This window comes from Lactuca saligna, chromosome 3 (assembly GCF_052625555.1).
Source record: "Lactuca saligna cultivar CGN05327 chromosome 3, ASM5262555v1, whole genome shotgun sequence".
Lineage (NCBI taxonomy): Eukaryota > Viridiplantae > Streptophyta > Magnoliopsida > Asterales > Asteraceae > Lactuca > Lactuca saligna.
The window spans coordinates 23,563,562-23,635,650 of record NC_136419.1 but is presented as its reverse complement, the minus strand read 5'-3'; the positions used below and the strand labels follow the sequence as shown (position 1 = coordinate 23,635,650).

At 37.6% G+C, this 72,089-nt stretch overlaps 5 protein-coding genes across 6 annotated transcripts; 3 read left to right on the top strand and 2 right to left on the bottom strand.

Moving 5' to 3' along the window:
- The first annotated feature begins 21,682 nt into the window (after positions 1 to 21,682).
- On the top strand, positions 21,683 to 22,141 carry LOC145035263 (uncharacterized). The gene is made up of 2 exons (XM_078983836.1): positions 21,683 to 21,905; positions 22,032 to 22,141. Exons 1-2 carry the CDS (start codon positions 21,683 to 21,685, stop codon positions 22,139 to 22,141), a joined length of 333 nt encoding a protein of 110 aa, XP_078839962.1.
- A 1,605-nt stretch (positions 22,142 to 23,746) lies between these two features.
- On the top strand, positions 23,747 to 27,213 carry LOC145034792 (endoglucanase 12-like). Its single transcript, XM_078983303.1, has 5 exons — positions 23,747 to 23,822; positions 23,995 to 24,484; positions 25,391 to 26,296; positions 26,399 to 26,571; positions 26,663 to 27,213. Exons 2-5 carry the CDS (start codon positions 24,076 to 24,078, stop codon positions 27,062 to 27,064), a joined length of 1,890 nt encoding a protein of 629 aa, XP_078839429.1. The 5' UTR covers positions 23,747 to 23,822; positions 23,995 to 24,075; the 3' UTR covers positions 27,065 to 27,213.
- A 1,524-nt stretch (positions 27,214 to 28,737) lies between these two features.
- Positions 28,738 to 29,322, top strand: LOC145035262 (uncharacterized). Its single transcript, XM_078983835.1, has 2 exons — positions 28,738 to 28,989; positions 29,140 to 29,322. Exons 1-2 carry the CDS (start codon positions 28,738 to 28,740, stop codon positions 29,320 to 29,322), a joined length of 435 nt encoding a protein of 144 aa, XP_078839961.1.
- Positions 29,323 to 43,877: 14,555 nt separating this feature from the next.
- Positions 43,878 to 46,002, bottom strand: LOC145034790 (serine/arginine-rich splicing factor RSZ22A-like). 2 transcript variants are annotated; one of them, XM_078983301.1, is made up of 6 exons: positions 45,877 to 46,002; positions 45,032 to 45,135; positions 44,831 to 44,919; positions 44,447 to 44,699; positions 44,243 to 44,359; positions 43,878 to 44,161 (listed from the first exon to the last, which is right to left on the bottom strand). In XM_078983301.1, the coding sequence occupies exons 2-6, from the start codon at positions 45,118 to 45,120 to the stop codon at positions 44,125 to 44,127; spliced, it is 585 nt and encodes a 194-aa protein (XP_078839427.1). In that variant the 5' UTR covers positions 45,121 to 45,135; positions 45,877 to 46,002; the 3' UTR covers positions 43,878 to 44,124. The 2 variants fall into 2 exon arrangements, with proteins under 2 accessions (XP_078839427.1, XP_078839428.1); XM_078983302.1 differs by having other exon boundaries at positions 45,787 to 45,932.
- Positions 46,003 to 66,648: 20,646 nt separating this feature from the next.
- LOC145034789 (uncharacterized) lies at positions 66,649 to 68,812 on the bottom strand. Its single transcript, XM_078983300.1, has 2 exons — positions 68,723 to 68,812; positions 66,649 to 68,150 (listed from the first exon to the last, which is right to left on the bottom strand). Exon 2 carries the CDS (start codon positions 68,115 to 68,117, stop codon positions 66,684 to 66,686), a length of 1,434 nt encoding a protein of 477 aa, XP_078839426.1. The 5' UTR covers positions 68,118 to 68,150; positions 68,723 to 68,812; the 3' UTR covers positions 66,649 to 66,683.
- Between the last annotated feature and the right edge of the window lie 3,277 nt (positions 68,813 to 72,089).

Below are 72,089 nucleotides of genomic sequence, written 5' to 3'. Positions count from 1 at the left end.
CATATAAAGAATGCCGAAATCCGAGCTATAACGAAGAAGTTATGGCCCGCCGAAGTTTTACAGCAAAACCGGCACGGCACCGGGAGACGTAAATAGTGAACTTACGATAGAAGACTATTTAGCCTTAGCAATCTAAACAAAAGTCGTAGAATATGTTAAACAAAGAACATCGATAAAAAGAACGCCCAAATCTGACTTCGTATGAAGAAGTTACGATTTTTCGAAGTTTCGGAATAGCAGTGTACAACCCGAAATTCGAATATTAGATCGAGTGATTTTTAGCCAACACGACCTAAACGAGAATCGAAGATCTCATTAAGAGTAGCGTAACGAGAAAAAGATGGGCGAAAACGGATGTCGGATGAAGAAGTTATGAGGATTTAACAGACCAATCCTATCTCGGCCCGTTGATAATATAAAATTTAAAATCGAGCCAAAATTAGCCGACGAAGTCTAAATGAAAGTTGTAGAGTACGTTCCCACCTTCACGTGGATATAAAGAATGTCGAAAACGGAGCTCGTATGCGAAAGTTACGAATTTTTAAAGTTGAAGCATGAAAATGCGAAACCTGTTGCGAAGCTGATGACGTGGCACAATCCCAGCCATCGCTTGCGGCCCACGGTCTTCACTTCGGATTGAGACACGCACCCTTCGCATTATGCCCCGCGTACGAGGTCCGGTACGCCCCGCGTACCTCCAGCCTTATCCGTCCGAGTCCGAGTGCGAGCCAGCTGTTGCAAGCTGGCAACCACCTCCGAGCTACGCCCCGCGTAGCACCACCGAACGCCCAGCGTAGCGAGGCCCTTGCGCCTATAAAAGGGGGTCGAGGCTGCCCTCATTTTTCACACCAAAATCCTTTCTCTCTCTAAATTCTTTCTCTCTCTACAACCCCAAACCACCCTTAAGCCCTAGTTAAACCCCTAGCACCCTAGGGAAGCCCCGAGGCTCCCGGAGTCCCGAGAAAAAGGAGTTTTTCGGTTTCGAAACGCTGCTCCAATTAAGTTCCGGTTTTGGATCAAATTCGCTGTAAGTATGCTACGCTTACGCAATTTTTAATATAGCTTTCAAATAATTATAGGAATGTTATTAGGTCCTTAAAATAATTATTTGAGCTATTATTATGAGTTATATTGAGTGTTATTAACGCTTATATAATAATAATAATAATAGTCAGATAATTAATTTGTCGCGGTTATCATTAGACTAAACCCTAGTGGTATCGATACTAGGTTTTATCGAAGGAATATCATTTTGAGAGTAATGAAGCGCTGTCCGAGTGCTGAGTCACCACCTAATCAGGTGAGTGCATAGTTACTTTCAACTTACACATAGATATGAAGTATTTTATATAAATTACATGTTATGTGTGCGTATTATCTGAATACTTGCTATCTATGCTAGATGAACGTTGTTATACATGTTTTCAATGATTTAAACTATATATGTATTTTATATCTACAAAAATGTTGGGGTAAAACATGGGTAGATGTAATAGGTGATGTGTGATAAAATGATGAGAGGCCTCGATGTTGTTGTTGTTGATCCAGTCATCTAGCGGAGTATAAATGACGACCATGGACTCTTCTAGACAGTCCAGTGGAACACTAGCAGGCTCGCAACCTGTAGGTGTTGTGAACGATGTGTTCACCGGTGTACTCCATCCCCCACATGGTTGCCTATTAGGACATTTATTGCTGAGGAATCCCCTTAGCAGTAGAGTCCGTCCCGATGATGATCCTTAGGCTAGGTCCCTTATGATAGGTGTTTAGGGACGTAAAGTGAGGATAACGGGAACGGGTAATCGGGTTATTGTTGATTGATGAAATTAATAAACTTATTTATTGTGGGTTGAAAACCCTATGTGCTCACCAGGCTCCCAAGCCTGACCCACTCAGTTTTATGTATTACAGGTAGTGGCGCATGAGCATAGGTGTGATGTTTTGGACGAGGGATTAAGGATATAGGCCTGTAGATATGAAATAATGTAGTAAGGATTATATTGTACTGTTTATACTTTTGATCTGTACGAACATGACATCCCGAGTCTTTTAATGAAATACATTCCTATGGAAATGCTTTTGATAAATCTTTATCATATTATTGTTTTGGGACAAATCCCGCAACCCTTTTATTAAAAGATAACTCTGATTTTGAAATAAAGTATAAACAAAACCGGTCTTTTCTGGCCGTGATTTTGGAGATGTCACAGCAATGTTGCTACGAATGATTGCAGCAACAGTTACGCTGCATCACACCGACCGGATCACACTCCTCTCAATGAAGTAGTATAAAGTCTGATAAGGTGGCACAAGCAATGCTTGGCTCATTGCATCACCACAGCTCTCATGGATGAGGTTTGGTTGTTCTCTTTATTATTTCATGCATGGGTTCCTTGTCTGGTCTGATGCGCTTGTCAGCAATCTAATCACATCGGACTAAGGGACTTGATGACACACAATTTATATTATTAAGTCCGGTCCAATGTCATTGGATGCATACTATGTTGGGTTATTAAATAGATTGTGTCAAATTTTGTTATGTATGTAGTTAGCCTTTTTACGGATTGAGCTTCTCCATCCGTTATTACGTTTCTAGGGTTCCATTTTAAATACTACATGTATGTATTGCATTAGGGTTAATCTTTTGGTGATTTCATTCCATGCCTTTATAGTAGAAGTTATTCATCGAGCTCTTCTAATCCATTTATTAATCATTCGAAACCATTTTGATTATTGCTATCGTTGTTCGATTTAATTTTCTGCTAAGTAATCTTTCGATCAACTCTTGATTTATTCTAACAGTTGGTATTAGATCAGGAGAGTGTGTAAAAGATACACAATTCTTCTGTCGAGTGTTCTAGGGTAGCATTCACTAGGTTAGTAGATAGCATAGGAATGTGTTAGATCACGAAAAAACAATATTACCCACCAGTTCGGGTGCAGTAGTGAGGTCGAGCATCCCCGATGCCTGCATGACAGCCGAGTACGCGCATCGTAGTCCCTGCCATTAACTTTTAGGGTTTGGTCAAACTATGGACTATTATGCCTATGGAGGGGTAAAATGGTCTTTTCACCCTTCTGTGAGTGTAGAAGGGTTAGTCTAGTTCTTGGGGCGCCGATATTAATTAGAGATAATTATTATGTGTTAGGTAAAGGCTAGACTGGTGGGTAGAGTTTGAGATTTCCGAGTTCGAGGTTTCCTTTGCTAGCTTACGAGGTGAGTTTTCTCACGATACTTACCTTGTGTGGCAACTTTATGTGTGACCAGAGGGTCTCATGTGAATGAGCTGTGTTTTGAGATATCCTTCTACTTGTTTTGTGATATGTTTACTATGTATTATATTGAGGTTTTGAGTTGAGGGACCGGAGGGTCCATCTGAGTTGTGGGACCGGAGGGTCCTACTGAGACACATTCACCAGAGGGTCTTATTGAGTTATATCCTCGAGTGGCTAATGTGTTGTGTGTGGTATTTTGGGGAACTCACTAAGATTATGCTTATCGTGTTATGTGTTAGGTGTTTTAGGTAGTTCCGAGGACCGCGGCAAGGCACCAACATGATCGTACACACTGGCGGGAGATTGTTTTTATGATTCTAGGATTGTGTTTTATTTGTTGACATTTGAGACTTATGTGATTTTGGGAATTATGAAATGAGTTTTATTGTGTTTAAAAATGAAAATTTTGTTTGAAAATTTACGTTGTTACATCACTAAGCTTCATGCTTATAGTTTTGTTTATGGTTTCAAATATTGTTGGTTTGGAAAGGAAGGGTCCGGCTTGATTGTAGCGCACACACCCGTGTTTCCGAAATATATGATTTTGGGATGAACTTTGATGAATGTTTTTAATTAATCATGCTTTTGGAATGTTTGGATTTAGAGATATATGTGTTTTGACTATATTGAAAATAAAAATTTTACCCTTGGTTTTTGGGTCGTTACAATCTTTCTAATCATTTCCACGTCGTGGGCATCCTTGTACCACGTCGTGGCATAAAGTTTCTTCAAAAACTTCATCTTTGTTACTAGATAAAGTTAAGCTTGACCAATCCGAAACATAGGTGTTACATTTACCATTGGACTGAAATCTGATGGTAATCTGTTAGAAAATCTCTCTACGTTGGAGATTTAAGTAGGAACCAGGTAAGGAACTAATTCCATCTTCCCAGTAAAAACTGTAGCGTGCTGGCAGACACTCATTTCTCCTTTCTTTAGATTCTGCAATTCATATCGTATCTCTAGAAGGTCTCTCTAAGAGCAATATTCTCCTTTTAGCTATACAAGGAAGTCCTCCCATGACATCTTCCTTGCTTCTCCTTCTGGTATGGTATTCGCTAACCATTTCCACCAACTCAATACTCTATTCTTTAGTTGTTTGGTTGCGAAGATCATTTTCCATTTGTTGCTACAGTCACAACATTCAAACACCAGTTACATTTCATAGATCCAATCCATAACCATTGTTATCATTGGTTCTCCTGAAAGACTTGGTGGTTAGTATGCCATGAAGTCCTCATATTTGCATCCATTTCAATCAACCTCATATTCGGTGTTGTTTCTCTAAAACCTTTGTGGTTCGGTTTGATTTACAACTTTACTATAACTTCCTTCATAAGACTGAATTGGTTCAACAATCGGTGCCATGACTTTTGTCCATATGCCCAACTAGCATTGCTTGCATCATTTTATACACTCATGCAATTGTGATAGGTTCAGGTACAAGTGTGATGATAGATGCATGACCAATTACATACTCAGGCTGTCAATTTTACTTATCATTTCCCTACCTGCTACGAGTTCTCACCATGACGTGGTGTACACCGAATCAGGCATTTAGTGTATCGAGATGAGAATATAGATAGAGAAGGTTTAGACGGATAATTCTCCTTATCTCTTTGAAAAGTTATATGTAAGTTCTAATACCGTAGTTAAACATTTAGAAACCTAAACACATAAAATTTCCTAATTCTAGGTCGGCAACAGACCTTAAACCTAATAGCAACAATTTAGATAGGAAACCTAAGGCATGTTATAATACAAAATATTTAACAAATAAAAGCAAATTAGGCATCTGTGCTAAAGTGAACTAGTGTTTGTGTCAATTCAGGTATATTACCTATAATATAATACACACACATCTGTCTAGATCAAGCCCAACAATAAAACCCTACCTTATCTTAACCACTAAAGCTCTTAATGGATTGCATGAAGGAATCCTAGGGTCCAAGATTATATTTTGATGATTCAAGACATGGAAACGCATCCAAAAGGACAACTTAAACATTCTATAACATGCCATGAATAAGAAGGACATATTTGGGAACAAAAAGCTCATATTATCATCATGCAAGCTAGATTTATAAACTTAATCATCCAGGTGGGAAATTTTTTCCTTCTAGAGATGTAGACTGATGCAAAACTTCTAGATCCAAGCTTGCTTCTATCTTCTATGGTTCACCACCACCTTCTTCCTCCTCATCGTTGGGATGTTACAGATTTAGGTTTCTGGGTTTGTGGGTCAGGTTCCATAAATAAAATAGATCATAAAACATGAATAAATTCTATATGTAAATGAATATTAGAAACATTCATGGAAACATGTTCAAACTAAAACATTAATACAAACATAGATAAATTCAAGTGCTAATGTAATAGCCACAATTATCTTTTTCTCCTAAAAACAAAGTCAATTCATAAGAGGTATTATTCGGTTTTGTGTTTGTGTGATTATTTAGGGTAAATGTGGTGCAAATCAGCAAATGGTTAAGGTCACGGGTCAAATGATCAATACCTTATGGAAGACAATGGTATCCTATCCTTGTATCCTACATTCCGAAGAATAATAATTTTTTTAGTTAAAAATTTAAACGGGTTGGCAGGTCAACCCGTATGTTTTTTTTTACAAATCCATATATGAACTTTTTAATAAACGGGTTGGTGGGTTAGCGGCTTAGCTGGTTGGCGGGTTGAAAAACTCAACCCATACCTGTTTATATCGTGTCGTGTTGTGAGTCGTGTCGAGATTTTTCATGCCTATTTTCAATTACCTTTTAGATTTACTGTAATACCCATATATTCAGGCTAGTCAATTAAAATATAATAGGTGTTAAAAATGTATTTTTCATAGAAGATTAATTAGGATAAATAATCTTCACCAAAGTTATAGTATATGTCACAAAGATTTTGTACATATAAAGAACGTTGAAATCCGACTTCGTATGAAGAAATTATGCTTCTTCGAAGTTTCGCGATTAAACCGACACTACTCTATGTATCGTAAAAAGGTGAAATATTGATAAATAGTTTTTAGTCTGAGTAATATAACTGAAAATTGTAGTAGTCGTAAAACCGATAGAGTTCATATAGAGATCGTCCAAATTTGACTCCATGAGAGGAATTTATGATTTTTTGAAGTTTTAGCGCAGCAGCACGGGCACATAAATCAAAATTCTAATTGGTTGATTGTTAGATGAAACAATCTAAACGATAATATGATCTTGTAAATATGAACCCGTCGATAAAAAAGCATTCAAGAACGAAGTTCGTATGAAGAAGTTATGAATTCCGCACGGACTTTAACGGTCTAAACTGGTCTTAATATGAATGTTTGTTAGAGGAACAATTAGATCTTAAAATCTTAATGAAAGTTGTAGAGCTCGTCGAGAGGATTCTGAGGATATAAAGAATGCCTAAAACGGAGCTCTTATGCAAAAGATATGGTCATCCGAAGATCTGTGAGAAAACGTTTGTGCCGATGACGTGGCAGACAAGAGTGCACCATGTGGCAAGCCCGTCCTTTCACTCTTCCAAGAGACAAGTGATGTGGCAAGATACTGATGTAACATGTGGCTTCATAAATATGTGACATGTGTCATATTCTAGATGGGTGAGATATAGAAAAATCAGGCGGTGACATGTGGCGGGCTAAGATGGAGACACATTATCAAAAGTCTACAGTGCGCCTGACCCCAGAACCCTGTAAAAACCACTTGAAACTTTCATTTCTTCACATAAAACCATCCATTTCTATCTGGAAACCTCCCAAGTCCTTGAGACCAATTTTTTTAGGTTTCTTGAGTATTTTAGCTAGGCTCTAGAGTAGCTAGGAGCCCAACAAATAGAGCTTTTAGTTTCCAAGCCATGTCCGCATGTTTTCCCCGTTTTCGTTAAAACCTATCTAATTTAAACTACACTCTTTTTCTTTCAGTCAGACTTGTATTTATAGTCATATTCATTACTACCAACCTATAAATAATATTTATGAGTCATTCCAAGTCATTATACTGATTGATCTACTTGTGGGGATAATGCCTAGGCTTGGTTTAATGAGCTTTTAAAGTGAGATTTTCAAACAATATACTTTTTTTATCAAACGAACCCTACCTCCGATATGATCCTACGTAGTTGTTCCTTACCTGATAGATCTTGATGTAGACATTGGGAGTATTGAAGAATCTAAACTATCATTAGTGACCAAGATTATTAGACTAAGACTCGGTATTAATCATACAAAGGCCACGTCACAGGAAAAGGCAAGGTGTTAGCCGAAGTGCTGCCAAATTCTCCAGTCACCCACCTAAGTCAGATGAGTGCATAGTCGGTTTCATGAACATGATTTTAATAAAAGTATTAACTATCTATTAGGAAGTTTATATGTGAGCTATATGCTTAAAGCATGGTTTATATGATAGAAATGTATTTGAGGATATACAATATACGAACCAAATATGGTTCTATATATATATACTCACCATAATAGAAATAATGCCTAAAATAATTTGTGCTAAATATATGCACCAAGATAGGATAGTGTTGTCTAAACAGAGTTGGTATTGGACGTTTAGTAGTTATTCCCGTTAATAAAGATAAAACTTACTATAGATATGTAGTTAAATTAAGTTTTATACCGGGTAGTCTCATTCAGAATATGTGTGTGTAAGATAGGAATGGAGAGTAGAATTATGCTCCTTGAAACTTTCAGTTGTTGATGGTACGAAATACGTACCAGAGTACAAATCGTATTCCTTTTTGGATGACCAAAAATGGTAAATCCAAATCAGGCAACTGTTATGGCATGTCTTCATAATCTTGTTAATGACTAGAAATGGTAGGTCTAGATCGAGAAACTATAATTGTATGCTTGTATAATATTTTGAATGATCAGAAATGGTTCCAGATCAGGCAATTGTACATGTATATTTGGTCATCTTTCAGATGCCAAACACATGATTATTCTAAAATGATTCATCATGTGAGATAATCCTTCCTGATAATCATAGACTACGATATGTAAGCATCGATTTGGGTGGGTATGTATGACATCCCCAAAATCACGGCCAGAAAAGACCGGTTTTATTTATACTTTATTTCAAAATCAGAGTTATCTTTTAATAAAAGGGTTGCAGAATTTGTCCCAAAACAATAATATGATAAAGATTTATCAAAAGCATTTCCATAGAAATGTATTTCATTAAAAGACTCGGGATGTCATGTTCGTACAGATCAAAAGTATAAACAGTACAATATAAGCCTTACTACATTATTTAATATCTACAGGCCTATATCCGTAATCCCTCGTCCAAAACATCACACCTATGCTCATACGCCACTACCTGTAATACATAAAACTGAGTGGGTCAGGCTTGGGAGCCTGGTGAGCACATAGGGTTTTCAACCCACAATAAATAAGTTTATTAATTTCATCAATCAACAATAGCCCGATTACCCGTTCCCCTTATCCTCACTTTACGTCCCTAAACACCTATCATAAGGGACCTAGCCTAAGGATTATCATCGGGATGGACACTACTGCTAAAGGGATTCCTTAGCAATAAATGTCCTAATAGGCAACCATGTGGGGGATGGAGTACACCGGTGAACACCTCGTTCACAACACCTACAGGTTGCGAGCCTGCTAGTGTTCCACTGGACTGTCTAGAAGAGTCCGTGGTCGTCATCTATACTCCGCTAGATGACTGGATCAACAACAACAACATTGAGGCCTCTCATCATTTTATCACACATCACCTATTACATCTACCCATGTTTTACCCCAACATTTTCGTAGATATAAAATACATATACAGTTTAAATCACTGAAAACATGTATAACAACGTTCATCTAGCATAGATAGCAAGTATTCAGATAATATGCACACATAGCACGTAATTTATATAAAATACTTCATATCTATGTGTAAGCTGAAAGTAACTATGCACTCACTTGATTAGGTGGTGAATCAGCACTCGGACAGCGCTTCGATACTCTCAAAATGATATTCCTTCGATAAAACCTAGTATCGATACCACTAGGGTTTAGTCTAATGATAACCGCGACAAATTAATTATCTAACTATTATTATTATTATATAAGCGTTAATAACACTCAATATAACTCATAATAATAGCCCAAATAATTATTTTAAGGACCTAATAACATTCCTATATTAAAACATAAGCTAAACTAAAGATAGGATAGGTACAGCTCACTTACAGCGGGTTTTTCTCGAAAACCGGGCTTCGCTGGAGCAGCGTTCCTGAGCCGAAAGGCTCTTTTCTCGGGACTCTAGTATCCTCGGGGCTTCCTTCGGGTGCTAGGGGGTTTACCTAGGCTTTTAAGGGGGTTAGGGAGCTTAGAGAGAGAGTTTAGAGAGAGAAAGAAGAGGGGTGAGGGGTGAGGAAATGAGGGAACCCGGCACCTCTATTTATAGGGGAGGAATCTGATGGACTCGCCGAGTCTGAGTCATGACTCTCCGAGTTGGTCCATGTGGTGGCCTTCTGGTGGTGCCACGTTACCCCCTAACGCGTATCAGCCTTCAAACTTAGAAAAATCATAACTTTCGCATACGAGCTCTGTTTTCGACGTTCTTTATATCCACGCGTAGGTAAAATCAAGATCTACAACTTTCGTTTAGACTCCGTCAGCTAATTCTCGACCGATATCAAATTTAACAGTAGGAGGCGTTTAGACTGTTAAATGACCGCGAAGAGTTCATAACTCCTTCATACGGACTCCGTTTTCGTATGTATTTTTACCGTTGAGTTCCTATTAATGAGATCTTCAACTCTCATTTAGGTCGTGTAAGCCAAAAACCGCTCGAACTAAAATTCGAGTTTCGGGCCGTGCACTGCTAAGCCGAATCTTAGAAAAATCATAACTTCTTCATACGAAGTCAAATTTTGGCGTTCTTTTTTATCGATGTTCTTAGTTTAACATATTCTAGGACTTTTGTTTAGATTGCTAAGGCTAAAAAGTCTTCTATCATAAATTTACTATTTACGTCTCCCGGTGTCGTGCCGGTTTTGCCGTAAAACTTCGGCGGGCCATAACTTCTTCGTTATAACTCGGATTTTGGTATTCTTTATATGTACGGAAACCTTGAGACATTCTACAACTTTATGTAGAGATATCGGGATTATCTCACACTTTAATTTTGACGCTCATTTTTATTCTTTATTAATTATACATTTATAATTAAATAATAACCACATAAACACACATAATTCACATAATACTCAAATATTTCACCTTTATTACTTCAAAAAGAGTTACAAGAGTTGACCTAGAGTATTACATTGACAAAAATGCTTAGCCCTGAAACCCGGGCGTTACAATTCTCTCCCCCTTAGGATGATTCCGTCCCGGAATCATGCATCAGCAAACAGATGTGGATAGCGACTCATCATGTCATCCTCTGTTTCCCAAGTGAGATTCGGCCCATTCGAATATTTCCATCGGACTAGCACTAAGTCGACCATCTTGCGTCGTAACTTCTTAGTCTTACGGTCAACAATTGCCTCAGGCTCTTCGATCAGCCTTTTATTCTCATCCATCCTTAATTCCGAGATTGGAATTATGTCGGGAACATCTCCCATGAATTTCCTCAAGTAACACACATGGAAGGTGTTATGAATACCATTGAGTTCTTCGGGCAATTCCAGCTTGTAAGCTTGGTTCCCAATCTTCTGAAGAACTTTGAACGGTCCAATAAACCTTGGACTCAACTTTCCTCGTTTCCTAAATCGTATAAGTCCCTTCCACGGTGAGACTTTAAGTAAAACAGAATCCCCAACTTCGAAGGTTATCGGTCGTCTTTTCTTGTCAGCATAGCTCTTCTGACGATCCTGAGCTGCTAACATTCTTTCCCTAATCACCTTCAATTTCTCAGCAGTCTCATGGACTATCTCGGGGCCCATAAACTGCTTCTCTCCGGCTTCAAGCCAACAAGACGGCGTACGAAACTTCTGTCCATACAAGGCTTGATAAGGTGTCATCTTGATGCTCGAGTGAAAACTATTGTTGTAGGAAAATTCTACTAGAGGTAAGTGCTCGTCCCAATTCCCTTGGAATTCGAGGGTACATGATCTCAGCATATCTTCCAACGTCTGAATCGTTCTTTCGCTCTGACCATCAGTTTACGGATGGTAAGCAGTACTCAAACATTATTTCGTACCCAATTCCTCTTGCAGACTCCTCCAAAACCTCGACTTAAAACGACTATCACGATCTGACACAATCGTAAGAGGGACACCGTGAAGTCTTACAATTTCCTTCACGTAAGCATTTGCGAGCTTATCCATAGACCACTTCTCGTTGGCTGCTATGAAGTGTGCACTCTTGGTGAAACGATCCACGACTACCCAAATCATGTCGTGACCATTCTTCGTTTTGGGCAGTTTAGTCACAAAATCCATGGTGATGTCTTCCCATTTACCCATGGGTACAGGTAAGGCTTCTAAACTCCCATACGGTTTTTGATGTTGTGCCTTAACCCTCGCACATGTTACGCACTCAGCCACATACTTCTCAACATCGAGCTTCATCATCGGCCACCAGTAGTAGGGTTTTAGGTCCCTATACATTTTAGTGCTACCGGGATGAATCGAGTACATGGTCTTGTGTGCTTCTTCCATTAGAAGATCTCTTATTCCTCCAGTCTTAGGTACCCAGATTCGATCTTGGAATACCTTTAGTCCTCGACTGTTTGTACCGAACACTAACGTTTTTCCCAAACGTTCTTCCTTTCGGTCATTCCTCTCTAAGGCTTCTTCTTGAGCTTTCCTGATACTTTCCACAATCATCGAGATGACTTCAATCCTTAACGCTCTTGGCCTTTTCCTTTCAAGATTGACTTTCCAACTGAGAGCATCAGCAACAATATTTGCTTTACCTGGGTGGTAAAGTATCTCACAGTCGTAGTCCTTGAGAAGTTCTAGCCAGCGTCGTTGCCTCATGTTCAACTCCTTCTGATTAAAGAGATACTGGAGACTCTTATGATCAGTGAAGAGCTTGCACTTCGTGTCGTAGAGGTAATGCCTCCATATCTTTAAGGCAAATACTACCACTGCCAACTCCAGATCATGAGTGGGGTAGTTCTTTTCGTGCTCTTTCAATTGTCGACATGCGTATGCTATCACCTTTTCTCTTTGGGTCAAAACACAACCCAACCCGACTCCAGATGCATCACTATAAACCGCGAAATCTTCGACTCCATCGGGTAAAGAAAGTATCGGTGCTTCACATAACTTCTTCTTTAGCTTCTCGAACGCCTCATCGTGCTTCTCACTCCACGTATACGTAGCTCCTTTATGAGTCAAAGTTGTTATTGGAGCAGCTATCGAAGAAAAACCTTGGATAAACCGTCGATAATATCCGGCTAATCCTAGAAAGCTTCGAATCTCCGTGGGACTCTTCGGACGTTCCCACTTCATTACAGCCTCGATCTTGGCGGGGTCAACCATTATTCCTTCTTGGTTAACAACATGACCCAAGAATTGGACTTCCCGTATCCAAAAGTCGCATTTTGAGAACTTTGCAAAAAGCTTCTCCTTCTTTAACACTTCTAATACTTCTCGTAGGTGCTTGCCATGCTCCTCCTGGATTTTCGAGTAGATGAGAATGTCGTCGATGAATACTATCACAGATTTATCGAGTAATGGTTTACAAACCCTATTCATCAAATCCATGAATGCTGCAGGAGCATTTGTTAGTCCAAATGACATAACCAAGAACTCATAGTGTCCATATCTTGTTCTGAATGCAGTCTTCTCAATATCCTGCTCTCTCACCTTCAGCTGATGATATCCTGACCTAAGATCGATCTTTGAGAAGTAGCTCGAACCTTGCAGCTGATCGAATAGGTCATCAATCCTCGGCAATGGATACTTGTTCTTCACCGTTGCCTTATTCAGCTCTCGGTAGTCTATGCACATCCTCATGCTTCCATCCTTCTTCTTCACGAATAACACCGGAGCTCCCCAGGGTGATGAACTAGGTCGAATGAAACCGTTGTCCAACAGCTCCTGAAGTTGCGTCATGAGCTCCTTCATCTCCGGCGGTGCTAATCGGTAAGGTGCCTTTGCTATCGGTGTTGTTCCTGGTAATAAGTGTATACGAAACTCCACTTGCCTATCAGGTGGTAATCCGGGAAGATCTTCGGGAAAGACTTCCGGATAATCGCACACAACCGGTATATTCTGCACCTCTTTCTTTTCTTTCTTAGCATCGATTACGAATGCCAAGTACGATGCACATCCCTTGGACAAACATTTTCTGGCTTTCATCAGGGAGATGATTCCAGAATTCACTCTGCGTTTGTCCCCGTACACCATAAATGATTCCTTTCCGGGTGGGTTTATCCTAACTATCTTCTTTCGGTATAATATCTCGGCATCGTTTGCGCTAAGCCAATCCATACCCAAAATGATGTCGAAACTGTTTAACTCTATGGGTAATAGTTCCTCATGGAATTCGTTTCTGTTTAGGTCAATGACGATGTTCCTAATACGAACAGGTACGAATTTGCCACTGGCAACTTCTACAATCAGGGCATTATCTAGTTTTTCTACAGGTAATGCTAATTTCGCACTAAATTTATGCGACACAAAGGAGTAGTTGGCTCCGGAATCAAACAGTATATTTGCAGGCAAACCATTTACAAGAAAGGTACCTGAAGCGACGTCTGCTGCCTCCTTTGCAGCCTCGAGCGTCATCTGGAAGGCTCTTGCCTTCGGCTTCGGTTGTATGTTGGGTTTTCCTGCCTCCTTCTTCTTCGGGCAGTCCTTCATAATGTACCCTTCTTCATTACACCCATAACAGGCCTTCTGGTTGAGGGTGCATTCATTGGCATAGTGCCCAGGCTTTCCGCATTTGTAACAAGTGACCCCTCCATCACACTTCCCAGAGTGCTTCTTCTTGCACTTGTCACACCACTTTTCTTCTGATCCTCCTCCTCTCGAACCAGACTTCGAGAATCTACCTTTCTTACCGGACCTCGAGGATCCGTCAAATTTCCTTTTCTCTCCCACTTCCGCTCTCTCCAGACCCTTCTCTCGTATCTGGGTCTCCACATTCTTAGCAGCCCAGATGGCGGCTTTCAGAGTGGTAGTTTGCTTGACCATTAGACCGAAGTCCGCTGGTAATCCGAGGGCAAATTTGTTAACCTTGGAGAGTTCAGTTGGGACGAGGTGAGGAACAAGCTTCATTTTCTCAGTAAAGCTTGCAGCGTATTCAGTAACGCTCATTCTTCCCTTCTTCAGATTCTGGAATTCTTTGCTGATCTCCAGAAGATCCTGCTCAGAGCAGTATTGCATCTTCAACTGTACTAGAAAATCCTCCCATGACATTTTGCTTGCTTCACCTTTTGGCATCGAATCAGCTAATAGCTTCCACCAGCTTAGTACTCCAGATTTCAATAGAGGAACTGCGAGAGCAGTCTTCTGCCTATTGCTACACTCACAACTCTCAAACATTGTCTCCATCTCCGAGATCCAGTTCATGACTTCCACCGGCGTCGGGCTTCCAGATAGATTCGGTGGCTTGGATGCCATGAAATCCTTGTATTTGCATCCACGTCCATCATTTCCTCCATCCTGGTGATTTTGCCTAACTATCGGTGGGTTGGCTTGACCAATAGTCCCACTGTAGTTTCCTTCTTCAGTCTGCCCTTCGTTCAACTCGGGTTGTTCGATCTGAATAGTCGCTTCCTCTCGATTTTGCTGGAGCAAACGCCTGGTTTCCTCCATTTGACGATCCAACATTGCCTGGATCATCGCTTGCACTCCGGCCATTGTTATTGGTTCGGCAGCGGCTTCCACAACTGGTATTTGCTCGATCACTGGGGGTTGGTTCCTACCTCCATTCGCATTCACATTTCCGCTACGGGTCCTTGCCATCTTGATCTATACACCGAATAAGGTGAATTTAGATCTTTATTTAGGATAGAAGTTTAAATCGTCCTTATTACTCCGAAACGTTTACATGCTAGTTCTAATATCATAGTCGTACGTTTAGAATCCTAAACACATAAGGTTTCCAGATCCGGTCGGCAACAGACCATAGATCCGAAAAAATAACAGCATATCATGCATAAAGCATTTAGCACATAAAAGCATTTTAGGCACAATTCCTAAAATAAGCTAGTGCTCACACCTCACAATAGTCGCTTAGCATTCTAACTATAAGTCTAGAAATCCTACAAATTCCTAGTTCGCTTAAACTAATGCTCTGATACCAACTGTGACATCCCCAAAATCACGGCCAGAAAAGACCGGTTTTGTTTATACTTTATTTTAAAATCAGAGTTATCTTTTAATAAAAAGGTTGCGGAATTTGTCCCAAAACAATAATATGATAAAGATTTACCAAAAGCATTTCCATAGAAATGTATTTCATTAAAAGACTCGGGATGTCATGTTCGTACAGATCAAAAGTATAAACAGTACAATATAAGCCTTACTATATTATTTAATATCTACAGGCCTATATCCGTAATCCCTCGTCCAAAACATCACACCTATGCTCATGCGCCACTACCTGTAATACATAAAACTGAGTGGGTCAGGCTTGGGAGCCTGGTGAGCACATAGGATTTTCAACCCACAATAAATAAGTTTATTAATTTCATCAATCAACAATAGCCCGATTACCCGTTTCCGTTATCCTCACTTTACGTCCCTAAACACCTATCATAAGGGACCTAGCCTAAGGATTATCATCGGGATGCACACTACTGCTAAAGGGATTCCTTAGCAATAAATGTCCTAATAGGCAACCATGTGGGGGATGGAGTACACCGGTGAACACCTCGTTCACAACACCTACAGGTTGCGAGCCTGCTAGTGTTCCACTGGACTGTCTAGAAGAGTCCGTGGTCGTCATCTATACTCCGCTAGATGACTGGATCAACAACAACAACATTGAGGCCTCTCATCATTTTATCACACATCACCTATTACATCTACCCATGTTTTACCCCAACATTTTCGTAGATATAAAATACATATACAGTTTAAATCATTGAAAACATGTATAACAACGTTCATCTACCATAGATAGCAAGTATTCAGATAATATGCACACATAGCACGTAATTTATATAAAATACTTCATATCTATGTGTAAGCTGAAAGTAACTATGCACTCACTTGATTAGGTGGTGAGTCAGCACTCGAACAGCGCTTCGATACTCTCAAAATGATATTCCTTCGATAAAACCTAGTATCGATACCACTAGGGTTTAGTCTAATGATAACCGCGACAAATTAATTATCTGACTATTATTATTATATAAGAGTTAATAACACTCAATATAACTCATAATAATAGCCCAAATAATTATTTTAAGGACCTAATAACATTCCTATATTAAAACATAAGCTAAACTAAAGATAGGATAGGTACAGCTCACTTACAGCGGGTTTTTCTCGAAAACCGAGCTTCACTGGAGCAGCGTTCCTGAGCCGAAAGGCTCTTTTCTTGGGACTCTGGTAGCCTCGGGGCTTCCTTCGGGTGCTAGGGGGTTTACCTAGGCTTTTAGGGGGGGGTTAGGAAGCTTAGAGAGAGAGTTTAGAGAGAGAAAGAAGAGGGGTGAGGGGTGAGGAAATGAGGGAACCTGGCACCTCTATTTATAGGGGAGGAATCTGATGGACTCGCCGAGTCTGAGTCATGACTCGCCAAGTTGGTCCATGTGGTGGCCTTCTGGTGGTGCCACGTCACCCCCTATCGCGTATCAGCCTTCAAACTTAGAAAAATCATAACTTTCGCATACGAGCTCCGTTTTCGACGTTATTTATATCCACGCGTAGGTAAAATCAAGATCTACAACTTTCGTTTAGACTATGTCAGCTAATTCTTGACCGATCTCAAATTTAACAGTAGGAGGCGTTTAGACTGTTAAATGACCGCGAAGAGTTCATAACTCCTTCATACGGACTCCGTTTTCGTCTGTCTTTTTACCGTTGAGTTCCTATTAATGAGATCTTCAACTCTCATTTAGGTCGTGTAAGCCAAAAACCGCTCGAACTAAAATTCGAGTTTCGGGTCGTGCACTGCTAAGCCGAATCTTAGAAAAATCATAACTTCTTCATACGAAGTCAAATTTTGGCGTTCTTTTTTATCGATGTTCTTAGTTTAACATATTCTACGACTTTTGTTTAGATTGCTAAGGCTAAAAAGTCTTCTATCTTAAATTTACTATTTACGTCTCCCGGTGCCGTGCCGGTTTTGCCGTAAAACTTCGGCGGGCCATAACTTCTTCGTTATAGCTCGGATTTCGGTATTTTTTATATGTACGGAAACCTTGAGACATATTCTACAACTTTATGTAGAGATATCGGGATTATCTCACACTTTAATTTTGACGCTCATTTTTATTCTTTATTAATTATACATTTATAATTAAATAATAAACACATAAACACACATAATTCACATAATACTCAAATATTTCACCTTTATTACTTCAAAAAGAGTTACAAGAGTTGACCTAGAGTATTACATTGACAAAAATGCTTAGCCCTGAAACCCGGGCGTTATAGTATGTTTAGATATTATGGATTATAGATATCTTACTTGGAGACATATCTATATATTGTTTGCTAACAATTGGTTTTTATAGTATATATATATATATATATATATATATATATATATATATATATATATAATAACATTGTGGGATTAAAATCCCTATGTGCTCACCAGGTTTTCCAACTTGACCCACTCAGTTTCTTTGTATCACAGATAGCTATATGAAGGTACTGATAGATAATGTAATTATCTGCTGTGAGATTTAAGGAGTTCGTAGGCTGCTAGAATATTAATGTAAGGTCTATTTATGCCTATGTTTCTATATCACTTATGACATCCCAAGTTTTAATAATCAATGAAAAATATTTTCTTTGTAAATACTTTTACACGACCTATTACGCATTTATAAACAAACTATGTTTTTTTTTCTTTATTTAAGTAAGTATAAATAAAGCAGTCTTTTCTGTCCGAGAAAATTAGGGATGTCATAGTTGGTATCAGAGCATTAGTTTAAGAGAATTAGAAATTTATGGAATTTCTAGTTTTAAACTTAGAATGCTAAGCGATGATCGTGAGATGTGTGTGTATTATACATGAATTGACACAGACACTAGTTCACTTCAGCACAGATGCTTAATTTGCTTTTATTTGTTAAATATTTTGTATTATAACATGCCTTAGGTTTCCTATCTAAATTGTTGCTATTAGGTTTAAGGTCTGTTGCCGACCTAGAATTAGGAAATTTTATGTGTTTAGGTTTCTAAATGTTTAACTACGGTATTAGAACTTACATATAACTTTTCAGAGAGATAAGGAGAATTATCCGTCTAAACCTTCTCTATCTATATTCTCATCTCGATACACTAAATGCCTGATTCGGTGTACACCACGTCATGGTGAGAACTCGTAGCAAGTAGGGAAATGATAAGTAAAATTGACAGGCTGAGTATGTAATTGGTCATGCATCTATCATCACACTTGTACCTGAACCTATCACAATTGCATGAGTGTATAAAATGATGCAAGCAATGCTAGTTGGGCATATGGACAAAAGTCATGGCACCGATTGTTGAACCAATTCAGTCTTATGAAGGAAGTTGTAGTAAAGTTGTAAATCAAACCGAACCAGAAAGGTTTTAGAGAAACAACACCGAATATGAGGTTGATTGAAATGGATGCAAATATGAGGACTTCATGGCATACTAACCACCAAGTCTTTTAGGAGAACCAATGACAGCAATGGTTATGCATTGGATCTATGAAATGGAACTAGTATTTGAATGTTGCGACTGTAGCAACAAATGGAAAATGATCTTCGCAACCAAACAACTAAAGAATAGAGTATTGAGTTGGTGGAAATGGTTAGCGAATACCATACCAGAAGGAGAAGCAAGGAAGATGTCATGGGAGGACTTCCTTGTATAGCTAAAAGGAAAATATTGCTCTTAGAGTGACCTTCTAGAGATACGATATGAATTGCAGAATCTAAAGAAAGGAGAAATGAGTGTCTGCCAACACGCTACAGTTTTTACTGGGAAGATGAAATTAGTTCCTTACCTGGTTCCTACTTAAATCTCCAACGTAGAGAGATTTTCTAACGGATTACCATCATATTTCAGTCCAATGGTAAATGTAACACCTATGTTTCGGATTGGTCAAGCTTACCTTTATCAAGTAACAAAGATGAAGTTTTTGAAGAAACTTTATGCCACGACGTGGTATAAGGATGCCCACAACGTGGAAATGATTAGAAAGATTGTAACGACCCAAAAACCAAGGGTAAAATTTTATTTTCAATATAGTCAAAACACATATATCTATAAATCCAAACATTCTAAAAGCATGATTAATTAAAAACATTCATCAAAGTTCATCCCAAAATCATATTTTTTGGAAACACGGGTGTGTGCGCTGCAATCAAGCCGGACCCTTCCTTTCCAAACCAACAATATTTGAAACCACAAACAAAACTATAAGCATGAAGCTTAGTGATGTAACAACGTAAATTTTCAAACAAAATTTTCATTTTTAAACACAATAAAACTCATTTCATAATTCCCAAAATCACATGAGTCTCAAATGTCAACAAATAAAACACAATCCTAGAATCATAAAAACAATCTTCCGCTAGTGTGTACAATCATGTTGGTGCCTTGCCGCGGTCCTCAGAACTACCTAAAACACCTGACACATAACATGATAAGCATAATCTTAGTGAGTTCCCCAAAATACCACACACAACACATTAGCTACTCGAGGATATAACTCAGTAAGACCCTCTGGTGAATGTGTCTCAGTAGGACCCTCCGGTCCCACAACTCAGATGGACCCTCCGGTCCCTCAACTCAAAAGCTCAATATAATACATAGTAAACATATCACAAAACAAGTAGAAGGATATCTCAAAACACAGCTCATTCACATAAGACCCTCTGGTCACACATAAAGTTGCCACACAAGGTAAGTATCGTGAGAAAACTCACCTCGTAAGCTAGCAAAGGAAACCTCAAACTCGAAAATCTCAAACTTTACCCACCAGTCTAGCCTTTACCTAACACATAATAATTATCTCTAATTAATATCGGCGCCCCAAGAACTAGACTAACCCTTCTACACTCACAGAAAGGTGAAAAGACCATTTTACCCCTCCATAGGCGTAATAGTCCACAGTTTGACCAAACCCTAAAAGTCAATGGCAGGGACTACGATGCGCGTACTCGGCTGTCATGCAGACATCGGGGATGCTCGACCTCACTACTGCACCCGAACTGGTGGGTAATATTGTTTTTTTCGTGATCTAACACATTCCCATGCTATCTACTAACCTAGTGAATGCTACGGTTATACTAATATGCAAACATCGGGGATTACCCCTACTTCCCTTATGAGTGAACTTTTTATTGGATCTATGGATTTTATTTAGATAAACTTTTCCAATATTATCTTTACTTAAAAAAATGCCAAGAATCACCATTCTTCATATATAAATGCAATATAACCTTTGCATACTTTTATATCCACATCTAACTCTTCATTTCTAAACTCTTTGAAAAATTTCTCGCGCTAATAACTCTTCAGATAGTTCTGATTCATCTAATTTGAACGGATATGATGGATGGGAAGCACAAGTTGTTCAATGCAATCGACAACTTGATGTTATCATGAGTGACTTACTCATAAGCATGCCAAATATGACTGTTAGATATCATCATAGATCAAGAATGATGTATTGTGATTTGGAACGTACGCAGGGTGAGGCGCTTTTGATGAAAGGCAACTTTGTTCACAACCCAACGTATGGTGAAGTAAAATTCCGAGGTAGGTTTCGAATGTGAAAACCATTATTTCTCTGTATATTGGAAGCTATTACAGCCAATAACCAATATTTTCAACAAAGACGTGATGCCATAGGTAGACAAGGTCTTTCACCATTACAGAAATGTACTGGAGCTATGTTGGTGTTAGCATGAGTGTGACTGTACCATGGGATGCTCTTGTAAAGTTTGTGAAATGTTTCATTTCATGTTTTTGTGAAGAGTACCTTTGAAGTCCCAATCAAGATGATTTGGCAGGACTACTACATGTTGGGTAAGAGTGTGAATTTCCAGGTATGGTAGGTAGTATTGACTGCATGTACTGGGAATGGAAAAATTGTCCCATTTCTTGGGCTAGACAATATGCAGGTAAAACCGGTAAGACAACAATAATATTGGAAGTCGTTGCATCATATGAATTATAGATATGGCGTGCATTCTTCGGAACACTAGGTTCGTGCAACGACATTAACTTCCTCCAAAGATCTCCTCTTTTTGATGATGTCTTAGTAGGTTGAGCACCAAAGGTAAGTTACACTATGAATAATCGACAAAATAACATGGAGTATTATCTTACTGATGATGTATATCCTTCATGGGCTGCCTTTGTCAAGTCAATAAGTTCTCTACAACTTCAAAAACATAAGTTGTTCGTTGAACATCAAGAGGTTGCTAGAAAAGATGTTGAACTGGTATTTGGAGTTTTTCAAGCTCGTTTTGCATTTCTTCACCGCCTTTGTCTTGTGTGGGACAAGGATATGATGGGGAAATTTATGACTGCATGTATCATCATTCATAATATGATCGTTAAGGATGAACAACACACATACATTCACTATTATGATCCATCATAATTTATAACTACAGAAGATGAAGAACCTTTTGAATATTTTATTCAACGAATTGCAGATCTATCCATTAATATGATCAATAGGGCACAAATTCACAATAGAAAAGGTCATAAAGCTTTAAAAGAGGATTTGATTGAGCATTTATGGAAAAAATTCGATACTGAATAATAATTAAGTAGTTTACATATTCCGTATTTGTAACTTATTTTTATCTATTTTGTTAAGTATGTTTGATGAATATAAAATAATTTTTATTTAATTGTATGCTTAAAATAAATGTATTTCTTTTCTTTTTTTCAAAATAAAATTTTATTTTTTTATATTTCTAGTAGTTTTAAGTAAAATGAAAATAAAAAATCTATATTTTTTAAATAAAAATAGGTTTGGGTTGGATTGTTAATGGATGTGAATAATTAGATTAGATTTGGTTGTATAGGTGGAGAGAGAGAGAGAAAGAGAGAGAGAGAGAGAGAGAATTTAATTTTTTATTGAAAAATTAGGCTGGGTTGGATAATAGTTTTGTATATTAAGATTCTTTAATTATGTTTTATTTGGTGGACAACTAGCATTGACCAATACTATCTTTAAATTGTAAAGAATTTTGAAAATAACATAGACATTTATGAAATTTGTTCTAGAAAAATAAAATATGCATTTTTTTTTCGATTGATAAAGATAGATTATAAATAAACGGTGACTGAGTCAGATGGGGCGTTGGGGTACTACAGCACCCCCAAAAAAATTGTTTTATGTATATAAAAAAAATTATTTGTAAACATGTTAGATGTTATTGTACCCTAGTAAAAAGATTATATTATGTTTTTTAATACTCCGAATATGTTTTTTAATACTCCGAATATAATAACTTGTTTATTGATATCCCCACATAAAAAATTTTAACTCCTCTTAAAAAAGTCAGTAGGAACCCGGCCCAAATACAAAATTCGAGATACAAGAAAAAAGAAGGCAACTCAAGCCCGACATAAACTAGCAAAAGGAGATGCAGAAAACAATTAAATCAGACTAGACAATATGGACAGAAGAAGAAGAAGAAAAAAAACACACACACGAGACAGCTAGCAGCACCAACATTGACATTGTAATATGTAAACAGCACATAGCCAAACACCATGTGAAAGTGGAAGGAACTATGAAGGCTACATCAACGGCATTCTTTCTCATTGAAGTTAGTAAAAATTATTTAAACACCCACTTATAATCAATAAGCTTACAGGAAAAATACCAATCAGTTTTTCATTCTGTAATTCTTTATTAAATCAGAATCCGAAATCAAAATACAATATTGTGAGAACGGTAATGCAAATCTTAACCTTATTTAGTTGTAATACGTTACTGTGCAACTATAATGAACAGGTTAATATTATTTGACTTTTTGATATTGAACTTTTATTTGGTAATATAAATCTTGCTTTTGTATATTAATTTTTCACGTTATTTAGATAAATAAACCGCTAAATACACATATTATTATTATAACTTATATCATCTCTCGAACCTTATAAATTAAAAATGAAAATATGTGAAGCTTTACCTAACCCTAGTTGCTAAACTTTCATTTTCATGTAAGTAATTCATATTTAAATACATGTCTCTAACATGCTTCTTCCAGCTTTAGTCTCGTCATCAAAAAATAGTATAAAATAAATAAAATAATGAAAGTTGAATGCATGTCAACCTTCTAAAAGTCAACAAGCTAAGGCCTCTCAAACACTATATTGATATAACCCCATCGACCCCCACTACAATATCAAATACAAAGAAGTATGTATTTATGCAAGAGCTCCATGGAAATCAAGCTTTGAAGCTTTCCGTCTTCATTTAGTCAAAGGTAACACACATAGCACCTTTCGATATGCTTTCTTCATTTGTATATGTTTTTAAAATAAAGACATTTGATCAATTTTGTGCATCATGCATTTCGTTGCATGTTATGATGTCTTCTTGTATAGCATTACACATAGATCATTGATAGATTTTTCTTGTGGTTCAAACGCAAACAGGTGAAATCCCCCCCCCCCCCCCCCCCCCCTCTCTCTCTCTCTCTCTCTCTCTAAGAACACAAGATTTTACAGAGAGAGAGAATGTACGCAGCAAATCACTGGGGAGGATCACTGGAAATAGCAAATGAAAATGATCATGAAGATCAAAACAGAAGAAACAAGAACATGGAGGACATGGACAAAGCATCGTTGTATAATACTCAAAGTCAATACAGTGGAACTCTAGATGAGACTCAACAGAGTTGGCTTCTGGATCCAAATGATGCTTCAAGGAAGAAGAACAAGACCAGGTATGTGGATCTAGGGTGCATCGTCGTCAAACGGAAGGCCTTGAAGTGGACGCTGATCGCCGTCTTAGTTGCTTTTCTGGTGATCGGACTTCCGATAATAATAACAAAGTCGCTACCGAAGCATAAATCACGGCCACCACCCCCGGATCAGTACGCGGAGGCTTTGAATAAAGCTCTCCTCTTCTTCAACGCGCAGAAATGTACGATTTTTTAACCCTAACCATTTTTCAACGCTTTGACTATTCAATCTGTTTGAATCGTATGCAACAGCAATACCTTAATAAAATTAAAATGTAAATTAAAAATATAAGATATTATTTTACAATAATATATTTTTATTCAAAAAAAATGTATTTTGAATCCGTCATGGATAAATTATGGCGATATTTTGATGTTTCTTCTTAATTAAATATAAAAAATATTATTCAAAAATAACTTTAATCAAGTATATGTATATCTATAATTAATAGAAATCTAATATGATACTTTCTATCTTTTATGTTTATAATTATTCTTATACAGTAAAATCATAACAAATTATCATTCAATTTTATTTTATTTGATATATTGTTAATATAATTTTAATTAGTAAGTTAAAAAAATATAGAATTATGATATTTATTATGATATTTATCATAATTTTATTGGGTAGAAACATTTGTAGACATAAAAAATAGAAATTAATTTAATTTTTCTTTAATTAATATTGTTCGTTTAAAATATATTAAATATTTATTAAATAGCAAATAAACTTTTACTCATCAAACTTAAAATGATATGTTTACTAAAATAAATTAAATAAATTGAAATTATAAAATACTTCTAAAAAATAATGCCATCATAATAAATAAATAATTCTTTAAAGCCTTTTATATTATTGATTTTTATATAAATAAAAGTAAATATATAATTGTACATCCTGTTTGATGAAATTCAGCTATTTTCTGAAGAATGTTTCGATAAGAATACAGAAAATTTTCATTGTTATGAGATCTACTTTTTTCATTGAAGATGGATCACAAATATAAATTTAAGATCCAGAAAAACTTAAATATTCGAAGTCAACCCGACAACTAATAAGAAAATACTATTAAAATATGTTGTAGCCGGGAAGTTGCCAAAGAATAACGGGATCAAGTGGAGAGGAAATTCCGGCCTTAAGGACGGAAGCGATGCAACGGATGTGAAGGGAGGTTTGGTAGGAGGCTACTACGACGCCGGAGACAACACCAAGTTCAATTTCCCGATGTCATTCGCCATGACAATGTTAAGCTGGAGTGTAATCGAATACGAACACAAGTACAAATTCGTCAAGGAATACGATCATGCTCGAGACCTCATCAAATGGGGAACCGATTACTTGCTGCGTACATTCAACTCATCGTCTTCCAAAATCGATCACATGTATGGTCAGGTCGGAGGATCTCAAAACGGTTCAGCAACACCAGATGATCACACTTGTTGGCAAAGACCCGAAGACATGGACTACAAACGGCCAATCCAACTGATCACCGCCGGAGCAGATCTCGCCGGAGAAATGGCAGCTGCATTAGCATCCGCTTCCATCGTCTTTAGAAACGACGTCGCCTACTCGAAGAAGCTTGTGCAAGGTGCTGCTACAGTGTGGACCTTTGCGAGAGATTCCGGCAAGCGTAGCAGATACAGTAGAGGCAACCTTTTTATAGAACCCTACTACAACTCAACAGGGTACTACGATGAATACATGTGGGGTGGTGCATGGATGTATTACGCCACTGGTAATATCAGTTACTTATCGTTAGCTACAAATCAAGGAATCCCGAGACATGCAAAATCGTTACTGGATATACCAAGTCAACGGGTTCTTAGTTGGGATAACAAGTCGCCGGCGGCGATGCTATTGCTAACAAGGATTCGATTGTTCTTGAATCCTGGGTACCCTTATGAGTCAATGTTAAGTAGCTATCATAATGCCACATCGCTTACTATGTGTTCGTACCTTCATCAGTATCAATACTTCAACTGGACTAAAGGTATGATCAATAGATTATTGTTCTATAAGGTTAATTCTGTGTTTGATCTTAAATGTCAAAGAAGATCGAAGAAAGATGAAATTAATATCCGTGACTGTGCAGGGGGATTGATTCAACTCAGCCGTGGACAAGCACAGAATCTACAATATGTCGTGAATGCAGTCTTTTTGGCTTCAGTTTATGCAGATTATTTGGATGCTTCGGATCTCCCGGGTTGGAAATGTGGGTCAACGTTTATCCCCTTGGATAAGCTTCGTGAATTTGCCACTTCTCAGGTTCAAAACTCAAACTTCATCGTTTCAATGTTTTCTTTTCGTCTTATATGCCAACTTATTAGTTATTAACTTCTGTTAACAATGGTTTCAGATGGACTACATTTTGGGGAAAAACCCGATGAATATGAGCTACGTGGTGGGTTATGGGAAGAAATATCCAACACACGTTCATCATCGAGGTGCATCGATACCAGATAACAACGTCAGATATTCATGTAAAGGTGGGTTTCAATGGCTGTCTTCTGGTAAATCTAATCCAAACATTATCACCGGTGCCATGGTTGGAGGTCCGGATCGGTTTGACAAGTACAGAGATGTGCGTCGGAATTACAGCTACACGGAACCCACTTTAGCCGGAAATGCAGGCCTGGTTGCTGCATTGGTTTCACTCACGGCAACCGGAGGCAATGGAATTGATAAGAACTCCATATTTACCGCAATTCCACCGCTTTACCCTACTGCCCCACCGCCGCCGCCGCCATGGAAACCATGAGAGACTTTTGTAATTATACTTAATAATTGAATTAAATTTAGTTAATTTGATATGTTAGTTCATAATTTACAGTAAAATACTTGTTCTTTTTTCCACAACTACATTTTAAATATTAAAATCTAATAACCATCTCAATTGCGTAACTTTAACGTGATTGCCCGTGTATTACAATACTTTTATTAATCTTATATTTTTCGTAATGTTATATTATACAGATTATTTATATAATTTCCCTATTAGTGGGGTCTATGGGTGTAACTTCCTATCGTATAGAATGATAATAATTGATTTAAATAAATTAGGTGAGCTATACCATTTTATAACATTTATTAATTTTATGTTTATTTTTTAATTTAATGTTATTATAATTTAATATAATTATAATGAAAAAAAATAATGGAGAATCAATTATTAATTTAATATAATTAGAAATAGATTTTAAATTTTAAATTGATAATTAATAGGTTGACTAATAATATAATATGTAACATATAATATTAATAATTGATGGATGATACAAATAATTTATGCATTTGTAAAAGTTAATACATATAACTAGTTACAGATGTAAAGAATAAAATTTTCACTATAAATATTCATCTAAGGTAAAGAATATAACACACGAATTTAAATACACTTTACAAGTGATCAAATTTTCTTTAAATCTTTCTTTCTTATTTCTTAAAATTTTAGTTTAGTATTGTTAATTTTTTTAAAATTATGTTAAATTTATAACCCGTTATCAGAACAAAAAACTTTAATCCAGGTTATTAAACAAGTGGTAATCACATCTATCTTAATCAATATATGTCTTATTTAGTAAAAATATTATTCTTATAAAAACCTCCATCATATTCAAAAAAATATTAATAAATTAATAAAGCTTATTCATTAATGATATCATGGACTACTAACGATTTTTATTTTCTTATACTAACATTTTTTATATATTTCAATTTTTATGCATACAAACATTACATTATGCAACTAACTTTTATTTATGCATACTAACATTTAAATTATGCAACTAATTTTTATTTATATATATTAATGTTTATTTATAAATGTTAACGTTTATTTATATTTTAGATACTCTTTATAATTATATTTAAACATTTATTAATATTTATTTATGTTTCTAATTAGGTATACCAAGTAAAGTTATGTATTATTTATAAAATACATATACATATACATAATATATATATATATATATATATATATATATATATATATATATATATATATATCCAACGGTTATAAACTATAAAAATAATGGCTATATTTTTTACTATAAATAAACATCTTTATTCAGCTTACTTTACCCACAACAAATATTTATGTCTTATATCAAAAAAATCAACTTCAATAAATAAAGCTTCAAGATGATTCATCCTTTTGTGATAATCATGACTATAATAGTCATGTTATTTTTCATCCAAATCATTAACATCGAAGATTATATGGAATTTCATCTACTTTTAGGCTTGTATGCAATGTTAGTTTTATCACTTCTTTTTTGTGTAATATTTATTAGAATATATGGGTTTTGATTTTCATTTTTTATTTTCTTTACAATTTATAGTTACAATATGTCTAACATTACAAAGCTCGGTTTTACAATACTTAAAGTTAGTAGGAAAAACTATGTGTCATGAATGATAGATGTAAAAATGCATCTTGAGTCCATGGGAATCTCAAATGTTATATATGAATTTAATAATTGTTTTGCACAAGACAAGGTGAAAGCACAAGTTTTCCTTCATAAACATATTGATGAAATGTTGAGATTTGAATATCTTGATGTTACTGATCCAGGTATTCTCTGGAATCTTTTGAAAGAAAGATTTGATCATGAAAAGGAAGTTATACTTCCAAATGCTAAAGATGAATTGAGAACACTAAGGTTTCAAGACTTTAAGAAGGTAAATGAATACAACTTAGCTTTGTTTAGAATATGTTCACAACTCAAGTATTGTAGATAAGAAGTTACTAATGAAGATATACTAGATAAAACTTGCTCTATGTTTCATGCAACAAACATTACCTTGATGCATCAATATCAATTGCAAAAGTTTACAAGATATTCTGAACTGAATGCATGTTTGCTTATTGTAGAGCAAAACAATGAGCTCTTGATGAAAAACCATGAATCCCGTGCAACGGGATCAGTTCCACTTCGTGAAACAAATGCTACAAATATTGATACTCATCGAAACAATACATGTGGACGAGAGCATGGTCGTGATCGAGCATGAGGTTGTGGCTATTTTAATCAAAACCAAAGCCAAGATCAAAACCATAATTTTGGTCGTGGACAAGGTAATAATTGTGATCGTGGCTATAAAGGGAATAATTACCAATCTTGTAACATCCCGATTCTCAGGTATAAATTTTAAAGCTTTTATATTCATAATTATAAACTTACTCGATGAGTTAGCTGCCCCAACTCGACGTGTAGAGACTGATTAGGCCGCGAGATTTATGGAACCTACTCGATGAGTTGGAGGACCCCAACTCGACGAGTTGGAGGACCTAACTCGACGAGCAGAGGTTGTTTATGAAAACCCTAATTTTTAGGGTTTGCACCCTGTTTAAAGGACCTTAAGTCCTCTTTCTAGCCTCATTACCGCCTTTTCACGTCTAGAAGCAAACCCTAATTGAGCTAACCCTTTTTTGAGTGTGTTTGGTGCATTTATTGAAAAGACTTGAAGAGTTAGAAGCTTGGAACAAGAAGGGGCTTGTAGATCCAGCATCTACATCGTTTTGGCATTCTTTTAGTGGTAAAAAGTCATTAATTTGATTATTTTCTTGTTAGATCTCTTCATTCAAGAGTTTAGGGTCATTTCTAACTTATTATTGAAGCATTTTTGGTATTGAGCTCGTTTGAAGTGGGGAGTTCAGATCTGGACTCCTCTAGGCCCTTATGGATATAAAGTTCCCGACTTTAGCAAGCTTTGGCCCTTCTTCATGCCCTAAACCTATTCCTAATGCTAGTTTTTAGTGGTTTAGCTTCTTCAAGTCTTGCATACATGTAAAGTTGGCAACTTTATTTGTTAAATACACCTTAGGATGATAGATCTACAGTTTGGAGCCTTGGTTTCGCTTAAAAGCTTCTGAATGAGGAAAGGACTAAAGGAACTCGACGAGTTGCATAGTCAACTCAACAAGTTGGTTAGGGTTTACCCACCTTCTGTATTCTGAGTAAACTTGGCGAGTGGGTGAGATGACTCGGCTAGTTGATGAGGGTTTTCCCAATCTTCTGGACACTGAAGAACTTGACGAGTTACGTAGGTAACTCGGCGAGTTGACTTGAGTTTTCGGTTTTGAAGTTCTAAATGAACTCGACGAGTTACTCAGGTAACATGGCAAGTTGGCCCTGGTTTTTTATTTCCGAGTTCTGGAGGAACTCAACGAATCAGTGGATGAACTCAACGAGTTGGGTCAACATGGATTGTTGACCTTGACCGTTGACTTTGACTTTGACCAAGGGTTGACCAAGTTTGACTTCTGAGGGTATTTTGATAAACTGGGAATTTATGGAATTGGATTAATGGTGGTTGTAGGTGTTGTTGTTTGGAGCCGTGTTTCGGGAGTTTGATCTTTTCAGTTCCGTTCGACGTTGTGAGGTGAGTTGTGCTCATTATACTAACAGGGTCGAAGGCACCAATGTCGACCCTTTTTTATTGTTATCCCGGTTATTGCATGATGATATGCTATGTTAGTGACCTGTTAGTTTGGTATCCTGGTATTTAGGATGATGCTATGTTAGTGACCGGTTAGGTCAGTATCCTGGTATATAAGCCCATGATTTACTAAACAGCCCTCAACCTTAAAAATTCTTTACAGACTAATCCAGAAATTACATTTTAACCCCCAACTTCTAAATTATGCCAGTTAACTCCTCGAAACCAACACATTGCTATATAATTATTTATTTGAGGGCTACTATTCATTCATTAATTTGTTTATTTATATATTTAATAAATGGGGTGTTACAACTCTCCCCCACTTAAATTAGATTTCGCCCTCGGAATCATTCCTTACACGCCAAACCACTCAAGTAACATAGCCACAATCTTGGGAACACCCTAGCCTTCCAAGGCAACCAAAACCATCCCTTGCAGGGTTCTAAAACCCGAATATAAACGAAATCCTTGCATTATGATCACATTACTCAATTTGAATTCTAAAGTCTCGATATGGTCTAACTTTTTGACAAATCACCCATATAAAATCATTATAGCCGAATCTCGCTGTGAGTAACTTAGCACTACTCAAGCAGTCGGTTACCCATCGATACCTGGAATCCTGTAACGCTAATACTGCCAAGCATATCAGGGTGCTGGCCTCCCCTTTGGTCCATTTCAATCGGGTATTATCTGGAATACTGTAACTACCTGAAACACCAAACTGCCAGAAACACTGAACTGCCTGAAACAGCATGCTGCCCCATGGCTACTTCCCAAAATCCACCGGGACATCCCTGATTCCAACTTATCTGGAATGCTGAAGTTCTGTCAGGTTGCTGAGCCAAGGGAAATCTCACAATCGCCCCACGCGACTTCTGAGCGAAATCCTTTTCTATCAACAATTGCCACTAGTTCTCTTGCCACTGTGGCTCTAACGACCTTCTAATCTAATTGATCGAATCCATACGTCGAGTCCTGTCATTACCAAATCCAAGGCTAAAAATTGATTGCTACATGACCAATGGTAGCCTTATATCACAAACGACCTTAAACGGCCCATTACTTCCTTGATCCCATGACTACAGTGATGTTCCTATGGTCTCATCACTGGCTCAAACAGGTCTAAATCATCTGGGGAAATCCGTAAACCAATATGTGGATTTCCCACGCCCTCACTACTGCACCCGAACTGGTGGGTAATATTGTTTTTTCCGTGATATAACACATTCCCATGCTATCTACTAACCTAGTGAATGCTACGGTTATACACGCAGACTTACAACACTCTAGCACTATCTGCCAACCTTGTGAATACTATGGCTACACCCGTAGACTACAACACTTCTAGCACTATCTGCTAACCTTGTGAATGCTACAGCTACACCCGCAGAGTTACAACACTTATAGCAATATCTGCTAACCTTATGAATGCTACGGCTACACCCGCAGACTTGCAACACTTCTAGCACTTTCTGATGACCTTGCAAATGCTACGGCTACACCCGCAGACTTACAACACTTCTCATGTTATCTGGATGCTAGTTAATGTTAGGGCTATCCCGCAATCTTACAACATTTTCCATACTGGGTCGAATACGCGCTTGACCTAACACTCAACTGAACTCATGTCCTAACTAGAATCCCCAACCTGATTCTTTAAGGCATGCTATCATGTGGCCCAGTTGCATCAGTATCGCACCCATAGGGAGAGAATCGGTGCCTCGCACAACCACTGTCTAAGAGTCTCGAAGGCTGCCTGTTGCTCAGGCCCCCAGCAAAATGCCACCGACTCCTTGGTCAGTCGGGTCAAAAAGAATTGCAATCTTGTAGAAGTCCCAAATAAATCTCCAGTAATAACCCGCTAGACCCAAGAAACTCTGAATCTCAGTTGGAGACCTCGGAATCTCCTACTACATCACGGCCTCTATCTTGGCCGGATCGACTAGTATACCCTTCCAGTTGACAAGTTGCCCACGAAATTGCACCTCGTGCAACTAAAACTCACATTTGGAGAGCTTTGCAAAAAGTCTCTCCCTCCTCAGAGTCTCTAGCACCTCCATCAGGTACTCCTCGTGCTGCTCCTCGGTCTTGGAATAAACCAAGATGATGTACTCTCCGAATCTCGTAATTAGGGAAATGATCTTTCGTTATCCGCTAATAATTCTCTGTATGCAATTGGCATATGATATCTCTTGAAAATATAATTCAAACACAAGCAGAGGATAAACCAAAGTTACACTTACTCAAACCCTTGGAGCGAAAGGCTCCACTATCTAGTTTCCCGCAAGTGTTGCACCGAATCTGGCCCTAGTGGCCTCTCAAAAGTTAATCTGAAATCTTGGGTCTCCTCCCGAGACCCTTAAAAATAAGCATTGATCTGGTTCCCTCTTCCCAATGTTCTCCAAGTCAATATCTCGTTCTCGTGATCTAGAAGTCATATTGAGGGTCTCACACCCCGAGATACTCTCGATCTCCCTGCTATCATTATGAGTATGTCCTGGTACCTTACCTTTTTTGTTTCCTCATCTGATGCATATTGCGGTACCAAGTAAGATCTCTCCCGAGATTTGGTAGTGATCCCTGCCACAATCTCAGTCGTTTGTTGGAGATCCAACAACTGTTGCGCCTCACTTGCCAAGGCAACTCCGCTAGGAATCTGGTCGAAAAGTCATCCCATGGCATAGCATCAACTGCTTCATCACTCAACTCACTACCAACCTCTTCCTATCAATCGCGTGCTTTGTACTTCAAGAGACAGGAAGTAAGTCGGATCTTATCCCATTTCGAGGCAACGGCTGGTACGAAAGCGTTGGCGACGTCTACCAACCATTTGATGCTAGCAATGGGGTCCCTAACCCCCATGATAATATGGAGCTTCCTAAGCTCTAAATTCCCAAAACATCAACGTACGTGCCCCTATCATGACTGTTATCTCATTGCAGAATGCACTCAGCCTCTCATCACAAATCTCTAAAATGCCCTCCTTGATCATACCGGAGATCACAGGAATGATAAGTAATATTGTGCGTACTCTCATGTTGAATGAAATCCCTCATCTGACTACCACGTTGCCTGGCTCCAGAGTCCGAGCCTGATCCATTGTCGACACTAGAACTGCCATCTGGTCTACCACGTAGTGCCACCATACTCGGAAATATACCATAATACTCATCATAACTTGAGGGATCTCACACATTACAAGTTTCCTGGATTCATTTCAGCCTTCCTTGATTCGAGTACAGATCCTCTGCTTTTAGTAGTATGGCCCATACTACCTTCCACATCTATACGCACTTTCCTCAAGAACTGTCTTGACTCCACCAAGTCCCTTCTATTGCTACTGTTGCCTCATGCACTACTCTCTTCCTAGGCTTTCCCTAGTGAAATCACCATCCTACTCTCCTCCTCCATCATCTGCATAAGAAGTCCCTGCTATCTCCCCTCGCGAATACCATTACATATCACTAAGACTAGATAATTTTTTGAATGAGAGATCCTACCCTATAATGGTTGGATTCAAACAAGAGTTGCGAAATAGAGCTAGAACTAACCTTGTGAAATTATTTAATCCTCGCAATATGTAACTTAACATATTCGATTACTAGTTAGTAAAAGATAGCTAGGACTCCTAAAAGCACAAAGCAAGCAGCATTCGAGCATTGAATAACATAATCAAGCATATACTAATCAGGCCATCATATTGACTAATATGTACAAGCATGCAGTTCATAAAGTTGATACACATATAGCCGGCACATAAGGAATCCTTCCTAGATCCTTAGCTCTAATTTAGCATGCAGTTCTCATAAACATCTCTATACTAATAAAAGAGTAATTCTTTTGCCATGTGTCATCATATTAGACATCTTAATTAATGTGTTGCCACTTGTCAATCTATTGGTTCTCTATTTTAAATTTATTAGATTAATGTGATGTAATTTGTCAATGTATTTATTCTTTATTTTAAATTTAAAATTAAATTTTATATTATTGTTTTTATTAATTCACAAATAAAAAATGTCTAATATATATTAAAAATTAATTTTACATATTTATTTGAATCAACGATTATAACTTCATATAACTAATAAAAACATCTCTTAATTAATAATTTATTTAAAATAATTGATTAATAATTTTGAGTATTTACTATAAAAGTTTAATTAATTTTATAACCGTGGTTCCTACGGGTTATAAACTAGTATCATAATATAAACTTGTATGGGTAATTTGGGAGTACTTACTTGAGCTCGGCTGATTGCATGTACCACACCCTTTTTTTTCTTTTCAAAGTTCTATTCTCTTTCAAAATCCTTTTTGTAAAAATGATTTTATTTTGAAATTTTTCTTACCATGTCCTTAGATTGAGTTCAGACACACCCGAGAGTATGCCCGAATCCCTCAAACCAAGGCTCTAATACCAACTTGAAGCATCCTAAAAATACAGTCTAAAAATTTTGTTTTAAATCATTAATAAAACCATGATTATCATTCAACATGTAAAAATAACAAGTCGTGTATCTCAATAATATCATAACATTTATCAAATATATTAGAGTATAAACATCCTAGGTTGAACAAATAGTGTGTGTACTGCAATCATCTCGAGCTCCTCTTTTGAAAACCGAAGTATCTGAAACCAAAACTAAAAACCATAAGCACAAAGCTTAGTGAGTCTCCCCAACTACCATATACCATATATATAATCATGCAACTAGGAGATACGGAACCCGCCCACTCTCGTAGAGATTCGAGCCCCACCCACACGCTGATGTCTAGGAGATTCGGACCCCGCCCACACTCTGATGTCTAGGAGATTCGGGCCTCGACCACACTCCGTTGTCTAGGAGATTGGGACCCCACCCACACTCTACTATCTAGGAGATTCGGTCCCCGCCCACACTCTACTACTAACATGCATACAAGTATCACACAAACAACAAGTATATCTATCAAACAGTCACATAACTATACTCAAACAATACTACGAGATTCAGGCCCCACCCACACTCAAGTGTTATGAGATTCGGGCCTCGCCCACGCTCAACTACTAACATATCACATATATGGGCCGGCCTTGGTGCCTTATACCCGTTCCTACTGAAGGAAAACTCACCTCACACTGCTGAAGACCCGCAAACAAAACCCTAGCTCCTGGATGACAGATTCCCGAATCTATCAACATCAAAATAACACCCAATTAATAATTGGGTTCCAATACATATCCATAAGACCATGCTTGGGGTAAAATACTACTTTACCCCTAACTTAGCTTGATTCAAGCCTAAGGCCCACTCCAAAGGCCCAAAAGTCTAATAATGAACCAAAGCCCAACATATGGCCCAAGTTTCCAAATTGGGCCCAAACCTTTACATGGTCTTACCATAAGGCCCAACCATTTATTCTGGTCCAAACACTTGGAAATCAATGGTCCAATATCTCATAATCATCAAGGCCCAGTTATGGCCCATCTATGGCCCAATTTCCCAATTAGGCCCAATCCTGTCTAATGGGTCTTATCCTAAAGCCCAATCTAAATATTCTAGTCTATATGATTGTTCTTGGATGACCCATCAGTAACCCAATCACTAAAGCCCAATAGAAAGGCCTAAGTGAAATTAAGGTTTTCACATAAAATGACAATTAGGGTTAAGTGTTTCTTACTTAACCCATTAAGGACTTAATCCATTAAGTCCATCAATCTACTAGGTCAATCATGTAGTATGGTCAGCTTAATCCATAATCCCAATCCGGTCATCTAAAAATTCGGGTCCCGACAACCCATAATCCATATATCCAAAATTAGGGTTTTCTAAACCCTAATTAAGGTTTCTAACCCCTCACAACCCAATTAGGCCCAAAAGCTAAGTCCTTAGGCCCATTAGGGTTTTATTAGGACAATTTGGGTTTTCCTAAGTCATGCACCACCACTACCACCTCAGGTAGTGGTGGTTAACGGCGGCTCAAGGCGGCAGCCACCACCTCATGGTGGTGGTTATGGTTCTAGTCCATTTTTTTCCAAGTATCCCAAATGAAGTCTAAATGCAAACAAAGCACACTGCCACCCAACACAGCGGTTGGTGGCGGCAGGAGGCGGTAGCTACCACCTCACAGTGGTGGTTATGAGTTTTCTTTTCATTATTTCGTCACTGATTACAATTTTACAATGCAATACCCTAAAATAAACATACACACACACAGCCACCCTTGTGGTGGTTGGCGGTGGTACAAGGTGGCAGTCACCACCTCACGGTGGTGGTGATGGCTTCACTTTTGGTTCCCGGCCAAGCAATCACACCCAATAACGCAAAATAACGATGCAACACACACCCACACAGGATATCTCTAGAAACACACCCACAGCCACCATCTTGGCGGCAACCACAGTCAGAAAATAACCTGCAAAAAGGGAAAGTTGCGATAAACATCGGCGGCGGCGGACGTCCGGTGATAGCTCCGTCTTCGATCGGCAGTAACCATGGCGACTCGGCGTATCCATAGCAAGATTCACCTCCTTAGGCCTTCTGGTATATCACCAATGGAAGGTTCTAGTGTGCAAGCTAGCAAATACAACGACCACGAACACCACCATGTACCTCTGTTCTTCATCGTTGTCATGGAGAGTTGTGGTCACCACCACATTTGACCATGATGTTCTTTCTCACTGCAAGCATATTCTTCTTCTGTCTTCTTTCTCTCGTACACACCATCCTGACGGCAATGTAGTGAGTTGCAGTTGTGTTGTGGTTCATGGTCCGTGAGAAGTACTTTAGACGGCCTTATTTCTTCCCCATAACTCCACAACATAATATAGTGTTTCTTCAATGAACCTTTAGCCTCTTTCATAGCGTATTCTTTTTCCCTACGACATTGAGATAGAGAGCTCTATATTGAATTTCTTGGTGATAGCAGCTTCCTTTGCCATACTACATTGAGATAAACTGAGTTTTATATGGAATTTCTTGGTGATAACAGCTTTAAGTTGCCTTAGTGGCAAGTCTTGGTTGGCTAGAAATTCCCTGTAAAATATTTCCTAATCCACTTATATGTGATTTTGGTACCTATTTTGTAACTTCCAGAGCAACAGTGGACGGTGTGAAGGGATTTTATTCGAAATGCATTTTCATTTTCACTAGTCAAAGAATTCCGCAGCCTAAATGGACAATGAACTTTATCTTCCTTTTTACCACATCTAACAATCTACAGTTTTCAAGTTTTTGCCACCAAAGTCTATAACCATTAGTTAGGGTAGAGTTTTGTAAGCACTCTTTCAATTGACATAGAGATTCAAAACTCATTCACAAAATTGGTTTCATTAGCTTCAAATGTTGGTTAAGATCATGGATAAGAAATTTTGGTTTTTTCAGAATTTTCATGATCACTAACTACATCAGATTCAGCTACATCTTTTTTCACCACATGTATAAAGCTTACTTAAAAACTTATCATTCACTGTGTTTCTAAAAGTTGGATTTACCTCATCTTTTTGAACATGCTCGAAGGAAATGTCTTTCATTGAAATGGAGTGCATTTACCAGAGTTGGTCCTAAGGATTCAAATGCTCAGGATGAGCCGGAAAAAAAAGGCCCTTAAGCCTTAACATGTAACAAATTAAATTACATAAACTTTTTCTTAAAACGATGATAAACTTTAAAGCAATAAACATAGAAAACTCATAGTATTTTAATGAGCAACATATCGTAACAGCTAACCAACAACTCGTGAAGCTCTCCTAGCATTGTTGATAGCAAATTGGTTGATCAACTATTTGTAGTTTATACTCTCTAAGAGTTCGTTCTTGATGGATATCATCGCAAACCCGTTTATTCCTATTTGTAAGATGATCAAAGGAAATTTTGTGTTCTTTAAACCTAGTAGTAACATGTTGTTGATTTGCATAACCTTCACCATCCAATTTACCTTTTGAAATCCCTTTTCTAAACACTTTATCACAGAAACAAAATACCATGTCTAGCTCTTTTGAATATACTAGCCATTCTATCACACATCTCCAAATTTGATAAAGTTCTTATATATAAAGCTGCAAAAAATCGTCTACCAAATTTACCGTAGGCACCATACATAATACTATTATCTCTTGTAGGACCTTTCTCGACCAAAAGTAGAATCTCCTCGTAATTAAGTTTTTTCCACCTTCTTGGATCACATATATTAACAAGATCTTTAACAGGCTCTTGCTCTTCTACCTCTTCTACTTCTACATGCTCTTGCTCTTCATCATGCTCTTCAATATGATCTTCAACATGCTCTTCAACAGGTTGTCTATGGATAAATTTATCTAGAGCACCCACATCAACCTTTCTCTTTTCTTTGTCTAGTTTTCTCCTTTTACATTTTTTACTACCAGATGGTTGTTTAGACTTCATCACTACAAGTTCATTAGTTTCAACTTTCAACATTCAAGTAATTAAAATAAAGAAAATCTGAAAATCCGATAATCAGATAACCTGATTTCTGATAAACAATTATACAATTAACATAATCTAGTAATCTCATTTTAGTTTCTGATAACCTATTATTATCTGATGCAACATGCAATCAGATTTTAGAATTTCAACAGTAACGATAATTTGATAAAGTGGTGTTGATTCTTTAAATACTCCAATTTCTGAATTCTGATAAATAATTATACAACAAGCATAATCTCATAATTTAATTTCAGTTTCTAGTAATCTATTTCAGAATCATTCATTCAAAATTCTATAATCTGATTGAATCAGATTTCAATCATTAACTAGTAACAATAATACTAATCTGATATAGTGATAAACTATTAAACTGATTTCTATGAATCTGATAAACTAATAATCTATTATCCTATTCATTCAAGTATTCAATTGACAATTATAAACTGATAATCTCAATTCCTCATAATCTATTAACTAATTAGCAGGAGTGCAGTACATTCAGTCGAGTAAATATGTAAATGAGTATTCTAACCTTACTGAGTTGTTGTCTTCGAGTTGTGTTGCTGTCTCGCTGATTGTTCTTTTTTTAACGTTCTACTGCATTGTGATGTTGCCTTGTGTCTTCTCCCGTACATGATTGATTCTGGACTGCTTTATATTTGGATTGGGTTGAAACTGAACATACCATCAAAAAATTAGGCCCCTTAAAAATATGGCTCTGTTCCAATGTCCACTTTGCCCTTCTAGATCGGGCTTGGCGCTTCCAATTATCTTACACCTTTGATAAAGTTTCCACATGCATATAATAATACAAAGCATCACACTTATCCTTAATCCTTAGTAGTAAAACTGCTAAAATTAATGTCCGGAAGCTTGAGGCTTTACATGAACATTACAGAAGAAAAAAAAAAAAAAAAAAAAAAAAAAAAAAGGGGGGGGGGGGGGGGGGGGGGGGGGGGGGATTTTGGTTGGGATATGACTGTAAAAATAATCTACTCTCAGTTAGTCCTCGTACAAAACAACCCAATAACGCCATCATTTAATCTACTCTATTCAGCCGTTCAAAAAAAAAGTGAGATTCATTTTCCACGTATGGACCAAATGGCAACTTGCAACCGGAAATTGAATGGAACCTACTCTAGTTGTTAAATTGTTACAATTTTAGGACGTTAGTGTTTACATTGGCCCAATTTCATATTGAACTGCCAAATAGAGATAATGACACTTTCATGGCTAATTTTATCATTATTCATTTTATTAATTAGTGGCTCTATAAGGTAGTCACCAAGTTTGGAATCAGCAATGACCACAATCCAATTTAGTGATCGGAGCTAGTAACTAGTAATTGACTCCATTTTTGGTCATGAAAAAATGACGGACGAGAAGCTCTCATCACAAAATTACGCATTTGGTTAAGCTTCTCTTGTATTAAATAACAATCAATGTTCTATAAGATTTCACTTTGATAATTAAAGCATTTTTATACATATTCAGTTCTTAAAGTATGAATATATATCTGGATGTGAGGTTTTTTGTTACAATCTTAGATGACACATGCTAATTAGAATGATGTATACTGTACGCCCATTAATTATAAATTTTATATGTTAAATAAACTATTTAATAACGACTTTATTCCATGAACTTTAAACATCTTTATTTGTTGTAAAAATTAAAAGAACAATCACTTAACCACAGTCAAGATGACCCTTCTGATATTTATACATTTCAAAATGAAATTGACCAAACATTGGGGTATGGTGCGATTTAAAGAAAAAAAATATTCACCAACTACAGGACAATTTTTTCTAGAATTGGTATTTAATACAACAATCCACTCATTTGCAATAATGTTACTAGAATTAATATTCGTGTACCTACCCTCCACTTTCTCTCCACCACATCTCATGTTTCAGTCATGCCTCTTATATTATATTAGATCAATTAATTCACATAAATCTCACGACCAATGTATCTATATAACGGCCATAATAATTATTATTTTATAAATGTACTATTTTTGTAATATTTATATCAAAATAATTTATTTTAATAAACTTTACAACAACAAGATTATAGATTTGGGGGAAGATAAATTTGAGGCTATTTGATATTCCTCTTACTAAGTCTGGTAATAAGTCGAATCTGTTTGATATCACATGTAGAACCTGTGACTCGATTCCAACTCTTCTGAAACTATCAAACAGCCCCCTTATACCATAAAGAACCATCAAAGCACAATGCATATCAGCACAATATTGTGCCTTATTTTGCCACGTTAACACCTAATTAATGTATTTGTAATAAAGAGTTGTCGTGGCAAAACTAATCAGTGGTTGACAAGTGTCTCATGTGCCAAGGAAGCACATGTTAACTATATAGGTGGCGACTTTTCACTGGAACTATGTGAGGCTTAGAAGAAGTCTCATTGCTGAAGAACTATTTCATTGTCAACAACTATATAGCAGTTGCTGGAAGAAAGATTATAAAGGCAAGAGACTGCAAAACCCAAAATTACAATTAGGCAAAAAAAAAAAAAAAAACGTCCTTGTAATAATATTTTCTAAAATCTCTACTTAAAAGTCCCCATCAGTTCAAGCTCAAGGAGAATGAATATACAAAAACAAAAAAGACAAAAATAGCATAGATCGTTAAAACCTTTTCCAAATATTAACCCAAAATTAAGAAAATTCCACTTAGAACCACCATTTTCGCAGTAAAGTAGGAATAGACACTGACGAAAAAAAAATATATACTGCAAAATCAGAGAAAAAAAAAAAGTACTGTACGTTTAAACAGCAAAACTGTTCCATGTTTTTATGAAAATCGTATTTACTGAAATATTTTTGAGGTAAAAATCTTCGAAGGCCATTTTCACAGCAAAAAATAGCTTTATATTGCTAAAACGAAGTCTTGGATTGAGAATGATTTCACAAAAAATCTAGTGTAAAATTGAGGAAAAATGAAAAGAATGCCAAATATAGAGAGAGAGTTTTCTTAAAATTTGGGTAGTTTTTGGAAAAAAGCTTAAAGAAAGATGACTAGATTTGTCTTTTTGTCATGAATATATTTCAGGAAAAATAACTTATTAAGAAAATTAACTTTTCGGTATGTTCACATCTAGGTAACCATCTTTTTTTTGTACATATTTAGGTAACAAACTTGTTGGAAGTGTTCACATATGACCATTTAAATCCTAGATGTGAACGCTTTTAACAAGTTCATTACCTAGATGTGTACAAAAAAAAACAGTTACCCAAATATGAACAAAACGAAATATAAAAGTAAATTACACGAATGGTCCCTATAGGTTGGGAAAATTTGTGTTTTTGATCCCTAACTTATGTTTTTAACTTAGATGGTCTGTACTGTTTATTTTTTGTGCGCGTTTAGTCCTTGTATTACCTAAAAAGTCTATTGTGCTCTTATTAATTTATTTTTTAATTAATTTTCTTATTTATGTATTTATTTTTTACATATTTAAAAAAAATGAATAGACCTCACATATTTGTATCTCCTCAGATGATCCATACTGTTTATTTTTTAATTAATTTATTTTTTTTAACTCAGATGATCCCTACTGTTTAATTTTGTTACGAGCTTGGTCTCTGTGTTACCTAAAAAGACTATTGTATACTTATTAATTTTGTTACGTCTTCATCATCCCTTCTTTTTTCGGTCATTCAACTCCGTCGAATCAACACTACAACCCACTAAAGATGAAGAAAGAGTAGGTTATGGTGTTGGTTCACCAGAGTTGAAGTACCAAAAAAAAAAGAATGGTGAAGACGTCGATGTTACTAAAGATGGAAAAGAAATAGAAGTTGGGGAGGATAAGAGATGGGATGGTGACTGGTAAGACCCAAATTAAATTTTTCAAATGTGGTTTCAGGTTTACGGTGATGAGATACATATATGTGGGGTCTATTAATTTTTTTAAATATATAAAAAAATAAATACATAAATAAGAAAATTAATTGAAAATTTTATTAATGAGGGCACAATAGTATTTTTAGGTAAAACGGGGACCAAAACGTAACAAAAATAAATAATAGGGACCATCCAAATTAAATTTCTCAAATGTGGTTTGAGGTTTATGGTGAGGAGATACATCTATTAGTTTTTTTAAATATATAAAAAAAAATACATAAATAAGAAAATTAATTAAAAAATAAATTAATAAGTGCAAAATAGTCTTTTAAGGTAAGACAGAAACCAAACGCGTAACAAAAATAAACAGTAGAGACCATCCGAGTTTAAAAAAAAATAAGTTAGGGACCAAAAACATAAATTCCCCAAACCACAGGGACCATTCATGCAATTTACTTTTATTTTTCGTTTTGTTCATATTTGGATAACTATTTTTTTTGTACACATCTAGGTAACGAACTTGTTAAAAACGTTCACATCTAGGATTTAACCTGCTATAGCAGGTCATAATGGTCATATGTGAACACTTCCAATAAGTTTGTTACCTAAATGTGTACGAAAAAAAGATAATTACCCAGATGTGAACATACCGAAAAGTTAATTACCTTAGGAAGTCATTTTCCCTATATTTCAAGAACAGATCAAAGTACCTTTCTATGAAGCCGTTAACAAAAACAGGACTAATTTGGTAAGCTGGGACCCACAAATGATGATCCCAGGGCAGAGAAGCGAAGTAGTAGTAGAAGCATAAACACCTCGACACACAAAAACAAGCATATTACTTTAGCACTGTTTCTTTCTATCCCTGACATACACATTCTGTGTCTATTAAGAAGCAAACAAAATAAACTCTGATACTTTGAAAAGTTAAGAACCTTAGAATTTAGAAAGATGAAAACACAGTCATAGTCACAGTCACAGTCACAGATAACAAATTCATCCACTTCCACACTACTTGCAGTTCAAACAACTTGTTTCATCTCCTCAGAGTCCTCCCTTAACATAACAATCAGCTCCTGCTACGACGCCTATCCTTAAGCCCATTTCTGAAACCATATACAAATGACATTAAAAAAAATATTCAAAAAAAACAAAAATACTAAAAATTTATATAAAAAGAACTTCACCCGTTTGTGTATGGCACTTCATCACGTCCACGATACGGTGGTGACCTGCTGTAGTTTGCCTTACGAGGCGGTGACAAACTCCGGCGTGGCGGTGACCGCCCACGCGGACTGTAACTCCTGTTCCAAAAATATTTTAATTAATCCAAAAAACATCAACTTTCATAATAATAATAATAATAATAATAATAATTACAATCTATTCACCTGCGACCATAGCTAGGGCTCCGGCGGTATCTAGCAGGGCTGCGGCTGCGGCTCCGGCTGCGGCGTCTACCTCCACCACCACCGCCGCCGCCGCCACCACGGCACTCACGAGCAAAATGACCAGGTTCACCACATTCATAGCATTTCAGATCAGAACCACCGGAGCGACCACGACCTCCACCACGACCGCCGCCACCGCCGCCACCACCTCCTCTGGAGTTATGAGACATCTCTACTCTCCAACCGTTCTTACCTGGTTGAGTGAATAATAGATGAGATGTGAGAATGCAAAAGAGGAACATGAAAATGTATAAATACAGCAATTTAAAAAAAAAAAAATGGAATATGAATTGTAATTTGTATATTTGTACACATATGACATACCATCAAGTTCACGGATGGCATCCTGAGCATCTCTTTTGTCATCAAAATCAACAAAAGCATAGCCTGGAGGCCTTCTTGCAACCCACACGCTGCACATTTATCAACAATGGCAGATTAAAATGAAATGAAACTTTAATCATATAGTCATAAATCATAACAGCTTAACCCGAAGGAATTCAAGGACTTATTTCTCTCTCTTACCTACGAATGACACCAAAAGTGCGGAATTCATCCTCGATTTCTCTTTCATTAACCCTTGGGTCCAGATTACCAACATAGACACGTGACATCTTTGATAATTTTACCTGTCAAGATCAACAAATACAGATCATTGGGTGTATACACAATCTTACATTTTGTACCATGGTTAAGAATACACACAGCCATATTATGTCATCCCAAATGAAAGGATACCAAAAAAAAAACCATAGTTCAGCCTATACTTTAATGTTAAAGAAAACCTCTTTTGCGCAAAGAACATGTAACTGCAGTTGGTTACTCTCTGATTAAAACCCCAAGTTTTCTACTCATGGCAATTGGTATGAAGTTTAACCTAGCTCTAATTCTTTCTCAAAAAAAAATTACAATTCTTATCAATTTGCAAGTTAAATGAGGCCTATTTGACAAAGAAGGAAAAGTAAAACCCTATTACCAGCAAACCAAACTGGATTGTGTACTAACGTTTACCAAACCCATCATCGAACACCTGAAGTTATAGCCTTAGGTCTCGTGGGAGTCGTAACTTACACGTCTATGTTCTGACAGATCTAAGAAGTAAAATTATCAAAATCTACTACTAAAACTCATCTAATCAACAAATGGTACAGAAAAATACAGTTTAGCGACATCAGGAGTCCCAGATAACAAAGCGTATGCTACTATAGAATATATGAAAAGGATGAAGGAGCTACGAACATGAACTTTTGGAAATAGGTTACAAAAGAACTAGGGTTTACCTTCCGAAGCCAATTACAACAAGAAAACTGACTATCAAAGTATGTTTATGATAAATAACGGAGAACAAAGGCAGATATGAGCGATATTACCTCAAAACCCTAAAATGGAGTAGGAGGCCGTGAGAACAAGGTTTGGAGAAAAATAATATATGGTGTTAACGGAGCTGTTCGGGAAAGACTTCGCAACCCTCTCTCGTTTATGTCTATATAATAAACTTGGGAGGAGCCTCGTTTTGCAAGAATCCGGAACCGGAATTGGTCGGTTCTTAGAAAGTTAAAATCAGAATTAGATCGGTTTAAGCGGTTTTTAAATTTTTGGAACAAGTACCGGAACCGCCTTCGAAGACCGGATAATCCAGTTACAACAATATTTGTTTACTTTTGTTAATAAAAACTGCAATTTAATTCGGTCTAAATCATATCAATTTGAACAAATTACAAATAAAATTAGACAAATATATTCTAAATCGGTCAAAATAATACTATACACATTTTTTTTAATATCAAACTATAAAAAGATGCTTTGGCAATATTAAGTCTTTAAAGTAGATACTTTGTTTATTTTATATTTGTTGATCGTGTACAAAAAAATGAGTGTATGTTTGTGTGTGTGTGTGTCTATATATATATATATATATATATATATATATATATATATATATATATATATATATATATATATATATATATATCGGTTCCGGCAGGTAGCGGTTTTGAAAAAAAATAAAAACTAGAACCGGAACCGCTTAAGGCAGTTCCATAACTTTAGGAACCGGAACCGGAACCACTTAAAGGAGTTTTGGTTCTGGAACCAGCAGTTCTGAGGCAGTTACAGTTCCGAAAACGTGTACCCGGTTACGATGCTCATCCCTATAATAAATGCTTAATTCAAAAATGTTTATTATTATTATTATAGTCCACACCTCTTAAACACTCTCACTCACTCTTTCGATCAGTGTGTCACTGCCTCCGTGCGCCTCTCAAAGTTCATAATTTTGATTTCCACTCTACAAATGCCGCATAAGAATGTTCCAAATGCTCAGGTCACATTTAACAGTCTCCACCTTGACTTGAGCATCCTCTGAATTCCACCTTAAACAAGAACTTCCTTTCCCTTCCTGCCATCAAGCCCCGTAGGGGCTTACCTCCTGCAAAAATCAACAAACTCCAAGAAAATCTTGAACTTCTCTATAGGAACATCCTTGTCACCATGTCTTTTGGATTCTCCTTGTCATCAGACTTTTAAATACATAACCTGATATAGAACATGATAGGTTTCTCCACCTTTAAAAGAAGACTTTGAACAAGACTAACCACGAATGATCTTCTTATCTCTAGATCACTTCCATGGTCCAAGTCTATCAATCCAACCAACTCCATATGTCGTGCATTTGCACCATACACCAGACAAAAATCAAGCGTTCCCTTCCAGTGTCGCAAAATCTAGTTGACTTCTTCCCAATGAACTTTCCCCCGATTGCCTCGGACCGCCAAAGAATTGCCAACACATTTGGAATAATCATGATAAAATGACAACAAGACTTTCTCAATGTAGTGAGAAATATATAACACCATCCTGCTCTTCTATAACTCCAAATCTCCATCGCTGTTATCTTCTTTTTAGCTCCTAAATTGTTAATCACAAGCTCATTCTCTAGAAGCTTCTTCAAGTTGTCATTCCTGGCATCAACATCACCAGAAACTTATTCCTTGGGTTGATCAAGGGATGCCTCATGCCTATATTGATCCATGTTACCCTGTTGTTCCACATTTATCACAAAACTATGTGGTATTCCTGATTCAAGCCCCACCTTCTGGATAGTACCATAATCATCCCCCACAACACTTGTACCACCTCCACCTTAGCTCCATTTTACCATCATTCTCATGAGCATAAGCAGGGCATCAAAACATTCATAAACTAGAATTCTCAGAGAGTTTTCTAGACCACACCTCTTGAGGAGTCTTACAATCAATTGAAGTTGATAGAGATCTATTCGCTAGATAACAAGTGGTATTGACTGCTTGTGCCCATAATTGCTTTTATAAATCAACATATAATCACATGCACTGAGCATGCTCCACTAGTGCTTGGTTCATCTGTTCCACCACTCCGCTTTGTTGTGGTGTTCGCTGTATAATATGATGCCTCACTGTACCTTCTGTTTTGCAGAAGTTGTCAAACGAAGCCTTGTAGAACTCCAACCCATTTTCCGTTTCTAAGTGAATTTACATAGATCTCACTTTATTTCTCAACCGCCATCTTCCACTCTTTTAACTGCGCAAACACTTCATATTTTTCATTTGTCTTCAGAAAGTACACCCAGGTCTTCCTTGAGTAATCATCAATAAAAGTCACAAAGTATTGACATCCACTATGAGACTTCACATGAGAGGGACCCCATAGATTTGAGTGAACGCACTCGAGAATCTCCTTGCTTGAGTGTTAAACCAAACTAAACTTCACCATGCTTTGTATCTCATGAACACAAGCTTCATTAGGTTTAGCATTTCCAGTTTTATCTCCACCAAACAACCCCTTCTCCTTCACATGCCCCAACTTATGATGCCAAAACCTCCTTTCATCATCATATTGATCCAAGGATTGGGATACAATTACCGTTCCCCTAACCGTACAACCATCTAGAATACAAATCCCATGAGGATTCATTCTTCCCTTTATATCCACAATAGCACCCTTGGACACTCTTAACTAGTCACCCTCTCTGGAATACTTCAATCCATCTTTCGCCAAAGTGCCAAAAGAAATCAAATTCTTTCAAATCTCAGGGAAAAACCAATAATTTAGTTTCTTGATCGTATCATTGTGCATATTGATCTATATTGTGTCATTACCCTTGATACTGCTCACCTAATCATCGCCCATCTTAACTGCGTCATTTCATTCTTTGAAGGAGTCGAACTAGTCATCATTGTATAACATATGATAAGATGCTCTAGATTTCGGGTTCCAAGCATCAATAGAATTAAATGTACATACTGTCAAAAGTTCACCATCATCCCCTTCATCAGAATTTCCTTGAACCACAACAACACCATTGTTGCTTGGTTCAACACCATTATTCCCTTTCTTTAGTAATGGGTAATCTCTTTTGAATTACCCCTTTTCATTGTAGTTATAACATTTAATGTTGGCTTTAGATTCAGAACTTGATTTCCCTTTGTTACCCCCACCTCTATCTGATGTTCTTCTTCTGCCTGCGAACAAACCGGAACTAGAAACTTCTTCTCTAGTTGAAATTGTTATTTTTAGTTCATTTGACATCAAAGAATCATTGATATCATTCATAATGATCGTTGTCCTACCATACAACATGATATCAACAAAATTCTCATAAGAATTTGACAGAGAACATAAGAGAATAAATGTTTGATCTTTATCTTCAATCATTACATTTACACCTTGTAAGTCCAAGATGATCATATTAAAGTTATCCAGATGATCCTTCACTTTGATGTTTTACGACATCCTAATAGTATACAAATGTTTCTTCTGATACAACCTATTCATCAATAAATTATTCGAGTACTTGTCACACAATTTCTCCCAAAGCCCAAATGCCCTCATTTGATCCATGACCTCTCTCAGTACTTCGTATGTCAAACTCAACAATATAGCGCTATGCGCTCTTTCTAGAATATACACCTTATTTTCATCCACCATGTCTTTTGGCACTTTTTCTTCTCATTCTAATGTCACTGCACATCCTTATTAAACTAGAGGAGCCTTCATCTTCACCTTCCACAAAGTGAAATCATTCGAACAATTAAACTTCTACAAATAGAACTTGTAAGATGCCATCTTCAATCAATAGAACACCAATCACATCTCTAGTACCACTTGTTAGGAGATCAGACGTTACTTATCAAGACTCTGAACAAATCCGATGCTACTTGCCGAGTTTTGATGACCCTTGTTAGAAAGTAAGGGAAGCAAAACTAAAAGTACATAAAGACACAATATTTATGTGGTTCGGTCAAGGTGACCTACGTCCATGGGAAGGAGGGGACTATTCTTTATTTTAAAGTTTTCAAAAAGAGGTTACAAGTATAATTCACCAAAGATTCGTCCTACTCACTAAGGATACGATCGAGATACAAGACACATCAAATGACTAACTAGACATCCATATTTATAGTTGAGGGATGATACCAAAAACTTTAATGGGAAAAACCCATTGACCTATAGGCTTATGAAAGGTAACAACCAATCATATTCCACCATGCAACATTTTCTAGAACATTCTTACATGTCAAACAACCCATGAGCATCAATAGCACACATGATGGACCATATTGATCGTAGTAGAGCATCATGATGCATAGGTAGAGCATCATGATCACTATTAGCCCAATATCCATCATGGTGGCACAACATGGTGTATTTCTTGATCATGATCATACTCTAGGCATACGTGGATCAACATGGAATAATAAAGGAATCGAGATGGCACAACATGTACCAAGATGGTCAATGATGGCGTAACATCTCCTCCGTGGCGCAACTTCCCTTCTTGACAGAGCAACATCATCTCCATGGCTCAAAATCACCTTGCCGCAACTTCAGACATGATGGGGCATCATGCTATCATTTGGCACAACATCCCCAATGATGGTGCAACTTCTTTCTACATGGTGCAACATAATGTTCCATGTTGCTCTATGTGATCCAAGTTCCCCAAGTTACTCCATGATGCTCCAAGTGCTCCAAGTTGTTACACTCAAATCCTGGTAAGTTTCCTTCTAATCCTTTAATTGGTGATTTTGGCAACTTTTTCCCTTACGTGGGGTGTACTTGGATGGTATGATGGGCATAAAGGGGTTTTAGCGAAACAACATCGTTTTAGGGAGTACGTTGGATGTACTTTGAATATGCAGGGCGTAGTCTGAATACACAGGGTGTACTCTGCCTGGACATAAACCCTAATCTTTACGGTTTAGACCATATATATTGAACCTTAAGTCCTATTTCCTCATCCCATTTCCATCCTCCATCACTTGAAACGTTGTCCCTTGGAAACCTTATCCCTATTGTTGCATTTTGAAGCTTGTGAATGTGTTTTTGTGTATCTCAAAGGAAGTAGAAGGTGGTGGTGAAGTTTGGAAGTGTTGATACCATAAAGTGCCCCTCGACAACTAAGAAGGACCCGAAGACCCAATGTTTTTATGAATTGAAGAGGAGATTGTTAAAAACTGTTTGGAACCCGAAGACGAGAAGAATACTCGAAGACATCTTTGAACATGAAGACTGTGACAAGTTATCTTTACTGACTATACATGTAAACTTAGTATTATATGATGTACCTTTCAGAGTCACCGCAGTCATTCGCTTTGTAATTGTTTATCATTTCCCTGTAACTTTTGGACCTCCATAAATAAAGGATTCCACTTCATGTTGAAGTACCAATTATGATCTTATCAATATAAGATTTCTTCATCTGTATACTATCTAAAGTCATCTGATTGATACTTTATCTGAGCCTCTCTTCACTTATGTTGTTAATCATTTACTAACCTGGTTTGAGTGCAAACCATGTTACGATTCAATTAAGTGTCTACTTGTGTATGCTTATTGATATAACTTAATGCTATTTACATTCCTTACTTTTGCGCAATCTAACTTTTATTATTGATCTAACAAATATCCATTAAGATTAAATTACTATTCTACAATATATTATCTCGTTATTAACTTTTATTAAGTTTTTCTCTCAATAATTGGTATCAGAGCTATAGTTGTTGCTTTTTAAATCCTATTAGAAAATCGAAGCTTTTTTCTCAACAAAAATCTTATTTAAAAGTCTTTCTATACCACTAAAAGCTCATTAAAACAAGGAAAAATGGCACAAGCTTATTCTTTAAACAATTCAAATGGTGTTGGAGGTTCAATACTTATTGCAAGTGACTATCATCATTAGTCCTAAAGAATGGAAATATATTTAAAGAGACTCGGAAGAGATGTTTAGATCTGTAGAAGAAGGACATCATGTCCCTATTCTCACTTCCATTGCAGTTGATGGTGCTCAAGCAAGACTTGTAGGCGGTCTGGCGGCCATGAACAGACCTACCAACGATAATCTCAAAAATATGGAGAAAGATGCAATTACCTTCTATGAAATTTCATGTGGCATTGCTCCATACCACTTTGACATCATCATCAACTATAAATCTACAAACGAGATATGGGATGTACTAAAAAATCTCTACCAAGGTTCTGAACAAGCACAAGACAAAAAGTTCACCACTACTCTCAACGAGTTCACCAACTTCAAAGCTATACCCAATGAAAGTCTTGATGACTCGTTTAAGAGATTCAACCTCATATTCACTAAACTCTCAAATGTTGGTACCATCATAGGCAGCCATGAAATTAATCTGCAGTTTCTAAATGGGTTAGGAAGACATTGGATGATTGCAAAAATGATAGTTCAAGGAGACAGGGAGATTCAGACTCTTTCACTGTTCAAACTCTATGGTGAACTTTAGGCTCAAGAATCTACAGTGTTAAAAGAATGTGCATATATGAGTGGATCACTTGCTTTAATGGCTCAAGATCCTCAATATGCCATCAAAGCACCGTAGTATCTCTATACTAGAAATTCATCATATCAACATCCATATGATAACTCACTGCTGTCATATGAATTAGATGTAGAACTAGATGAGGAGGAATAGTTTCGAAATGCCATGACCTTCATCATTCAACAGTTTAATCGACTCCCACTACCCACTTTTTACAAAAATCAACAGTTCAATAAACCACCTTTCAACCGAAACTTCAGCCCGCAGAATAATCATCAATGAAATTCTAAAAATCCTCATCACCAACCTCAACCTCAGAATGCTCCTCAAATGATTTCCAATCATAAGGAAATTCCACAGACTAACAAATCACCAGACTCCGGTACTACTATCGAAGACAACAAAGATGGTGTTCTTGTCTTTCACAAGGAAAATTACTTTTCAAGAGACTGTAAAGTAAATATGGTGAAAGACAAAACATTCTATCTTAGAATGGCTCAGGATATGGAAGATAAGGATAAGGAAAAAGCAAAAGCATGTGTAGCTCAATTTTGTAAGGATCATCAGGTTTAGTCTTCTGGTGATGAAGATAATGAGCATGACAACAAAAGGAAGACAGGAAAGATATGCATGGTGGTAGCAAGTGAAGAAGATGGATCAACCAACCCGAAGAAGAACTACTACTACATGTGTAACGACCAAAAATTTCAACATAATTTAAACTTTTCAAAACAATTCATTTTAATAACATTATTACATAAAGGTTTACAATACATTATTTATCAGAATATTCCCAGGTCCATTTCATAAAACATAAACGCGAGGGACGGTACGATCACGCCTTTGCCTTGCCACAATCTCCCGAAGAACCTGAAAAACATTAAACCACAACTGTAAGCCCGAAAGCTTAGTGAGATACCCCCAAAATACCAACCACATGTACGCCCTTCCAAGCTACGACCTTCCGGTCCAAAACATATTGCCTTCCGGCCCATAACATATAAAGCATACATAACATAACAGAACATAGAACAGCCATGCATATCGGGTCTACTGTGTGACTGGTCCGCCGTATCGGGCCTTCATTCCACCGAATCCACCCTCCGAGTCTAGTCATGTCCTTCGAGTCTACAGTGTGGTTGGTCCGCCCGCACCGGGCCTTCAACCCACCTGGTCCACTCTCTGAGTCTACAGTATGAATGGTTCGCCCGCATCGAGCCTTCAATCAGCCTGGTCCACTCTCCGAGCCTCAGCACGTCTGGTCCGCCCTTGTGGGGCCTACAGCCTATCTGGACCGCTCGCTGGGCCTTTGGAACAACCGGTCCGCCCTGGGTATCTTGGCCTACAGCACAAAGCAGGACCCGCCTCAACCCATCTCCATTCCAAACAACCATGTGCACATAACATACAATCACATAACAGTCATAGTCAACAAACCGATCAAGCAGATCACATAGCATATCATTACCCTAACCAGGTTACCGACCTAACCGGTCACTAGCATAGCATCACTCTACACATCGGGAAACTGACCTTAACTGGGTCTCCAACATATACTATCCTAGCTACCAGGATGCAAACATATCAAACAATAACATAATAACCATATCCGAATCTCAATCCAATAAAGGGCCAGCCTTGGTGCCTTAGATCCTGTTGATATAGTGAGGATAACTCACCTCGAAACTGTCGGCTGAAAGGATAAGATCCCGCTGCTCCGAACTCCAACACGAACTCCTCCACTGAACACCAAAACACTCAACTCAATATATATATATATATATATATATATATATATATATATATATATATATATATATATTCATAATTACCAAAATACCCCCAAAAGACAACTGGTCAACCTTGGACAAAGTCAAAGTCAACCCCTGACTGACTCTACTCGCCGAGTCCACCAGATGACTCGCCGAGTCCCTATGCTTAGAACTTCCCTTAATCCGCGACCTAACTCGCCGAGACTCGCCGAGTCCAGTAACTCTGAGTCCACTCGCACCCAACTCACCGAGTCATCCCTTGACTCACCGATTCTCGACTCAACCAGAAAATATTGGGATTCTTCGACAAGACTCGCTGAGTCTAAGGCTATCTTCAACCTACTCGTCGAGTTCCAGCTCATCTTCAAGCAACTCGTCGAGTCCACCCTTGTGACTCGCTGAGTACAACCGATCTGAATCCAAACAGAAGCATTCCAGGCCATGCAATTGATCCAAAATGTAGATCTAGCCTCCTACAATCCATTCATCACGTAAAGTGGCAAACTTTCCTTCCTCTTGATCCACTTCCCTTTCTTGCCTCAAAGCCTTCAAGAACACACACAATAGCCTCAAACTCTCAAGGAACAAGCTTAAAACGAGGGTTGGGAGCTCTGGGGTGAATGGGGGCTGGCATGGGGCGAATATGAGGTTTAAATAGGGTGCAAACCCCTGAAACTTAGGGTTTCATCCAACAGCGGTGACTCGCCGAGTCCAGGATATGGACTCGCCGAGTCGCCAACTTAAACGTGTCCTGGGTCTCGTCCCTACTCAGCGAGTCGGACCTATGACTCGTCGAGTCCAAGGCTAAAAATGGAAAATACTCAAATAAGATTTACATACCAGGAACCAGGTGTTACAATAGCCTATTAGGTTATGCCTGATAGCATAAGTCCAACATTGTATACTAGTGCAGATTCTTGGTTATGAGAATAGATTTGTCTGGGTTAGTTTCCTTCTTGTCTGAATGTTGCTTGATTTGTGCTTTGTGGGACTCTGAGTGTTGGGAGTTATCCATTAAGTGAATACGTCATGTCACATGTGGTCAGGATTGAATAATATTAGAGTGATGGATTTGGCCCTGCGGCGCAACTCTCGTCTGACTCTAACCGTTGTAGGGATGAGTCCCTTGCTCGAAGGATTATCCGAGCCTCATTACATGTGATGGTATTTAGGTAATGGCTAATTGGTATTACGAGGAGACCTTCAGCAGCTAAGGACTATTTGGGTGGAGTCAAAGGTTCTCTAGGGCAAGCTTAGGATGAGAGTAGCAAAGATTAGCAGTAGAGGAAAGGAACTTGGTGGAGTTGAGGTAACTCTTGAGGAATGTACAGATAGATGTGGAAGGTAGTATGGGCCCGTACTACTGAAAGCAGAGGATCCGTACTTGATTCAAGAGGGGTCAAGGCAAAACTAGGGAACTAGTAGAGTGTGTGAGAGATCCCTTAGCAGCGGTATGTATATTGATCAGTTTTTGTGATGTGTTTTCAGCATGGTGACGTTGCGCGAGATATCAGTTGGCAGTTCGGGTGTCGGGGAGGGATCTGGCTAAGGCTCTAGAGCCGGACGGTTTGATGATCAGATGAGAGATGTCATTTCTGCAGAGATTATGAGCAACATCATTGATCATACTCATGTGATATTTGGTTCAGTTAGGGAGGCCATTATGGAGCTTTTGGACAGTCGTCTTGAGGCCTTTAGGGTCGGGATAGTTTCAGGGCAGTTTGGGGCTCGTCTAGAGCCTGATTCTTATGGGGTTCAGGGATCCATCAGGGAGGGAGATCTCATTTTTAGCTCTTGCCATCAGGGGGCAGGAGTGAGCGGGGCACCCTATCTACAAGAAAGATATCTGCATGATTGGGTAGTTAAGGAGGTTTCGCAAGCCATTCACGGGGAGCTGCCCGACATTGTCGTAAGGGTCACCGATAGGTTGAACGCGAAGCTCCAGGATCAAACAGTGGTTGTTCAGTCGATGGATGGGGTCGACGAGGTAACACATGAGCAAGAGACGGGCAGGGAGTCGAAAAGGAAGAGGAAAACGAATGAGACTCAGTTAGCCACAGGTTCGGGCAAGAGGCCCAAGGGGTCGGATTCGAGATCGAGGGATTACCAGAGTCGCGGCTGGTGCGGGAAGTGTGGCAGGACGCACAAGGGTGCGTGTAGGAGTAGTAAAGGTGGCGATCCTGGCTGTTTCAAGTGCAGCCAGAATGGTCATTTTAGAAAAGATTGTACTACTACCATCGCTCAGGGGCTTGATCTGACATGTTTCCGTTGTAGTCAGAGGGGCCACAAAAAGGCCCACTGTCCAAGTTTGTATACAGTAGGGCAGGTGCTAGCTCCTGCCCCTGAGACTTCGAAAACCACCAGCAGACATTAGGGTCGGGCAAGGGCGCCCACGGCTAGGAGCCGAGTATTCCGGTTGACTTCAACAAGGATTCGAGCAGCACTGAATGATGGGGGCATGTATCTTTTACCTTCCTGCCAATTATTATTCATGATATTATTGTTATGTTGTTGCATTGATATCTATAAGCATATGTGTTGGGGTATTATATTACCTGCTTGTGACTGAGCTTTATGTCATCTACATACCTTGGAATTAGAATGGTAAATTGGAGGTCGTCCCCTCTATATCAGGTTACTTCCGATGTTGTGACTGTAGCATGTATATGTAAGATTCAATAGTGCCTCACTACTTTCGGAAGATGTCATTTAGGTATTGATAAGTTATATCCTCAGTAGTGACGATTTAAAGCTTCTAGTGAAGTAGCTAGCGGATAGTAGGGAAGTGAGTTGGGGATGTTTACCCTGAACGCAAGTTCTCAGGATGCAGTCACTAAAGTAAATACAGTGAAGGATTGAAGAGTGCTCGGTTAGTTAAGCAGGAATGGTTCGGATCTAGTAAGGGTTAATTGGAGCGCCAACAAAGGTAAACGTGGGCGGGTAGCGGATTGCCCTTTTCATGGAAGGAAGGTTGGGGAATCCTTTCGACCAGTGAGCAATAAGGAGTTAGTCGGATCCAAGTGGGGGAGAGCCCTCCGAGTATACAACGGTAAGAGTACGCAAATCCAGAATGAGTAAGCGATCTCCAAGAAGAAAGAGTTGTAGCACAACGATTGATGGATGGAGGAGTTCAGAGTTGGGAGTTTGAGGAACTTCCCAACAATGAGTTCATGTGATCGAGATGGTTAGTAGCTGGTTGGGAATTCAGGGTTGGAACACCGCCTGTAGGACTCTAGTGAGTCGGAATGAGGATCTTGAGAACGGTTAGCAAGAGATGCTTTCGTGTTAGTAGTCAGTGGCAGAGACACCCTGTAGAGCATGGTAGAGTGGCGGGAAAGCCGCAACATTTTTCCAGCAACAACCAGTTAGTAAGTAAAGTGTTGTAAGTCTGCGGGGTAGCCGTAGCATTCACTAGTAGTTAGATAGCAGTAGAGCATTGTAAGTCTGCGGGGGTAGCCGTAACATTCACTAGCAGTCAGATAGTAGTAGAGTGTTGTAAGTCTGTGGGGGTAGCCGTAGCATTCACTAGCAGCCAGATAGTATTAGAGAGTTGTAAGTCTGCGGGTGTAGCCGTAGCCTTTATCAGGTTGGTAGGCAGCATGAGCGCGTTGTTTGGATGCGGAGGAAGCAATAATACCCACCAGTTCGGGTGCAGCAGTGAGGATATGGGAATCGACGGGTTCGATTTCGGATTTCCCAAATGGTCCAGTTTTTGTTAAGTCGACGATTTATCAGTGGATCGTCACCATAGTTATGAGATCAGGGAAGTAGTGGACCGCTTGGGTTCGTGTATGTTAAGGGCTACCGTTAGTCTGGAAGCCATCATTTTTTTAGTCTTGGATCTGATGATGTCAGGATTCGACGTATGGACCCGGTCGGTTAGATCGGGAGGTTGTTAGGGTCTCAGTGACAGGATGACTAGTGGAAACTAGTTCCAGAGAAAGATTTTGTTTAGAAGTTGTGGGAACGACTAACTAAGGAGTCCTTGGGCTACACAGTTGACTTGGAACTCGGTGTTGCAAATAACCGACGAATGATTGGAGACATGAAGGTCTTGAGATATTTTGGGAAGCAGCCATATAGGCAGTTCAGTGCTTCAGTCAGTTCAGTGTTTCATGCAGTTCAGTGTTTCAGGCAGTTCAGTGTTACAGGCAGTTCAATGTTTCTGGCAGTTTAGTGTTGTAGGCAGTTCAGTGTTTCGGATAGTTTCAGTGTTATGGACAGTATTAGTATTTGTGTTGGAATGCAAGTGCTGATGGTATAGTTGGTTGATTTGGAAATGGCAAGTCCCTCTCAGCAGGATCAGTTGAGTCTTCTGCCAAGTATAAGAGATCTGCAAGGATAATTAGACAGTCAACCTTTCTTTCAAGATGGAAGGCTCGAGTTATTGGAAGTTGAGTAGCAAGATGGGAGATAAGCAGGCTGGTTCCAATAGCATCGATTCAGTATGAGTGGCAGAGTGGATAGAACAATTACAGATAGTCAAAGTATCTTTAGAAGTCGCTGGAAGCGACTAGGAGATTGCGATGGGGTGTAGTGACCGATGGGAGTCTGGTAACCCATATATCGGCAGATTAGTTGGACCAGGGTGGTCTCAGTGCATCCGGTAGGCAGATGAGGAGCAACATAATTTTCAGTCAGAGGTAGTAATGATAAGGGGAGTATGGTAAGAGGTAGCAAGTTGTCAGAGGGTGCTACGCCTCTCACAACAGGGTTGGATAATCTCAAAGGGGAGGGTTTGACCTTGTTGTGCACCTCTTATATGAGTCTTAACCGTTGCAGGGATGAATCTTTCACTCGAAGGATTATCTAATCCATTCGTTGGGATGAATGCTCAACACTAAGTTATGGAAATAAGAAGCATTCAGTATGTACCACCAGTAGTGACCAACACTGAAAGTGGCTGGAGTGATGGACAAAAAGGGTTAGAGTCACCAGGAAGGGCGTGGAGGCGGGTTGCAGGTCAGTTGACCATAGCGAACTTCAAGGATGAAGTTTAGTTTAAGTGGGGGAGAGTTGTAGCACTCAAAATCAGAAAGGACAAGAAAGGAAAGAAACCTTAAGTCAAAGGGTCAACTCGTCGAGTCCAGGGAGGAACTCGACGAGTCGGAGCGGGATCCAGGGGATCGATTAAGTGACCGACTCGGCGAGTCGGCAAAGAGGACTCGGCGAGTCCGGTCTGAAGAGGGGAACCCTAAATCCGGGACTTTGAGCACTATTTAAGCATCTCATTCTCTCCCTTAGGGTTCCTTTTAGCCTCTTTTATCCGGAATACGAAACCCTAAGCCTCCATTGTTGCACATTCAAGCTTTTTTGCCATTTTGGGTGATTCGAAGGAAGAAGGTAGAAGGGAACCATTGGAGATTCAAGGAGTGGCAGTAGATCCAGAGTTTGTGGGATTTTTCAGATCATTTAAAGGTAATGAGTTGCTACCTTCACTCTTTTTCATATAGATCAACCTTTATCATGGGATTTGGGGCTTTACGGGCAAGTTTAAGAACCATTTCGACTTAGAAGCCCAAATCTGAAGTTGCTACTTCGAATCTAAGTGTATCTTGGCCTAGAGAATCATAAAGCATCAGTCTATGGCTTAATTGTAAAGCATCATTGTCTTAAACCCTAGTTTATAGTGTTTTGAGCCTATATCTCCTTAGCTACACGTAAAGTTTGCCACTTTACGTGAGGAATAGGCTTTAGAAGAGTGGAATTGCAATTTGGAGTCCATGCATGACTCAAAAGCCTCTGAATGTTTGAAGGACTGAATAGACTCGGCGAGTCCTTCGAGTGGACTCGGCGAGTAGTATGAAGATGGAGATGAACTCGATGAGTTCGATGAACAACTCGACGAGTCTGTTGAAGATTGCCTTGGAGTCGGCGAGTCAGTTCTTGGACTTGGCAAGTCAAGTCGCGAAACCCCAAACCCTTCAAGTTAAGACTCGAATCAGTGAGTTGAGTGGGGACTCAGTGAGTTGGACAAGTCAGGACTCGGAAATTAGTGGACTCTGCGAGTCATGGTCTGACTCGGCGAGTCGAGTCGCGAATAAAAGGGGTTTCTGAGCTTATGAACTCAGCGAGTCAGTAGGCTAACTCGGCGAGTAGGGTCAACCTGGAAGGTTGACTTTGACCAGGACTTTGACTTTGACAAGAGTTGACTTAGTTGACTTTTGGAGGACTGTCAGACTAAGTGTTATATGTTGTATTAGTAGATCGGGGAGTTTTTGGAGTAGCAGTTCGAGAGTTGCCTGATAGCAGTCAGAAGGGTATCATCAAGAACTTCAGCAGTGCAGGTGAGTTTCCTTCCAGTAGGAACGGGTCTAAGGCCACAATGTCAGCCCGTTTAGCTAGTAGTAGTTTCCGGATTTCAGTCTAATGCACTAGTTAGTATGTTTGATGCCTTCGTGGCTCAGACATGATTTATGTGTTATGTGTTCCGGGATACAGCCCGATGCAGTATGCAGTATATGTGTTCATGCTAGTTGATATGTTTATGTTATGTTCAGTTAGTCCAGACTTCGGTCTGATGCAGGGGACAAGGTCCCAGACAGTTTCTGAACTTCCGTCCGATGCAGGGGGCAAGGCCTCAGTTAGTTCGGACTTCGGTTCAATGCAGGGGACAAGGTTCCAGTCAGTTTCCAAACTTCGGCCCGATGCAGGGGGCAAGGCCCCAGTAAGTCCAGACTTCGGTCCGATGCAGTGGGCAAGGCCCAGTATGTGCTTTATATGTTATTGTATGATATGTGGTAGTTTGGGGGAGTTCACTAAGCTTTGTGATTACGGTTTCATTTTTGGTTTCAGGTAATCAATTTTCAAAAGAGGAGCCCGGAGAGGTTGCAGTGCACACACCATAGATAATTAGTCTGGTAATGTTTACTCTGATAATACGATTATGTTTTGGATTAATACTCGGAAATTATGTTATGACTTATGATGCGGTTTTTTTAAAAATGATTTTAGTAATATTTTTAAAAGAAATTTTTAGTCGTGATTTTTGGGTCATTACAGTATATGGCAGTTGGCCTGTGGAAGAGTGTGTGTTTCATAATGGTAGGGCTTATGTATATCAAGAAGAGTGTTGAGTGGGATGTTGTCAAGGTTCTTATGGGTTAGTATGATGATGGTAGTATATCTTTAGGTTCATTAGATGCATGTTGGCAGTCTTCATGTTTGTGATTGGAATGATGGCAAGAATGGTGAGGAGCTGCAAGCCTCCCATCCTAATGATTGGATGGCGTCACAGCGCGCCATGAGTCAACGTAGATTCCATTTTTGTGAGAGGATTCGATAGTTGTGTAGTGGATACGCGTGTGTTGGATTGTTAGTCGTGTGGCATAGATAGGCCTTTGTGCAATATAGTGTTGTCACTGGTAGCTCAGTGACCGACATGTTGAGTTGGGTAGTTGTAGGGTGTTGACTTGCTGGAAAATTCATGGTGGTATATTAACAACTCATTACTGGGATTCTTACTAGTTGACTCATGTTCGTTATATGATGAGGTTTCATGTGAGCTCTCTCCCTATATTACTTATGTAATATTGGTGTACATGTTAGACTAGCTGAGTCTTAGTAGCTGATAGATGTGATGAGTATATTCATAGTTGTTAATAATCCTCAGGATTGTTGATAGTCCTGGGGCCATTGATGACCCATAGTTGTTTAGATTGACATAGGGGAAGTGGTATGCTGGTTGGGAATACCATGAGTTCGGTGGTGAGGGTGGTTTTAAGACCCTTGGGAATTTTGGCAGATGATTTTGTACCTGAGTTGTTTTGGGAGTTTGGATTTCACGCAAGTTTGGTTTTGACCATGGTTTCACTCATGGGATTATAGGATTAGTGATGACTTGTTAGGAAGTCAAGTGTGCGTCTGAGGTCTTCCAAACATGAATTCTGGGTCTGTGATTGATTGATTTGTTGTGATTAAATTTTATTTTTGTTTTTTTGTGCTTGTGTCAGCATAGTGTTGCAGTGTGCATAGTTAGATAGATTAAAGGAATGATACATATGAAGAATGTTGTCAGTCTTAGGATGTGATTTATGAGGTTTCACATTAATGATTATGATATTGTGGGGCTTGTTGATGGACTTAGTTCGTGGTTTCAATTTTGGAGTTCCGAGTTTTTAGTGGTTTACGCGGTTCTAGCCAATACGAATTTTGAGAACAAAATCAGTTTTAATGGAAGAGAATTGTAACACCTCGTTCACGGTTTAATCATTTTAAAAGATATATATATATATATAAGAAATCATGAATATTTAAATTGATTAAAAAGTATTTAAAAGACTATTGCTATTTATTGGCCAAGTTATTAATTAAATAAATAAATGAGATTTATTAATTTCAATAAATGGAATATGTTTTAGTCGAGGGTCCAAAGAGTAATTCTTGGAAACTTCTTTTGAAGAGGGAATCAAGTCTGGAGGAAAACTTGTCATCATGCCAAACCTCAGGGGCCATTTCTGCCTATTTTTTAAACTGGTTTCATGTTTCCCCCAGGAAGCCGACAAATCATGATGGAAGATTCGTTGGGGGTTTTCAGTCTTGACATGCAATAGAATTGGTAACCATTGGATCATATACCATTCTCCTTAAATGAAGCCCTAAATGTGATTGTGTGTGGCTTTGTGTGCGTAGAGAGAGAGAGAGAGAGAGAGAAAAAAGAGAGAGAGAGAGAGAGGAATGAGAGAGAGAGGTAGCAAGTTTTGACCGGACATATTCACTGGATATGTTTTCCGGAGACCCAGTGGGTGAGAGGGTAAGTAGCGGATGTAAGCATTTTGCTTCGTCCCATGTTATCTATCTTGTTATCTATCTGGACAATCAAGGGAGCACAACCCATTTATCTTATCTGAGAAAACCATGTATGTTGCTAGTTTATTTGAGCAAACCACAAAATCATGAGTAAACGTAATTTCATAAAGTCATCATGTCTCGATGCTACATAAAGAACATAAGCCAAATGATAGTTTTAATTGCTCGATTAAACAAATTAACAGTCTAAATAAAAAACAGTTATCAAGCTGTTAGAGACGATTATAAAATTCATGGTCCATATAAAATACCACATCAGCTGGATTTTATTAAAATCGAGATTAAATTGGGCAATTTGCTCATGTAATTTAGTTTTATTTTGAATCCAATCATGTATTACACACTATACATATACATATAGGGTTAAATACAAAAAATAATAATATGTCTATTTTTTGTAAGTCTCAAATTCAATATATAAAATTTAATTGATGATTATCATTTAGAGAAATAAATAAAAGTGCATTTGCAAATAATTAAGGACACAATATGCTAAATGGTTTAGTTAAAGTTGAACTTCTAAGAACTTAACATAAATGTAGACCTAATTAGGGATGAGAATTTAGCATGGAAACCCGAATCAAACCGAATCGAGTTAGGCCCAAATAAGTAATTCGATTCGGGTTTCGGGTATCTATATAAGGGCTTATTCGTTTCAGGTTACCCAAATAAGAGCTTATTCTGTTCTAAATACCCTACCCAAATAAGCATTCCTCATCTCCTTTTTCTGATCGACAAAAATCAAAATCATGATCCACACTTTTGTCCTCGTCGTTCATAACAAAAAAACCCTACGCTCGTTCTCGTCATTTCAAAATCAACCAATCTTCTCATCTATTTCCAAACTCGAAATCACTTTTCTCGATCCTTTCTCTTGTTTCGAATTTCACAAATTGACCATTCCTATTGTCTCTAAGGATTCACGAATTTATACTTTGTCTAGTGATGGAAAATTAGGCTCCAACTCAAGAAACTCAAGTAAGAAATTAATTCACGTTATGTTAATCTACTATGTAAATGCTATACTTTCAATGTGTTATTGTGTTATGTTATTCTATGAATGTTTTATGTTGATGTATAAAAGTACAATGTTATTCTATTATTCGAGTTATAGAATCCTAATACAGTTTATTAAGTTTTTTTTGGTTATATAAAGCTCTTAATCATCTTCTACATGTTATTCGGGTATTAACCGAACTGCACCGATTAATACCCAAACAGAATCGAATCCGTATTAGTTAATCGGTTTGGTTTTCGGTTTACCCTTATTCGGTTTTCGAGTTATTCAGATCCAAGTTCAGGTTGGTTTGATCCAGTTCTGATACGAATAACATCCCTAAACTTAATATGATGATAAAGACGTGCAACTATTGACTTAAACTCATGAATAGTTGAAGCCCAAAACTACCTAAAGATGGTTTCTTCAAGATAAAAGATTAATCAAAATACCATATATATATATATATATATATATATATATATATATATATATATATATATATATATATATATATATATATATATATATATATATATATATATATATATATATACAAATACCATAACTAAAATATATTAAGTTAAATGTTTGAGTCAACTAAATATATTAAAGTGAATGTAGAGTCAACTAAAGCATTTATAAAATTCAAAGTTATATATATATATATATATATATATATATATATATATATATATATATATATATATATATATATATATATATATATATTTGGTCCGGATCCGATAAGAAATAAAAAATTAGTAGGAACCGTGATAACTATTCTTTTCCAATCATTTCGTCAACGACACAAACCTCAAACTCATTTACTTGGTCATGACGCGTTCGCAAACGGCACACATGCATTGAATGTAATACAGACTCTAGGGAATAATCATGCGCAACGAACGTCCATGGAACGTCATTTAAATGAGTTTTCCTTTTTCTTTTTAATTTATTTTTGTTTTTTTTTAATTTTCGTTAAAAAAAATTCAGTTTTTTTCTTAAATAGATATATGTTCGGTTTTAATGTTTTTATATACTTTTCATTTTTTATATTTATTTCGTTTAAAAAAACTTTTTTTTTTGTTTTTTTAATATCTTACTACATACTTGAAGATAGTAGGGGTTTTTTTTTTGTTTTTATTATTATTTTTTAAACTAAATATCGGTTTGGGATTATTAATGTTTAACAATTATAAATTTTCAAATAAGAAGAATATTAAGGATCATGATATTTTTCATTCATACTTTTTTTAATCATATTATTTTTGGATCATAAAATTTTGAATGATAGTATTTTAAACCATAAGGATATTATGCATCATATATTTTTGGATCATAATATATTGAATTAAATAAAACTTTTGTTCAATACAATATTTGGATAATTATAATTTTTGGATCATTTAATTTTGAATCATAAAAAATATAATAATTAAGGATCATTAAATCTTTGAATCAAAATAGTTTTAGATCATAACAAGTTAAAAATCATAAACATATTAAATAATCTCTATTTGCATCATATTATGTTCAACATTTTTTTAAAAAAAACTTTTAATCTATTAAAATCAAGTTTGGTATCTAAAGCACCTTATTTTTAAAAAAATCTTTTTACAAAGTCATTAGAATAATGAGTAAAAGTATTACTTAAATTTTTATAATTTTTGGAGATTTTTTTCTGGGTTTTTTTTATGAATAATTTTTTTTTCAAATTTTCATGATTTTTGGAGAATTAAATTTTAAGAACTTTGTTTTTTTTTTTCAGATTTTATTTTCAAAGAAAAAAAAAAGTTATGGCCGAAAAACTAAGCGAGTGGAAAATAAAATCCCACCAGCCAATAAGGATTTAACACTTATCATGTTGGGGGTGTGGGGCACATGTTAGTTCTTGGAGAGGCCATATGACCGAAATTTCCTTTTATTTTTTCTTTTTTCTTTTAATCTTTCTCTTTTTGTCACTTATACCCTTAAAACAATTAGCATTCCTCGGAAGTTATCAAAATTTCGCAATTAATTATGAAAATACCATATGATCTCGCGAGATTTTGACGATAAATAAAATCAAAATTTCTGACCATTTATTTTTTACATATTATATTTTAAACCCCCCCCCCCCCCCCCCCCCCAAAAAAAAAAAAAAATCATATCTTGAAACTCCGCCCCTTAATGTAAACTTATTATCTGCTAATAAATTTAATTTCTATGCATATTTAAGGGATGTTTGACTTATCTTTTTAGAGACCAAAATGATTTTTAGAAAAAAGGTAGAAGGAAAAAAATGTTTGGGAAAAATATTTTAAAAGCAACTTTTGAGATTTTGATAGAAGAAAAAATGACTTTTTGAAAAAGTCGAAAAACTTGATTTTTTATAAACTCTCTGAAAAGATAAGTCAAACACCCTTTAAACAGTTCACGGTCAAACCTAAGCCCAAATTGATTAATGATCCACTTGTTGACCGTTAGGAACAAATAGGATATTCACCTCCTATATATAAAACTCTTGTCATCCACATACAACAAATTCTATTGTATGATATTAATTACTTGGTCTTTTAGATAAATATAGACTTCCTATTGTTCCTTAATTTTTTATGTTTCTAGTCTCCGCTTGGTTATAAATAATAATTAAAGGTATTTGAACGAAGTAGGGCCTTAATAGTGTCCTTTAAGCTTAAATAAATGCTTAAAAGACCTAGCAACTTATATTTACGACCACATCAAAGCAATCCAAATATATTTTTGAAATGTTAATTGTTATTAATATGAATCAATTATATATTCTTGGGGGATAACTTCGGGGACAAATTTTTTGGAGAGAAATCCTTGGGTGACACATCGGATTCGAGTGAAATCACAGTTTCAAATGCACCAGCTAATGCTAACACCCTATTTTTCCTTTGTTCCCGAAGCTTACTTACGGTCTCCTCTATCACAATATTATACGTCGTAGAATCCTTCTTCCCATGCATAACAACTTCTTGGTTCTTGACCACCGTTTCTAATGTCGTATCTTCATTTTTTGGTACCTCTACATCATCCTCTTTGATTTCTAGTTCATCTGGTCTTGTTTCCTCGTGTTCTGCTTCTTCTGTATCGGTTTCTTCATGTTCTGGTTCTTCTTGTTTGATTTCTTCACTTTCTAGTTCGGTTTCTTCATGTTCTTGATATTCTGGTTCGACTTCAACATCGTCTAATTTGATTTCTTCGATATCTTCATCTTTAGCTTCTCTATTTTCATCTACTGACCCAACTTCTACATCTTGAGCCACTTGTTCATTTTCTAATACTTCTTGATGTTCTTGATCTACTATAGGATAATCAAGATGGTCGTTAATAATATCATAGGTATCGTCGGCTTGATTTTGTTGGTTGATATGTTCATCACGATCATCTGTATGTTTGTTATCAACACTTTCAGCAAACGACACATTATCATCACAACTTATCTCGAAGCCAAGCATATCTTTATCTCTTACTAAACCTACGAAATCTGAATTCTCACAAACACGGATTTGGCCACCATATTCAAATTTCACTTCGTCATGCAATGTATCATTGCTCCCAAGAGGTACGACACTATGATTGTGCGGTTCCTGATCATGGGTTATGATGTTGTGATTGTTTTGAGATGATGAGAGGGCATCCGATATGATTGGCTTCTTTTCAATAGCCATAATCGTGCTTCCCAAACCTTTTGTAGTTTGATTCTTAATACTACCATTCTTGGCCTTAACATTTATAGAATTCTTCGATTTAAGAGGAGAACGAGATGTTTCGGAACCCTTAGGTTTCATAGAACCGGATGTTTTCATGGATGATGCTATAATATTTTTGGGGCTTGATTTTGATTTAGTAGACACAACTTTAGAAGGTGGTGTAGGCCTATCTAATGGTCGTCTTAAAGATTTGGTTTTGGGTTGGGACACTTGTTTTTTAGGATTATGAGCAGAAGGACCACGACTCATACTTGTCGAAGGCCTAGGGATAGTAGGAACTTTTCTAGATTCTGTTGAGGTTGATGTCTTCTTTCGCTCTAGAATCGAAGGAGGATTTAGAGATTTCCCTTGTTGCACGATCTCAATTTTTCGAGACAACGAAGGAGATCTCCCTTTGGTCTCATGTTGCTTGTCATTAACTGTTCGAGGCAACCTTGGAGACCTACCTCTTTTCTCCTTCATGCTGGTATCCCTTCCTTTTGTCGACATTGGTCAAAATCAAACCACCAACTATAAGAGTACCTACATTCGAAATAATAATGTATGTATAAATATAAGTATTAGTAAAAGGTAAGAAAACATTTGTTTGTAAAACGATTATTCTCCTAGGGGGTGTTTGGGATTGCTTATAAAAAAGGCTTATTAGCTTATTTGCTTATCCAATAAGCAAATAAGCTGAAAATGTGTTTGGGTAAATTAAAAATGCTTTTAAAACTGGCTTTTTGGTAAAGGAGAATAAGCAGTTTTTAAAAAGCAAGAGAATCGTGGTTTTTTAAGGTTTATTGACTTTTTAGCTTTTACCATCTTAAAAGTCAATCCAAACATATTTTTAAAACTGTTTTTAGAAAAAAACCATAAACCAATAAGCACTTTTCTAAAAAAACACTTTTAGCTATGGAAAGCACTCCCAAACACCCTCCTAGTCAAGCTTTTTGGTCCCAATACATATATTAAAAAAAAAAAAAAAAAAAAAAAAGTTGTAAGATCATTCTCACAAATGCTTATATGGAAAATACAAATAATATTGTTTAGAAAACCAAGTACCCATTGTAAATGATAAAGAGAATTATAATGAATGTGAAGAGATCTATTACCTTGTTAGAAGAACGTTAGTGGAAGTTGTGATGTCGGAAGAGGGCCCGCAGAGAAGACAAGAAACTAGAGCTCTTTGGTAATTGGTAAATATAGGTCGACTTTAACGAAAATTACGAAGGTTTGTTTCCAATGAGTCGGTAATTTTTTAATCCTAAGAAATTGCCATGGGTTGTGGGACGCCCTACGCCATCCGAGATTTACTTTTAATCATCAAATAATCCTAAATAGAAGGGGATTTAATAACCACTCAAAAACCTTTTTTAATAAAATTATATTTTAAATAAGACGATATTTAATGCAGTATTATTAAAAAAAACTAAAAGTATATTGTATGAAATATCATTAATTTTGACAAAATAATAATAATAATATAATAATATTAATAATAATAAGTATAAAATAACATAAATAAAATAATATTTACACCTATAATTAATAACTAACATATATTACATAAAATATTATTAGAATAAATCATAAATTTTATTGTATTAATTTAATAAAGACATTGTTTTGGAGAAAAGACGAGTACAAAAATACAAAACAAACTAGTTATTACCTTGTTATATAATAACAAATTGCAAATTTGGTTTATGTGGTTTATAGATTTTTATACGGTCCTCTTCAGATTTAAAAACATGATTTATCTTTTAATTTTTTTTAATCCTTTTATATTTCAATAATCTTTTTTAGTATTTTATTAAACAAAAAAAGACGTGTTTGGGTCATCTTTTAGAAGCATCTAGCATTTAATTTTTTTTTTTTTTTAAAAACATAAAAAAAAAAAAAAAAAAAAAAAAAAGTTTAGTTCGACAACATGAGATATTAGTGAATAACTACGACTCTGAGATCTTATATCATCCAGGCAAAGCTAATGTGGTAACCGATGTCTTGAGTCGTAGAGTCGAGAGCGCTCCGATCCAAGATGCGTGTATGAGGATGACAGTGATAACTTCAGTCTTAGATACCATCCACGAGGCTCAGGTGGAGGCTGTAAGACTAGAGAACCCCAAGAGAGAGTGTGTGTGGTTGGGCAGGTTGCCGTAAGACTGGAGAACCGCAAGAGAGAGTGTGTGTGGTTGGGTTTGTGATGGATAGTTGTGAGCTTATGACTTTCCAAGGGCGGATTTGGGTACCCTATATAGGTGGAGCTCGTCGTGTATTGATGGAGGAGGTGTATAAATCGAGATTCTTGATTCTTCCAGGGGTCACTAAGATGTATTTGGACCTGAAGAGAGATTATTGGTGGCCCTGTATGAAGAGGGATGTGGCATGAGTAGTTGAGAGGTACTTGACCTGTCGTCGGGTTAAGACAGAGCACCAGCTTCCATATGGTCCGTTACAACCTTTAGAGATTCCCCAGTGGAAGTGGGAACAAATTTCTATGGATTTTATCACCAAGTTACTGAGAACTGCGTGTGGGGTTACCGTGATATGGGTGATTGTGGACCGGCAGACGAAGAGTGTTCATTTCCTCACTATCAGTGAGAGCTCTTCTGCAGATAAATTGATCGAGATTTACGTTCGAGAGGTGGTGGCACGGCATGGGCTGCCGACATCGATAGTATCAGATCGAGATGTGTGTTTTACTTCCAGGTTCTTGAAGAAGTCCCATGAAGAGTTGGGTACCCGACTGCACTTCAGTACAGCTTACCACCCACAGACAGACAAACTGAGTGAGCGGACGATCTAGACGCTTGAGAACATGTTGCGTGCATGTGTTATGAACTTCGGAGGAAGTTGGGACACCTATTTGCCCTTGGTTATGTTTTCATACAACAACAACCACCATTCCAGTATTGGCATGCCTCCCTTTGAGCTTCTATACGGGAGGAGGTGTCAGAATCCCATATGTTGGGGAGAGGTAGGGCAGCGAGTGATGGGTGACACTGAGATAGTAGTGAAGACGATCGAGCAGATTCAGCAGGTCAGACAAAGGTTGCTGACGGCCCAGAGTCGTCAGAAGAGTTATACAGACCGACGACGATCCGAGCTAGAGTTCTAGGTTGGAGATTTTGTCATCCTGAAGGTATCCCCGTGGAAAAGGGTGATTCGATTCAGGAAACGGGGCAAGTTAGGCCCTAGATACATCGGTCCTTTCAGAGTAACCGCTAGAGTGGGTAAGGTAGCTTATTGGTTGGAGCTACCTGTAGAGTTGAGCCAGATTCATAACACCTTCCACATGTCTCTGTTAAGGAAGTGTGTAGCCGATGAGACGGCGGTGGTACCATTAGAGGACATTTAGGTCGATGCCAGCCTGAATTACAGTGAGAGACCGGTTGCGATCTTGGATCGGAAAGTGAAGGTTCTAAGGAACAAATAGGTGCCCCTGGTTCAGGTCCAGTGGCAACATCGGCAGGGGTCCGAGTGGATTTGGGAACCGGAGTCCGAGATGCGAGAGCAGTATCCAGAGTTATTTTTGGAGCATGACCTCGAGGACGAAGTCTGATTCTAGTGGGGGAGAATTGTAACATCCCGACTCCCAAGTATTACATTTATTTATTATTTATTTTTTTGGGAATTAATGAGTAACCCGGCGAGTTGTGTGGTCAACTCGCCAAGTAGAGTTGGATTTGGCCACGCGGGTTAAATAATCGACTCTACGAGTTAGAGATGCTGACTCGCCTAGTTGGCGCATTGTGAGGAAACCCTAAATCCCGGGTTTGGGGCCTATTTAAGGAAACTTATGTCCTCATTTCCACCTCACCAGCTACCCTATTCCCATGTGGGACCGGAGGGTTTCCACCGAGATAGGACCGGAGGGTCCAAACCGAGCTGTGAGACCGGAGGGTCCTCACTGAGACACATGACGGAGGGTCCACACCGAGACGCATGAGACCGGAGGGTCCATGCCGAGTTATAGCCATGAGAGGATTATTATTCGTGTATATGGTATTTTGGGAACTCACTGAGCTTCGTGCTTACCGTGTTGTGTGATATGTGTTTCAGGTACTTCCCAGGACCGCGGGAAGGCGCCTACGTGATTATACACACTTGATCGAGATTATGTTGAGGATTCTGGGATTTGACTTTTGTTTGTGGATTTATGTTGACATTTGAGATACTTATGGTTTTTATGAAATATAATGTATGAGTTTTATGTGTTTTAAAAACGAATATTTTGGTTTTGAAATTTTACGATGTTACACTTTTTGGTGGCAGAATGGTTTACCATTGGTGGTAATTTTGTATTCATAGGCCGCAGTTGCTAAAATGTTGAAATCATTGCTACCACTTCTATGCATATTTTTAAGCTTGTCAAATATGCCATGAAATTTGGTGCAAGCCGCTCGTAAATCACATCATTTTGCGTTGATCGAGTTGTATGTCTGCTCTATTTTCTTTCCTAATAACGCGTGAAAGTGA

Bases quoted from the DNA above. Each gene is read 5' to 3' on its own strand.
- LOC145035262 (XM_078983835.1), top strand. From the start codon at position 28,738: ATGCATCTTGAGTCCATGGGAATCTCAAATGTTATATATGAATTTAAT. The intron at 28,990-29,139 runs GTAAATGAATAC...CAATTGCAAAAG, and splicing joins GGTTTCAAGACTTTAAGAAG to TTTACAAGATATTCTGAACT.
- LOC145034789 (XM_078983300.1), bottom strand. From the start codon at position 68,117: ATGTCGACAAAAGGAAGGGATACCAGCATGAAGGAGAAAAGAGGTAGG.
- LOC145034792 (XM_078983303.1), top strand. From the start codon at position 24,076: ATGTACGCAGCAAATCACTGGGGAGGATCACTGGAAATAGCAAATGAA. The intron at 24,485-25,390 runs GTACGATTTTTT...AATATGTTGTAG, and splicing joins CTTCTTCAACGCGCAGAAAT to CCGGGAAGTTGCCAAAGAAT. The intron at 26,572-26,662 runs GTTCAAAACTCA...CAATGGTTTCAG, and splicing joins GTGAATTTGCCACTTCTCAG to ATGGACTACATTTTGGGGAA.
- LOC145034790 (XM_078983301.1), bottom strand. From the start codon at position 45,120: ATGTCACGTGTCTATGTTGGTAATCTGGACCCAAGGGTTAATGAAAGA. The intron at 44,920-45,031 runs GTAAGAGAGAGA...ATAAATGTGCAG, and splicing joins ACTTTTGGTGTCATTCGTAG to CGTGTGGGTTGCAAGAAGGC. The intron at 44,700-44,830 runs GTATGTCATATG...TCACTCAACCAG, and splicing joins TGCCATCCGTGAACTTGATG to GTAAGAACGGTTGGAGAGTA.
- LOC145035263 (XM_078983836.1), top strand. From the start codon at position 21,683: ATGGAGTATTATCTTACTGATGATGTATATCCTTCATGGGCTGCCTTT. The intron at 21,906-22,031 runs GTATCATCATTC...AACGAATTGCAG, and splicing joins GGGGAAATTTATGACTGCAT to ATCTATCCATTAATATGATC.